The 71,533-nt window shown below is 46.0% G+C and overlaps 3 protein-coding genes across 8 annotated transcripts in view; all 3 read left to right on the forward strand.

Moving 5' to 3' along the window:
• Positions 1-16,914: 16,914 nt before the first annotated feature.
• On the forward strand, positions 16,915-30,261 carry LOC128323974 (zinc finger BED domain-containing protein 4-like). 4 transcript variants are annotated; one of them, XM_053248001.1, is made up of 3 exons: positions 16,915-17,036; positions 18,825-18,941; positions 28,114-30,261. In XM_053248001.1, the coding sequence occupies exon 3, from the start codon at positions 28,374-28,376 to the stop codon at positions 29,931-29,933; it is 1,560 nt and encodes a 519-aa protein (XP_053103976.1). In that variant the 5' UTR covers positions 16,915-17,036; positions 18,825-18,941; positions 28,114-28,373; the 3' UTR covers positions 29,934-30,261. The 4 variants fall into 4 exon arrangements, with proteins under 4 accessions (XP_053103976.1, XP_053103985.1, XP_053103992.1 ...); XM_053248010.1 differs by having other exon boundaries at positions 16,924-17,032; XM_053248017.1 differs by lacking the exon at positions 18,825-18,941 and having other exon boundaries at positions 16,930-17,036.
• Positions 30,262-38,283: 8,022 nt separating this feature from the next.
• LOC128340413 (zinc finger BED domain-containing protein 4-like) lies at positions 38,284-54,550 on the forward strand. Its single transcript, XM_053285458.1, has 2 exons — positions 38,284-38,320; positions 52,482-54,550. The coding sequence occupies exon 2, from the start codon at positions 52,491-52,493 to the stop codon at positions 54,297-54,299; it is 1,809 nt and encodes a 602-aa protein (XP_053141433.1). The 5' UTR covers positions 38,284-38,320; positions 52,482-52,490; the 3' UTR covers positions 54,300-54,550.
• A 15,465-nt stretch (positions 54,551-70,015) lies between these two features.
• Positions 70,016-71,533, forward strand: part of LOC128324052 (zinc finger BED domain-containing protein 4-like) — an 8,649-nt gene continuing 7,131 nt past the window's right edge. Inside the window, exon 1 of one of the 3 annotated variants that reach the window (XM_053248183.1) lies at positions 70,016-70,154. The gene's annotated coding sequence lies outside the window, so the exon portion shown is untranslated. Of the gene's footprint in view, positions 70,191-71,533 lie in introns of all 3 variants that reach the window. The other 2 variants (XM_053248163.1, XM_053248174.1) reach the window with 2 other exon arrangements.

Raw genomic sequence — 71,533 nt, forward strand, 5'->3', positions numbered from 1 at the left:
GTTCTTGCAAGCTTTTAACTAGAATTTTAATAATTTGTTTAATTTTTTTATTGTGTTAACTTTGATTTTTTTTTATTTTAGCCTACTTTCCAGTAGGCTTATGAGATCACCTGGCATTTTGTGTGTGTTTCTGTGTGCCCCCCCATCAACTTCACAATGCCTGGACCAATATGAATCAAATCGGGTACAATTGTAGGGACACCTCAATGGCATAGTTTGTGGTGATGTCATCCACACCAATTCAAGATGGTGGACAAACAAACATTTGAGGCTCAAGTGGGCTAACTTGTGAAACACTTAACTGATTTGAATCAAATTTGATATATTTGTAGGGACACATAGGGATGCCCTAATGGTGTGGTGTGTGATGATATCTACTCCAATTTAAGATGGCGGCCACATAAACATCTGAGAGCAAGGGGGCTAATTTGTGGACTGTCTAATTGATTTCAACCAATTTAGGTATGATTGTCGTGAGTGACACACAGGGGCACTTCAGTGGTGTCTTTTGTGATGAAGCCATCCACCCTGATTCAAAATGGCAGAACCATAAACTTTTGAGGCACAAGTGCACTAACTTGTGGACAGTCTAACCAATTTGAATCAAATTTTCTACAGCTGAATGGACACATAGGGATTCCCCAATGGTGTAGTTTGTGATGATGTCACCCATCTTAATCTAAGATGGAGGATGCATAAGGCTTTGAGTTGCACGTGCACTAACTGGAGGCCTGTCAAACTGATTTGAACCAAATTTAGAACAGCTGTAGTGAGTGACACACAAGGACACCTCAATGGTGTAATTTATAATTATGACAACCACCCTGATCCAAGATGGCACACACAGGAACATTTGAGGCACAAGAGATCTAACTTTTGGACTTCAATTTGCATCAAATTTCGTGTATAGGTAGAGACAGATTAGTTCATACTAGAACAACTTGTTAATATTAAAATTTGTACACCACCTAGAGATTTACATATCAGGTGGTATAAAAATATGATAGATAAATAGATATACATCATGTAAATGCATTGAACAGATCAGGTTTCTCTATATTTCCTCTGAATGTAGTATATTGTAACAGATGGATGTACTGAAATAATATAAAGTTGGGTTTTTTTAGTGCAATACCTTAAAGCATTTTAAAGAAACTAACCTACCCGCACAGAGCATCTGTGTGCTTTTTGGGGCCGGCTGTTCCCTCCTGCCCCACTCTCTCTTGCCCTCCCTTCTGCCCCACTCTCCCTGCCCCACACTCTCTTGCCCTCCCTCTCCATCCCTCCTGCCCCACACTCTCTTGTCCTCCCTCCTGCCCCACACTTTCTTGTCTTCCCTCTCTCTCCCCTCCCCGTCCTGCTCCCCACTCTATTGCCCTCCCTCCCCCTGCCCCCTCCCTCCTTCTCCCCTTTCTCTTGTCCTCCCTCCCCTTCCGTTCCTCTCCTCCTCCCAGCCCCACCCGCACTGTGCATCTTACCTCAGCAGGTGGCGAACAGGGAACCTCCTCCCGTGTGGCGAAGCCCAATCGCCCATTTCCCTCACACCCCGGCCTCCAATGGGAGCCTGGGCTTCGTGCTGTTGCCTGTTTCCCACTCAGCACTCTCACCGGCGCCTCCTCCGGCCGTCCTGCCACTTCCCGCTCCCACTCCCAGCAACCAGGCCAGGCTGTGCCGCTGCTGCCTTGTCCTTTCCTGGGATGGCCTGACTTGGCCAGGCCGTCCCGCCGCCTCCCAGTGGACAGCTGAGCCCGCCTCCTCGGGCTATTTTACGGCCCACTGCTACCGCCCACTGCCATTTTTTTCTTGCCTGCAACGCTCGCCCTTTGGCAGCAGAACTCTCACAACGTGTTGTGAGAATTCCGCCGCCAAATCCAGGACACGCATGCCGGCTAAGAGAATTAAATATATAGATGTATGCAACTAGCTTTACCTGCGCAGAGCATCTGCATGCTAGTACCTTGGTGCTCCCTTTGCCCCCTACCACTGCCCCTGCTCTATTGTTCAGTGTCATACATTTCTTTATACACGCAGTTTTCAATCTCTTGGTTTGCTGATACAATAGTTAGTGAGTCAAATGATCTTACTCATGGGAGATGTACATAAAGTTGACCATGACTATCAACTGAAGGAAGGAGATGTTCTCAAACAACCTATGGGACGATGAAGCCTGTCCTTTCAGTTATCAACACCTGACATGACCCAACATTGCTCCCTGTCTTCAAACTTTCACAGAGTCTGAAGGGTTTCTTTCTCTCCCCCCCCTGCTTTCCCCCTCTCTCCTTTCTTCTCTTCCTTCTTTATTTCTCCTCCCCTATATTCTCCTGCACGCACTTCTCCATACACCCACACCCAGTGCTTCTGCTGCCTCTGAAAGAGGCTGAAATTGGGGGGAGTCCACCTCCATCTCCTGCCAGCCCTCTTTGGCCAGGCTTCCCCTCCAGCGCCAGCCAGTGACCTGCCGTCAAGGCACCCTTTCGTGAGGCCACATCACCTCTGGAGCATAGCAGCAAGAGGCAAGTGTCTGCTTGGGGCACAGGCAGGAGTTCCTCTGGGAGCCTCCTCCCAAGAAATGGGGCTGCTGCAGCCACTGTTGGGAGCAGCTTTACCTCAAGGAGGGGCGAGCAGGGTGTGGGGGGTGTTGCTTTTTGTGGGGCTACATTTAATATGGCAGCTGCCATGCTCCAACCTGCTCCATCACTCAGTCCACCTCCTGCTCAGGCAGCTCCAGCATTCCACACATGCACGCGCCATGTATCGCCTAAGCGTTGGTTTATATATAATGTTCAAAGCATTGCAGTCAGTACCACTAATCCAGTCCCAAATATTTGATAGCTTACAACCTTCATAATCATACATAAACTTAGGTAGTCCAACACCAGTATTCTTCCAGGACTTACATAAGGAGCTTAGTGTATTTATTTACCTTTAAAGCCCTGAATGGCTTAGGTCCAAGTGGTCTTAGTGAGTGCCTTCTTCTGCACAATCCCCACTGCACGTTAAGGTCATCTGAGGAGATCCGGCTTCAGTTACCACCAACACGTCTGGTGGCAACCCGGAGGCGGGCCTTCTCTGGAGCTGTAATTGTTTTAATAATGGTTATGTTGTGTTTACAGGTTTTGATTTTAATAGTTAATTGATTTTAGTTTGTTTTAATATAAACTGCCCTGAGCCATTTTTGGAAGGGAAGTATAGAAATCAAATAAATAAATAGTGGTGTGTTAAAACTTTTCTTTTTCCATATAGAAGAAATACATAATGTTGGCTAACTTTCTAGTCTGTTTTAACTTTCAATAGAGTATTAACGAAAAACACTTTTTGGAAACATGTTCATCAATTACTGATTCACATCCCATCCAAATTAAATCCAGTTTGAACCATTTATTTAATTTATATACCACCTGACTGTAAAGGCTCCAAGGAGGTCACAATTTTTTTAAAAAATCAAAACATTCAGAGAGTACTAAAAACCTGGCCAAAAAAAAAAAGCATCTTAAGGGCTCTTTTGAAGGTTGGCAAAGAGATTAAACCACAAATATCTATAAGGAGTCCATCCCAGAGCCTAGTAAAAATTACAGAGAAGGCCCGCTCAAAATTCACTGCCAGATGAGCTGACAGTATACAGAGACGAACCTCTCTCAATAATCTTAATGTGCAGTGGGGATCATGCAGTAGGAGGCGCTCTCCCAGGTAACACAGTCCTAAGCCTGGCTTTAAAGGTAATCATCAGCATTTTGTATTTTGAGCAGAAACCTATTGGCAGCCAATGCAATTGCTTTTTAAAAGGCATAATATGTTCTCTCTGAGACCAATCTAGCCGCTTAAAATCAAAAAGGTTGCAAAGCAGCTTTTAAAATGACGCCTGGTCAACAAGAGCTGAGCAGTATCCGGTTTGGCAAATACTGCCCTTTAAAGTGCAAAGGTGCAGAGGATTCAGATAAAACCAAAGGGGACAGAGCAGAACCGCATAAAGAGCAGAGAGAAGGCAGTGCCAGCTGGTCGAAGAGTCAAAAGAGAGATAGCAGACACCAGGGAAGAGAAGCATATAGGTGCTTATATGCCAGTGCCAGAAGCCTCCGAGGCAAGATGGGTGAGCTAGAGTGCTTGGTTGCTAACACAGAAATGGATATAGTGGGCATAACAAAAACATGATGGAAGAGTAAGAACCAGAGGGACACTGTTACCCCTGGATCTAACCTCTATAGAAAGGACAGGGAGGGGCACCATGGAGGTGGAGTAGCACTGTATGTTAAAGAATGGACAGAATCTAACAAGCTAGAAAACCTAGTTGGACCGGGGTCCTCCACAGAAACCCTATGGGTTACAATACAAGGCCTGAAAGGAACTGTGGTACTGGGGATGTGCTATGGCCCTCTGGATCAAAACTCTGACAGTGACTGAGAGTTGCGGGAAGAAATCAGGGAGGCATCAAGGAGAAGCCGAGCAGTAATAATAATAATACTAGGTTACAAGTTCGATCCTGACCAGGGGCTCAAGGTTGACTCAGCCTTCCATCCTTCCGAGGTCGGTAAAATGAGTACCCAGAATGTTGGGGGCAATATGCTAAAATCATTGTAAACCGCTTAGAGAGCTCCGGCTATAGAGCGGTATATAAATGTAAGTGCTATTGCTATTGCTAATAATGGGTGACTTCAATTACCCACCCATAGACTGGGTAAATTCACAGCTGGGTAATGAAAAAGAGGTCAGATTTCTAGGTATGCTGAATGACTGTGCCCTAGAAGAGTTGGTCTTGGAACGAACCAGAGAGAAAGCAAATTTGGACTTAATCCTTATTGGCACCCAGGACCTGGTGCGTGATGTCAGTTTCATTGATCCATTAGGGAACAGTGACCATAGTGCGATCAAATGCAACATACATGTGGAAGTCTACCACAGACACTTTGAAGTACAGAAGAGGAAACTTCTCCAAAATGAGGCGTATGGTGAAAACCAAGCTGAGGGGGAAAATCAGGAGAGTCACTTTGCTCCAGAATGCATGGCGTTTACTCAAAACCACAATACTAGAAGCCCAGTTAGAATGTATACCCCCAAAGAGGAAAGCTACCACTAAGTCCAGGAGAGTGCCAGCATGGCTAACAGGTAACTTCAAGGAAGCATGAAGGTGAAGAAGACCTCCTTCTGAAATTGTAAGGCCTGTCCAAATGAGCAGAACAGAAAGGAACACAAACTCTTGCAAAAAAAAAGAAATTAAAATAAATGCAAGGTGACAATAAGGGAGGCAAAAAGAGAGTTTGAGGAACATTTAGCTAAAAGCATCAAGGGGAATAACAAAAACTTCTTTAAATACATCAGATGCAGGAAACCTGCCAGGAAGTCAGTTGGACCGTTAGACAATGAGGGAGTGAAAGAGATGATTAAGGAGGATATGGAGGTTGCAAAGAAGCTAAATGAGTTATTTGCATCTGTCTTTACAGCAGAGGAAACTGAGCATATACCTGTTCTTGAAACAGGCTTTTCAAGGATGGAGGCTAAAGAACTGAGTAAGATAGAAGTGACAAGAGATGATATTCTAAACTGTCTGGAAAAATTGAAAACTAGCCAATCACCAGGTAGGGATGTGCGGTTCGGTCCGGATCCGGACCGGTTCGTCCCGAACCAGTCCGGATCCGGCGGCTCGATCCCGGACCGAATCGGGCCCTTCCGGGACCGAGCCGGACCGAATTCGAGCCGGTTCGGTACCGAACCGGCTCGGGTTTCCCGAACCGGTTCGGGAGTGAAATTGAGTCTCTGGAGTGTCTCTTTAAAGTTGCAAGTGTGTTCTCCATTTTGTGTCTCCTTCCCGAAACTTTTGCTCCTCCTTGCATCCATTTTGTGATGCTATTTCCAGGCATTGTATTGGCTGCGCTATTGATCCTTGATTGGCCAGAATGAGTCCTTTGGTCTGGTAGGCTGCTTGGCTGTTGCACTGTTGAGAGCTGGCACCCTGTTGGCCGTGGGGGGAGTGCAAAGGTGGGGGCTCCCAAAGGAGGGAATTTCAAACCTATATAAACCCAAGCCTCTTCTCTGGAAACTTCTCTTGGCTGCAGTTGTGGGATCATCTCTGAGACCTGCTTGTCCTTTGCTGGCTGCTCTGGTGTCTCTGTGAGTCCTGACTGTGTCCTGTGTCTCTCTGTGTGTGCTCTAATCCTTTGTCCACCTGCCCTTTGTGACTCTCTGTGTGTCTCCTCTCTCTGTCTGTCTCTTGTCTGTATACTGTGTGTTACTTAACTTTACTTTCTTCTTAATTTCCCCCAATTTTCCCTGTTCCTTGTCTGTCTGCTTTTCTCCCCCCCTCCCCCCCTTTCCCTTCTCATCCTTTGGGCCTACCCTCCCCCTCCCCCACTCCCACCCACTGCATCCTCATTGCTTTAAAACTTCTTCCATTAATTATTGCTCTTTGTCCTGCCTTGTTTTTGTCCAACTTTTTGATTTTCACATTGCATTCCATTGGTTTCATTTATATATTGCTTGCTGGTTTTGCTTAAATTGTACTATTTTGTTTGTTTCTGCTGCTGCCCTGCGAGTTGGTTCCCTGTATCCCTCCCCCCCACCCCCAGAGGATTCTGTTGTTGTTTCTTGTTGTCCCATATAATCAGTTTTGGTTCCCTGCTCCCAACTTGCCCCTCCAAGTCCAACCACACCCCACCCCAACCCCACCCCATCCAGCCTTCTCCCAAGTTTGCTGCTGCCAAACAGAGTCCAGTTTTCTTTGCTTGCAGTTCCACTTATTCATTTGCTATTATTAATTTGCAGCAATTGTGGTTTCATTGTCTCTGTTCACTTAGTGGCCCCCCTCAGAGTCTTTGTGTTTGGTTCCCCCTCCCACCCACAAGTTTCTTCTTCTTGGTGGTTTTTGGTTTAGAAAAAAAGAGTCTTTCTTTTCATATTTTTTTTAAACTTCTGGCTTGTGTTCTCTTGATATATATTTTGCTCCCCTCCTCCTCCTCCTCCCCCTGCCTGCCCCCCCACGCACCCTCCCTCCTCCCAGACCCTAGCCCAGGCACAGCTCCTCCCCCCACCACCCCATCCAGCCTTCGCTGCTGCTACCCAGAGTCCAGTTTTCTTTGCTTGCAGTCCCACTTATTTATTTGCTATTATTAATTTGCACCAATTGTGGTTTCATTGTCTCTGTTCACTTAGTGGCCCCCCTCAGAGTCTGTGTTTGGTTCCCCCTCCCCACACCCCCACCCACGAGTTTTTTCTGCTGGTTAGAGTCTTTCTTTTCATTGTTTTTTTTTTTAAACTTCTGGCTTGTGTTCTCTTGATATATATTGCTTTATATATTTTGCTCCCCCCTCCTCCTCCTCCCCCCTGCCTGCCCCCCCACCCTCCCTCCTCCCAGACCCTAGCCCAGGCCCAGCTCCTCCCCCAACCACCCCATCCAGCCTAATCGCTGCTGCTGCCCGAGTTGTTCCAGTTTCTCCTTTGCTGTTTGTTGTTGCCCCCTCCCCTTCCCCCAACACCCCTCTGCCACACACTAGCCCCCAACCACACACACCCTCTCTGCTCCCCCCACCGCAACCCTTTTTTCTCCTTGCGCCTGACTCTCTCCACTTACCCCAGGCCCCCTACCACACACTAGCCCCCAACCACACACACCCTCTCTGCTCCCCCCACCCCACCTCTTTTTTCTCCTTGCCCCTGACTCTCTCCACTTACCCCAGGCCCCCTACCACACACTAGCCCCCAACCACACACACCCTCTCTGCTCCCCCCACCCCACCTCTTTTTTCTCCTTGCCCCTGACTCTCTCCACTTACCCCAGGCCCCCTGCCACACACTAGCCCCCAACCACACACACCCTCTCTGCTCCCCCCACCCCACCTCTTTTTCTCCTTGCCCCTGACTCTCTCCACTTACCCCAGGCCCCCTGCCACACACTAGCCCCCAACCACACACACCCTCTCTGCTCCCCCCACCCCAACCCTTTTTTCTCCTTGCCCCTGACTCTCTCCACTTACCCCAGGCCCCCTGCCACACACTAGCCCCCAACCACACACACCCTCTCTGCTCCCCCCACCCCACCTCTTTTTTCTCCTTGCCCCTGACTCTCTCCACTTACCCCAGGCCCCCTACCACACACTAGCCCCCAACCACACACACCCTCTCTGCTCCCCCCACCGCAACCCTTTTTTCTCCTTGCCCCTGACTCTCTCCACTTACCCCAGGCCCCCTGCCACACACTAGCCCCCATCCATACACATCCTCTCTGCTCCCCCCACCTCTTTGGACCGCTGCTACTGCTGTCCTCCCCCACACCTGAATCCCCCCTCCCTGCTGCGCTGCGCTTCTCCTCTCTCCTCTTTCTCTCTATCATCTCTCTTTCTCCTTGCTCTCTCTTTCTTTTCTCTCTCTCTCCTCTCTTTCTCTTTGTCCCTGCCCCCCCTCTCTTTTCTCTCTCTCTTAGTCTTTTCTCTCTCTGCTCCCCTTCACTTTCCACCTCCTCTCCCACAGCTGCAGCCACACACAGTAGCCTACCCACCTGGCGGCTGCCATCGGTTTTTTTTTTCTTTTTATAGATTTTGGTTGATTTTGTCTCTGCTTGGGGGTGAGTTGAGCGACACAAATAGTGTTGTCTCCTCACTTCTGCCCCTCCATCGTTGTTGAACTACCCCGGTTGCCTGTGTGCCTCGTGCGGCCGCCCTGCTGTGTCCCAGCCCAGGGTGGCTGGCTGGCGGTGGCGAATCCGTGACCAGCAGTGAGCGGCAGGAGAAGGACCGGAAGAAGAGGGGTTAGTGCGTGTGCGATTGTGCACCTTTTGTTGCCCCTTTCTCTCCCTAGCTGGCGGTTTTAAATAGGGACACCCCTATTCTGAAATGCATTTGGGTGTGGGGAGGAGGGAGGGAACCTTGGAGAGGAGATGTACTGTTGTAACTTGTGTCTTCATGCCCATGCCCAATAAAGAAATTGCTGCTGTGTGTTGCGTTGCATTGCATGCGTCTTGCAGGTGGTTTTTGAACAGGTGCCTTCCAGAGTGCTTCCTTGCCTCTGGGGCAGTCTGAGTGGGGTCCAGGGTTCTGATGCGATGCTGCCACTACATGCTGGGCCCATGCCATGCCAGAGTGCTTCCTTGCCTCTGGGGCAGTCTGAGTGGGGTCCTGGCTGGGCTCTGATGCTGCCACTACATGCTGGGCCAATACACACGTATGATGATGATCATGATGTTCAATCCATGAGGCTGCCATCAAGTGTTTGCTGCTGCTTGCTTGCCATGGCATTGGGCAGGCAGAGTCACAGAGTGGGTGGGTTCAACCTCTGTGTTGGTGTGACTGGGTTCTGGTTTTGGTTGTGTGCAATTTAGAGTCACTAAATAGGCTGCATTGAGTTTGATGCTCCCCCCACAGGAGCATTACTTGAGAACCACCCCCCAGAACCCACACTTTGTGTTCCAGTTCACTAAATAAGGCTTTCCTCCTTTGATCTGCAGGTTCCCAAGCGTTGACTGCGTCCCTCCCCCACCCCCGGTAGGTGCTGTGCCCTCCCCCCATCCACTCTCCCCCCCCAAAAAAGTTAAAAACTTGCCACCCACACCACAACTACTCCACCCAACTGCCCGTGCCACCCTCCCACACCGGGGTTCCACCCTTTAACCCCCTATTTTTCTAAAAAAAACACCCTCCCAGACCCATCTCCCCAATTGGCTTGGTGGTTGACTCCCAAATTCAAAAAGGACACCCTCCCCCTCACTTCGATTGGCTTCCCCCCCCATATCAAAAAGTCTTCCTTTCCCCCCAATTGGCTTCCTTTTTTGAAAACAAACTTCCCCCCCGCTGCCTCCAAATCAGCTGCCTTTTTTTTGGCCCCTAAGCCCCTCCAAATTATTTTTTTGACCCTGTCTGGCCTTCCTCCTAAAGTCTCCCTCCTTCTGACCTAGCAGCATGTCTGAGCGCCGTGTGGCGGGCAGGGCTCGCTCAAGGCTGGCAGGCAGAGGTGGGAGAGGCCAGGTGCGGGGTGCGCCTGCGGCACGGGGAGGGAGAGGATGCGGGGAGCCTGAGGACACCCCAGTTCTCCCCATTGGAGAATTCTTTGCTCTGGCCCCATCTTTGGTGCGCAGGATTCAGTTCCCCACGCCTGCTGCCGCCAATCGCGGCAGAGGCAGAGGCACCGTTAGGGCTGTGGCGGTCCCTCCTCGCCGGCGTCACCAGGTGCTGCTGAGGTACCGCCAGTTGTTGAGGTGGAGGAGACTGTGGAGTTGGAAGAGCAGGTAGAGGGCGGTGAGGACCGTGCGGCTGGCAGCGATGCAGCCAGGTTCTCCCTCCCTCTGGGGCCCCTTCCCCCTATCCTTTCGCCGCTCAGTGGGCCCCCCCCTCGTGAAGCCCGACACTCTGGTGGGGAGCGGTCTGGCGAGGTGGTGGAGGAGAGGCCTGCCTCTCCGATGACAGTTCAGCCGGGCCCTTCCTCCGCTGTGGAGGGCGGAAGGGGCGGGTTGGGTGGCAGCAGTGGGCAGGCAGCGGCGGCCGCCCCCCCCTAGGACTGCAGCCACCCTGCGAGAAACGGCCTAGGACGGCGCCCAGGGCGCAGGAGGCCAAGGGCAGTGGTGCATGGGTGCATTTTGAGGTCCCTCAAGATGACCCATTCCACGCCCACTGTGTCCACTGCAGGATGCTTGTCAGCCGTGGAAGGGACCCTGCGCACCTGGGTACGACGCCTATGTGGAGACACCTAGAGCGTCACCACCCAGGTCTCAGGGGACAGGCTGGCAGCGCTAGTGCGCCTTGTGCATCTGCCACTAGGGCGGGCAGCGGCAGTGTGCCAGCCAGCAGGCAGGCTACACTGCCCGTCCAGCGGTGGATGCAGTCCTCGGGCAGCCAGCGTATTGTTCGCGTGGACCATCATCACCTCACCCGCCTCATAGGGGAGATGATTTCCACCAATGACCAGCCGTTTCAGGTGGTCGAGAACAACGGCTTCCTCCGGATTCTCCAATACCTGGCTCCCGAATACGTCATCCCCTCAAGGACCACGTTCAGCCGGAACGTGGTCCCCTCCCTGTACCGCCGGTGCAGGGAGCTCGTGTCGGCCGAGCTGCGTGCAGCTCCGGCCGGGACAAGCGTGCATTTCACGACTGACCTCTGGACCAGTGTCAGTGGGATGCACGCTTCTTTCCTGGCCCTCACTGCCCACTGGTGGGGACCGGAGAGTGAGGGGACCTCCGCGGGCGATGCTTCCGGGTCCGGCGCGGCTCCCGCTGCACTACGGCACAGGTGGGCCGTCCTGCACGTGGAGACGATGGACACGAGGCACACCGCGGAGGAGGTGGCGGCCGTACTCGACCGCCAGATAGAGGAGTGGATTGGCGGGTGTCCACACCTCTCCCGCGGCTTCATTGTCACCGACAATGGAGCCAACGTTACCGCCGCTGTCGAGACAGTCATGGACTGTGTGAACATACGGTGTATGGCACACACGCTCCATCTGACCGTCAGGGACGCCCTCAGCCTTAAGGAGCTGAAGGCGTCCCAGGAGAAGGGGGCCTGCCCCATCCCAGCTGCTGTTGCTGCCACGGCCATGCTTGTGGATAAGTCCCGCAAGCTGGCCGCCCACTTCCACCGCAGCGAGAAGTCCAGGAGACTGCTTCGCCAGAAGCAGGATGACCTTGGCCTTCCTCGTCATCTCATCCCTACGGATGTGGAGACGCGGTGGAACTCCACCTTCCTCCTATTCCAGCGCCTGTTGGAGCAGGAGAGAGCCCTTGTCGCCCTGGCGAGGGACGAGTCCTTGGATGTCTGCGACTTCTTGAACGCAGAGTGGAAGCAGATGTCCGAGGCGGTGTCGGCACTCAAGCCCTTCCAGTTTGCCACGAAGGGCTTGTGTGGCGACACCACTCCCTTGAGCCAGGCGCTGCCCACAGCTGTTGGTCTCGAGAAGCTGATGGGTGGACTCCATATCTCTCTGACCACGCCAGAGGGTCGTGCTCTGGCTGGGAGGCTGAGGTCTGGGGTTGACAAGCGGCTCGTTGATGTGCTGGGAGACAGGGAGGAGTATGTCCTCACTTGTCTCTGTCACCCAGCCCTCAAGGGCAATGCCGTGAGTGCCGACGACTTGCCCAGGTGGAAGGGCATCCTGGTCGAGAAGGTTAGGGAGGAGGAGGCCGCTAGGGCCCGCAGAGACCAGGGTGTTGGTAGTGGTGCGGGGGCAGCCCTCGCGGCCCAACCCGCACCCAGCAGCAGCATGGGCGGCCAGCCGGCGTCAGCTTCCCCTTCCCCTCCCTCTTCCCAGTCCAGCAGCGCGGCATCCCAGGCGGCGCCATCGCAGCAGCCATTTGCTACCGACTCGAGATCCGCCCAGTGGTTTCAGCGGTTCTGCTATGGCGCCATGCCTGGTATGCGGGAGGCTTGACCTGCCAGGCCCCCCTCCAGTGCTGAGCAATGCGTTGCGCAGTACTTGGAGGAGCCTGTGGAGGGAGACGGCGTGGACTGCGCACAGTTCTGGGCGAGCCGCCGCCAAGTCTGGCCGGACCTGGCGGTGGTGGCTGTGCGCCTCCTCTCCTGCCCCCCAACCAGTGTCCAGAGCGAGCGGGTGTTTTCACGTGCCGGGGACGTGGTGACACCCTCTCGCTCCCGCTTGGACCCTGGTCTGGTGGAGCAGCTGGTCTTCCTTAAGGTGAACCTCCCCCTGTTGGGCTACCCCAAGCTGGAGTTTGAGCCGGGCGAGTGATTACCGTGGGTTGCCCCATGGTTGGTCACCTGCCTGGCTCGACCTCTGTGCTTATCCCTCCCCTCCCCCCTTCCACCTCTAGCTGAGCTGACGTGACAGATGCTGAGCCATGCCAGCCAGTCGCAGCGTGTAGTGTGCCCACACAGAGATGCAGTTGTAGTAGTAGTTGTAGTGCTGCGACTGGCCAGATGTTTACAATGCCCATGCCCACCTAAAAAGAAACCCAATGCTGACCAGCACAGGCCCTTTATCTATCCACCTGTCAGCATTTGGGGACCTGGCGTGGGCACGGCACACCCCCCCAAAGTAGCACAGCCCATGGAGTACTAGACTTAGCGGCAGCGGCGGGTATACGTTCTAAAATGCAGTGTAGATATGTAAATACTGTATGTAAATAAACATGTAAATAATTTTTTCTTTAAAAACCCCATGTCAAAATCAAGCCTCAAAATTATGCAAAAGAAAGAAAAAAAGGTGACAAAGGGAGAACAAAATGATGAATGCCAAATGAATTGATTTTATTGAAAATGTTACCAGAAATCATGTGTGGGGGGCTTGGTTTACATGGAGAAAATGATTGGGTGATTTTTTCAAATGAAACGAATGAATTATTATCATCTTATGTTCATCTTGATTGTGGTCACTGTTGATGTTGGCTGATGGCAAAAAACCCAAAACCATCAGAATAGCAATGAACTGGCTGCCAACACAACATATTGATTGATAACTGTGCAGGGGGGGAATTGGGTCTGTGTGTGTGTGTGTGGTGCAGGCTCAGTCTGTCTCTTCCTGTTGTGTGTCTGTCTGTCTGTCTGTCTGTCTGTGTGAATGGATGCCTAGCACTGTCTCTGTGTGTGGATGCTTTCTGTGTGTAGTGTGGTGTGTGTCTGTCTACATGTTTTTTTTCCTCCCCCCCATGCCTCCCTCCATCCTTCCCCTCTCATCCTCTCCCCTTCCTCTTCACCACCTTCCATCCTCCCTCCCTTCCAGCCCACCACCGCCTCACCTGCCTCCAACCCCGGTCTGGCAGATGATGAGAGTCTGGTCTCTCCCACCGAAGCACACACGTGAGCACGTGTGTGCACAAATATGTGGCTGACCAACTCTGAGCCGGACCCTCCCCCCTTCAATCCCCTCTACATCCCTATCCCCCTCCCCTTTCCTCCCCCCTGCCTCCCTGCCTCCCTGCCTCCCTCCCCCCTCCTAGCTAGCAGCGCACACATACACACACAAAACACCTGTGGTGGCAAACACCACCAGCACACATGCACTCACACTGGTGCCACCACCTCTGCCTTGGGCCTCTGTGTCCTTGAGCAGATATGTGGTGGTGGACCAGAGAAGCATTTCTTTCCAGCAAGGCAAAAGGCATGCACTCACTGCACACACACACACACACACACACACACACACACACACACGAAGAGGTGAAAAGACGAGAAGAGGCAACTTCTAGAACCAGCAGCAGCAGGTGAGTGTCGTGTAATTGTGTTGCTTCCCAAGGCCACTGCCCATGCTCAATGCTCAGTCTGCTGAAACTAAAGAACTAGCTACAATCACCCTTCCTCACACGCAGCTCAGCTCAGCTCAGCTGCACAGCACACTGACTAACTAGACACTACAGCTGGTGGTAGAAAAAACAGAAGTCTAGATTCTAGAAGATGTCCTGGTGGATTTTAAACTTTCAAATCTGTGCTAGGATTGCCTCGCCGCCGCCTCCTCCTCCTCCTCCTGCCTGTAATCGTGCCCTCTCCCCTTGCAGTTGCGCCGTCGTGATGGGTTGGTGATGTGCGTGCGCCGTCTACTTAGCTCTCTCCTCCTCATGTTGGCTGGGCTTGCCAGGCACTGGCTGGCAGCAGCTGTTGGCTGTGTGCTAGGCTCAGGCTGTGGCACGCATGACTGGACTGGGAATGTTATTGTAGCGGCAACACTGGTTGTGGTGGTAGCAGTAGTAGCTGTTGCTGTTGCTGGGCTGGTGGCTGCTGGCCTGTGCTGACTCTGCGCACTTGGTCTGGTCTGGTAATTTGGATGCAGATGTAGGGTGTGTGTGCATCATCCATGGGGAGCAGCAGAGCAGAGCAGAGCAGGTTGGCTGGCTTCTGTCTGTCGGGCCTAGTCAGTGGCAGGCACTGAGTGAGGCGGTGGTTTCTTTGGGCGTCACATCACCCATCATGCAGAGCGGCAGGTCTGCTGCTCTGCTGCTCCGCCTCCTGCTTCTTCTCTGTGTGTGCTGCTCTTGTGCTTAGTGTGCTGCTCCGCTGCTGCTGCTGCTGTGCTGGCAGGCAGCACAGCAGTGGCCTTTTTGTTAGATCAGAGAGTGGGTGTTGTCTCTCTGAGTGTCCTCCTCTTACTTGCTTGGATAGGAGTGGTGGTAGTAGGTAGGCATTAAGATGGACTGACTAGGTGTTACGTGTTAGGGCGCCCAGAGAGAGGGGCCAAAAAGATGGGGTGGCAATTGTTGGGTTGCTCCTAGTATTATTGGTGAATTTCTGAAGAAAATTTTTTTTTCCATTGGCTAGAATGGGGGTTCGGGGCTGCCCCAGACCCGCCTCTGTGGGGTGGCAGCACCGCCAAAGTGGGTCCGGGGCCATGGCAAAAATGCCCTCAGTCCCTCCCAGCAATCCCCGTAGAGATAGGAGTGATGGTTCTGTTGTTTTTCTGAGGTGTTCTGAGTGAGTGTGGATTCTGTGATAGCAAATGAGAGTGGATTCATGGTGTCTCATTGGAAATCTCATGCTTCCCTAATGCTGCGAGTCTAATTCGAAGTGGCTTCGCTGGCCGGATACTCCAAAAGCTGGAAGTCCTGTCTTTAAAGGCCACTGGGGGATGCTACAGGTTCATTGGGATTGCAACACCCAAAGCCACTCCCCGCCCCTATTGCTGCATCAGCAGTGATACTGGGTGAGCAGGGAACGGAGTTGCTGACCTGGCCTGAGAGGCAGGCATGCGGGCCGCCATTTTTGTCCCCTGTAGCAGACGGACCAATCACCCTCCCGCCCATCTCTTGACTCAGTGTGGGATATTCTGGTCGCATTTGGGGGCCAAGTAGGAATTTGGGGGGCCTCCGCTGATTGGCTATGGTAGAGGCCTTTTTTCGCCTGCTTCTCACTGACTTTGTTAAGGTTGTCACTGAGTTATTTGGTCACTTTGCAGTTGAGTGCGAGTCAGGATAATTTAATTGCAATGGTGTTGGCCTGGAGGATCCTTATGCTGAGTGGGAATACAGAGGGAGGCTTGGTGATCTCCCGGCTCTTGAGCTGGATCTGCTGCCACTCAGATGCATGCCAGTGAACATGGCACAGTCCCCCGTGACCTAGCTTGAGGTGGGCTGGCATGCATCCCTTTGTCAGGGGTAACTTTGTGGTTGAGATAAGGTTCAGACTGGTTTGGAGCCCAATCAAAGCCCCGTCCTTTGTCTTCCTGTGGGCATACCTCCTATGAGATTGACCCACATAGGGGATACCCGCACTTTAGTGCAATTTCTAGTCGCAGGTTTTTAATTATTTAATAAAGCGTCCTTAATTAATACAGTGGCCCTAGTTTCTTCCAGCTATGCATGTCCTGTCATTATTTGGGTCTGGGTTCGCAAGTAGAATACCTGGTAACCAACTCTTGTTTGCTCGAGTTAAAGGGTCAGGTTTTTTTAACTGCCGCATCTTAGCCACTTCACATTAGATATATACCAGATATGAAAGGGTGGTGTACCCTAGTTGACGCATGCACACTTTCAGGCAGATTGGGCAGAAACATTAGAGGGGTTTTTTTCCACCAAGAGAATATCCAAGGCTTATGTTACAGTATGATGCTGAAAGAACTCCCTCTTTCTTAACAATATAAGCAGAACTGCGACATACGGAGTTTCCTCCACCATAGAAGCTCCCTCAGCAATTGAAGGGGAAATGTTCCTGTCTGTTGAAAACCTGCTGATTTTGTACCTGCATTGATTTGCACATCCCTAGTAAATGCCTCTACGCTATATCACTCCTGCCCTGTTTTTCTTTGTTGTTATTACATGCTGAGTAAATTCCTCTTTGTTGTTCCACTGTGCCTGTGAATTCTTTCTCCTGTCTGCTTCCTTACTCTCTTACTCATATTTAGTTGGTTTTCCTTTGAAATGAGCCCTCAGAGCACCTAAGTAAAGCTGATTACTTATCACTGATTCTCAAGCAGTCCCAGCTGTGATCTGCCTTTGCCATTCAGTTCAGTGGAACTAGCTTAAGCTGCCTTTTTCTCTGCTGCCTTGGGATTGGCTGGCCCCTGCAACTCTGCCAATCTTGGACTCTCTATAAAAATAGCTCTTTCCCTTGCCCCAGGATGCTCTCTTGTTGTCAGTTGTTGCAAACCCATTTATCCAGAGATGCTGGTTCTGTCTTGAGTAAGTAAGTAGCCTTTTCTCCTATTTAACTTGAGGGGGTGGTGAGCAATGGCTCCACCTGAAGGAAGGAACAATCTGACTTGCAGACTTTCTAGCTCTAGACTTTTCCAGGTTTAGAGCTGCACCAAAGGGGAAACTCCAGGGTGGTAGCTTTGCCTCTTAAAGCAGTGGTGTGATGAAGAAGACAAGGGGCACGTAGCTTTCGGTATCTCATCTACATATCTTTTAGAAGCTGTGAAGAGTACAGTTAAATTCCAGACTTATATATTGCAGAAGGTAAAGCAAGCAAGACATTTTGCAGCCATTGGTTAATGTAAGAATTCTCTCTTCAAAGGGGCCAGAAGGGAAATGCACTAAAGCAAAGGTGGGGGAACTACTGCAGTGGCTACTAGGTCGGCTGGAACTGGAAATAGATGTGACAATGCCCCTCTGCATGAGTTCAGGGTGAATTCTATCACACTGATCCATCTACCTAGGATTTTAGAGCACATTTGGATTTGAGTTATGGATGCGTTTTGTGTGAAATGATTGTCCAACTTGTTGGGGAGTAGTCTACTCTATAGACCAACTTTGTAAGGGTACTTCTGGTCAAATTAACCTAAACAATGGTGCAAACCAGAAGGCAATTTGTATGGATATTGCAAAATCCAACCTTAAGGATTTCTCCAGAATTAAACCAGGTGTGTTTTCTCCATGTGAATGAAGTAAGCTCAGATTTAGCAGAAAGTGTTGTATAGGTGTGTGATACTAGTATTGTCCAAGATACTAAAATGGGTTGCAGCAACACCCCTGGAGACACTTCTGTTGTTGAAATGCAACTCTCTAGATTCTCAACACCAAAGTTGATAGTGATCCCTGTGGATTTGTGGATAAAATTGACTGTACCAAACAAGCTAATTTTAGGGCCAAGTTTCAGTGAGACAGTCATTTCAGACTTGGCAATGCTTTTCAGATTGATTTCAGACTTGCTCTTAGGACACATTTCAACAGAGAACCGCAAAGGAAATATTAATGTCAACAATGATCCAGTAAAATATTTAGGTAATCATTGTTTTCTATTTACTTGGGCATTAGAGAAAAGCTGCAAAATATTTTTTGGAAATTAAGGAGGCAATTTCAGGGTCTCAGGGTTGTATGTTGTTTCTAATTTCTTTAATAGTGGCAACCCACCCAATGTAAAAGATCGTGACAGAAGACCAGGAAAACATATTAAAGCAATAATATATGACCAGAATAACCCTTCATCAGAATAACACTTCATCCTCCCCTTCTTGATTGGGGCCTCAAAGGCCAAGTAAAAGTATGGGTGCTTGGAGGGCAAAATGGAAGTGAGCACAATTTTGACCAAAAAAATGTCAATTCCTTCCTACTCTTTAGTTACCAATCAGGCTGCCAAAGATCATGTCACAACCCCTGGAGAGTGGCTGCCCGTCAAAGTAGACAATACTCATCTACTTGGACCAAAATTTTGACAGTGTACAAGGCAGCTTTATGTGTATACCACAAATTAGTAGATAGTCAGGAATTCTAAAATATAAACTTCTCTACCATATATTCCTCCTGGCCTTTCTCTCTCTCTTCTTCTTCTTCTTCTTTTTCTTGTTTTTAGGTGTGCAGAGTAAATTCCTCTTAGTTGTTTCTCCTCTGTGCTTCCTTACTCATTTAGTTCCACCTAAGTAAAACTGATTACTTAGCACTGATTAGCAAACAATCGCAACAGTCCCAGCTGTGATCTGCCTTCTCCATTCAGTTCAACAGAATTAGGTTCACCTGCCTTTTTGTCTTCTGTCAGGAGCTGGCCCCTGCAACTTTGCCAGTGTTCAACTCCCTATAAAAAGAGCTCTTTCTACCTTTTGTTAGAAGTGAGTACAAGGTCATTGTCTGGGGAATCTTGTTCTGCTTTGAGCAAGTAAGTAATTTTTCTTTTCTTTTTAATTTGGAGGAGTGATGTGCAATGGTACTATCTCAGGGCTGCTCAGCTTTGGTCCTCCTGTAGATGTTGGCATAATATCTAGCTATTGGTCACTTTGGCTGCAGATTATGAGAGCCGTTCTCCAATAACAGCTGAGGGCCAAAGATGAACAGGCCTCTTCTGCCTGATGAATGAGGCAATCTGACTTGTAGAGTTGTCAGCTGCAGGTATTTTTTCCCCAGGTTTAGAGTTGCACCAGAGGGAAAAATCCAGGGTGATAGAGTCTCCTCTTCAAACAGTGATAAAAAGGTGTCCTTGGTTTCCTCTTTTCTACATAGCTATTAAAAGTCTATAGGAATCTGCTGAGTTCTGGACCTAGTTCTTTTCTTTTCTTTTCTTTTATGAGATATACTCTTCTGCAGCCACTGATTAATTCAGGTAAAATCTCTCTCTCTGCAAAGGGGTAGAAATGGGGTGTGTGTGTGGTGGGGGAGGAATGGAAAAGAAACTATAATAAAAGTGGGGGAATTACTGTGGTGAGTTGTTGGGAAGCCTGGAGTTGGAGAAGCTTTTAAGAGTTCACGCTGATCTGTCTATGAAGGAATTTGGAGTACATTTGGGCTTGAGAATGGCAGGGTTGTTGAGAAATACTCTCAGAATTTCACTCCTGGGGTGGGGAGAAATATCTTATCTATATGGTGGAGTTAGATGACTTCCACCATATAGTTACATGCTATTGCCAAAGGTGCACCTAGGTAATTTTGCAGCCTGGACCTAAAGGACTCGGTAGGCCCCCCTACCCAGCAAATTAAGCATCATCTTGCTCTGCCAGGTGACCACACCACCTGGGACAGACTAAAGAGGATTTAGGGGCCCCCAGGGGCTGTGGAGGCCCTGGACTTTGGCCCCAAAGTCCAGGGGTAAGAGCACCTCTGTCTGTTGCTACTAGTACTATGGATATTTATATATTGCTATTCAACCCAACTTCTCAAAGTGGTTTACATGGAAAAATAAATAATACATACTGGTGAAACTCGGAAAATTAGAATATCGTGCAAAAGTCCATTAATTTTAGTAATGCAAATTAAAAGGTGAAACTGATATATGACACAGACGCATTACATGCAAAGCGAGATAAGTCAAGCCTTAATTTGTTATAATTGTGATGATCATGGCGTAGAGCTCATGAAAACCCCAAATCAACAATCCCAGAAAATCAGAATATTACATGGAACCAAGAAGACAAGGATTGTATACATTGTACTGTGCTTGATTGGCCAGCAAACTCGCCTGACATGAACCCCATAGAGAATCTATGGGGCATTGCCAAGAGAAGGATGAGAGACATGAGACCAAACAATGCAGAAGAGCTGAAGGCTGCTATTGAAGCATCCTGGTCTTCCATAACACCTCATCAGTGCCACAGGCTGATAGCATCCATGCCATGCCGCATTGAGGCAGTAATTGCTGCAAAAGGGGCCCAAACCAAGTACTGAATACATATGCATGCTTATACTTTTCAGAGGTCCGATATTGTTCTATTCTACAATCCTTGTCTTCTTGGTTCCATGTAATATTCTAATTTTCTGAGATTGTGGATTTGGGGTTTTCATGAGCTGTACGCCATGATCATCACAATTATAACAAATTAAGGCTTGACTTATCTCACTTTGCATGTAATGCGGCTGTCTCATATATCAGTTTCACCTTTTAATTTGCATTACTGAAATTAATGGACTTTTGCACGATATTCTAATTTTCCGAGTTTCCCCTGTAAAGGACAAAGGGCTCACGACCTAAAAAGGAACACAAGCCAGACCAGCAACAGCCACTGGAAGGATACTGTGCTTGAGTTCCATAGGGCCAGTTGCTTCCTGCCCCCAACAGTTAAATATAAGAGAATTGCCACTTTAAAAGGTGGCTCAGTTAACAGGGGTGGGAGAATGCTACATCTCCCACCTCAAGAAATAAATTTTTCTTAGCAGATCTTCCTCCATGCAATTTCGTTCCCTATAACCATCATAGGGTTTGGGATTTTTTTTTAAGAAAGCAAGTAAAATCTTGGCTTTTTACCCAGGCTTTTAAATGAGTGTTTTGTTTGAACATAAGAAAATAAGAACAGCCCTGCTGGATCAGGCCCAAGGCCCATCTAGTCCAGCATCCTGTTTTGCACAGTGGCCCACCAGATGCCGCTGGAAGCCACAGACAGGAGTTGAGGGCATGCCCTCTCTCCTGCTGTTACTCCCCCACAACTGGTACTCAGAGGCATCCTGCCTTTGAGGCTGGAGGTGGCCTATAGCCCTCCGATTAGTAGCCATTGATAGACCTCTCCTCCATGAAGTTATCCAAACCCCTCTTAAAGCCATCCAGTGTGTTGGCTGTCACCACATCTTGTGGCAGAGAATTCCACAAGTGAATCAGTAAACTGGTTTGGGCCCATTTGGGGGCTGCTGGACACATTAAAATAAGTTTTTTAAAAGGCAGATTTACTACCACTGAGCATCTTGGGGGTGCTGCTGTGCCCACGGGTGTCTGTGTGTCTCAAGGTGGTCTCTGGTGGTCTCCCTCCTCCCCTTGGTCTCTTACAGACCATTTTGGCCCTCTGTGCAGCCATTTTAGAGGTCACCACACATGTGCATGAGCCATTTATATGGCCAGGTCAAGAATGCATGCTGGTAGGCTCCAAAGGGGCCACTGTGATGAGGGAGAAGGCCAGAACAGGCCGAACAGGCCCATAGAAGGAGGGAGGGGTCATGTCCAGAAACCCCCATATGACAGCACCCACCCATCCACCCCGAAGACTCCAGTAAGCTTAATCTTTTTAAAAATGTTTAGAACACTGAGCCAGCCCGTAGGGGTTCAGTTTGAGGTCAAGCCCAACTGGGCCTTGTCCAGCTCAAGGGCGAGCCCTCAAGATACAGCTAGTTCGTCATCTAACTGGGCCACCTCAAGCCAGTTCACACATCCTTATCTCCAGTGGCTGTTGCTGGTATCTGCCTTATGGGGTTTTTTTTTTTTTAGATTGTGAGCCCTTTGGGGACAGGGGAGTATCTTATATATGTATTTTTCTATGTAAACTGCTTTGAGAACTTTAGTTGAAGAAAAGCATATAAATTAGGGGTGTGCAATTCGGGATTTTGGGTGATTCGGCTCGGACCCGAACCGAATCACCCCTGTTCTGTTTTGTGCCCGAATCTGGGTCACCCGAATCACCCTTGATTCGGTTCGGATTCGGATTTAATCCGAATCCGAATCCGAATCGATTCGGGGGGGTAAAAAGGGGCCCAGGGGCAAACTTTTGGGGTGGGGTGGTAGTGCCTAATGGGTAGAGTCTACCACCCCAATTTCAGGGGGATTGGGCAAAATCCTGATTTTTGGTGAATTTTTAAAGTTTTAGTGACTTTGTGGCAGTTCGGGGGCATAGCATGGGATCTGGGCAAAAGGAGTGGGGTGGGGTGGTAGTGCCTAATGGGTGCAGGCTACCACCCCAATTTCAGGGGGATTGGGCAAAGGGCTGATTTTTGGTAAATTTCTGAAAATTTCATGTCTTTGGGGCATATTGGGGCATATTGGGGCAGAAAGTGGGGCCTGGGGCAGAAGAGTGGGGTGGGGTGGTAGTGCCTAATGGGTGGAGGCTACCACCCATCCCCAATTTAAGAGTGATTGGGCAGAGGGGTGAATTATGGTGAATTTATTTGTATGAGGTTTGTCTTCATAAGGTGAAGTGTGCTAAATTGATTACTTCCTCATATTATCCATAGTAAAGGAAAGTGTGAAAAAGTGAAAGTGGGGTCATGAGAGTTGCTTAATTGAAAAATAGCTCATTTGCTATGATAGAATGAGAATTCACACCTCAGAAGTTTTTTCTGAGGTGTGAATTCTCATTCTATCATAGCAAATGAGCTATTTTTCAATTAAACAACTCTCATGACCCCACTTTCACTTTTTCACACTTTCCTTTACTATGAATAATATGAGGAAGTAATCAATTTAGCACACTTCACCTTATGAAGACAAACCTCATACAAATAAATTCACAAAAATTCACCCCCTGCCCAATCACTCTTAAATTGGGGATGGGTGGTAGCCTCCAGCCATTAGGCACTATCTACCAGCCCACCCCACTCCTTTGGGGCAGATCCACTTTCTGCCCCCAATCTGCCCCAAAGACACCCAAAGTTCAAAAATTCTCAAAAAATCAGCCCTCGGCCCAATCCCCCTGAAATTGGGGTGGTAGCCTCCACCCATTAGGCACTACCACCCCACCCCACTATTTTGGGGCAGATTCTGCCCCCAAACTGCCCCAAAGTCACTAAAACTTCAAAAATTCTAAAAAAATCAGCCCTTTGTCCAAACCCCCTGAAATTGGGGTGGTAGCCTCCACCCTTTAGGCACTACCACCCCACCCCTCTCTTCTGCCCCAGGCCCCACTTTCTGCCCCAATATGCCCCAATCTGCCCCAAAGACATGAAATTTTCAGAAATTTACCAAAAATCAGCCCTTTGCCCAATCCCCCTGAAATTGGGGTGGTAGCCTGCACCCATTAGCACTACCACGCCACCCCACTCCTTTTGCCCAGATCCCATGCTATGCCCCCGAACTGCCCCAAAGTCACTAAAACTTTAAAAAATCGCCAAAAATCAACCGTGAACCGAATCACCCGAATTTTTCATGCCCAAAATTCGGGTGATTCGGCTCGTGCCCAAAAAATATTGGGGGACATCAGGGGTGATTCGGTTCAGCCCCGAATCACCCGAAATTGTTCATTTCGGGCACAGATCATTCTGTGCCCGAAATTTTTTGCACATCCCTAATATAAATATCCATAGTATATTGATAAATGATCTTTACCAGGGAATCGACAAAGGGAGTGTGACTCTGCTGGTTCGTCTGGATCTTTTGGCGGCGTTCGATACCATCGACCATGGTATCCTTCTGGATCGCCTGGGGGAGTTGGGGATAGGGGGCACTGCTTTGCAGTGGTTCCATTCCTATCTCTCGGGTAGATTCCAGATGGTGGAGCTTGGTGACAGTTGCTCCTCAAACCAGGATCTGTTATATGGAGTCTCTCAGGGCTCCATTCTGTCACCAATGTTTTTTAACATTTACATGAAAGCGCTGGGTGAGTTCATCAGAAGGTTTGGTGCTGGGTGTTATCAGTATGCTGATGACACCCAAATCTACTTCTCCTTTTCATCATCAGGAAATGGCACTCGTTCTCTAAAATGCCTGCCTACAGGCAATAATGGGCTGGATGAGGGATAACAAATTGAAGCTGAATCCAAGCCAGACAGAAGTGCTCATTGTGGGCGCTCAGAATCTGAGGGGTGAGTTAGATGTTCCTGTGCTAGATGGGGTTACACTCCCCCAGAAGGAGCAGGTGCGCAGCTTGGGAGTACTCCTGGACCCAGGCCTCACCCTGGTATCTCAGGTGGAGGCCATGGCCAGGAGTGCTTTCTATCAGCTTCGGCTGATTCGACAGCTGTGCCTATTCCTTGAAGAAGATGACCTCAAAACAGTGGTGCATCAGCTGGTAACTTCCCAGCTTGACTATTGCAATGCACTCTACGTGGGGTTGCCTTTGTACATAGTCCGGAAACTTCAGTTGGTTCAGATTGGGATCTGGGGCAACCCGGAGAGACCATATGATGCCTGTTTTGAAACAGTTACACTGGATGCCGATGTGTTTCCGGGCAAAATACAAAGTACTGGTTATTACCTTTAAAGCCTTGAATGTCTTGTGTCTGAGATATCTTAGAGAGCGCCTTCTTTTACATGATCCCCACCACACGTTAAGGTCATCTGGAGAGGTCCGTCTCCAGTTCGTTTGGTGGCAACTCAGAGGCAGGCCTTCTCTGTAGCTGCTCCTGGGCTGTGGCATGCACTCCCAGCAGAAATTCGTAATCTTAATTCTTTACTAGCCTTCAAGAGAGCCCTTAAAACCCATCTGTTTGGCCTGGCCTTTCAGGGTTTTTGAATAGTTTTAACTGTTTTAATGTAAACCTGGTTTTCAAGGTTTTAATTGTTTTGATAGTTTAATTGTTTTTAAGATGTTTTTAAATTTGTGTTTATATTTGTGTTTCTGTTTTAATTGTTTTTAATGACTTCTGTTTTTTAATTGTAAACCGCCCTGAGCCAGCTCAGAAGGGAGGTATAAAAATTGAATTAATAATAATAATAATAATAATAATAATAATAATAATAAATAGTAGTAGTAGTAGAGAGCAATTTCTAGTGCCCTTGTTAAAAAGGTTAGGTGATGGGACTGTGTAAGCTGAGCAAATCTGTAGGTTATTTTCAGATTAGAATCATAAGAACAGCCCTACTAGATTGGGCCCAAGGCCTACCTAGTCCAGCATCCTGTTTCGCACAACCAGATGCCTCTGAGACGACTACAGGCAAGAGGGGAGGATAGATCCTCTCTCTTGCTGTTGCTCCCCTGAAACTGGTCACATAATTTTGGGCATAAACATCTCATTGGCATAAACATCGCAGTAAGGAAAAAGGGCTGGAAAATTGCAGAAATGCCACATTGGCATAAATGTCACAGTTACAGGGGGACACCATGCATTTTTTCCTGTTGTGTTGAATTCTTAAACTTTTACTACAGTTGGATCCTGAATTCTAGCGTAAATGCTGCAGGCGGCAATAAACAACTTTTTAATAATGTACCTGCTGTGGCTTTTCTACCCCAAATTACAGGATTTAGAGGCATCTTGCCTCCTGAGGCTGGAGGTGCCTAGGCCATGTTAGTAGCCATTGTCTTCCATGAATTTGTCCAAGCCCCTTTTAAAGCCATCCAAGCTAGTAGCCATCACCACATCCTGTGGCAGAGAATTCCATAGATAAAGCACTGTGTAAAAAAGTACTTCTGTCAGTCTTAAACTTCCTGGCCACTAGTTTCATGGGATGACCCTTGTTTCTAGCGTAGAGTGGGGTGGGGAGAAAACCTTCTCTTGCCTCCATGCATAATATTATACACACCTATCATGTCTCCCCATATTCACATCTTTTCCAAACTAAAGAGCCCCAGGAGCCTTGCCTCATAATCTTGGTTGCCCTCTTCTGCACCTTTCCCAGTTCTACAACGTTCTTCTTAAGATACGGTGACCAGAACTGTACATAGTACTCCAAATGTGGCCACACCATTGATTTGTATAAGGGCATTTTTATTTTCAACCCCCTTCCTAATGATCTATAGAATGGAATTTGCCTTTTTTTAAAATGCTGCCATGCACTGAGTTGACACTTTGTCCATCACAACCCCAAGATCTATCTCCTGGCCAGTCACTGACAGCTCAGATCCCATCAGTGTATAAATAAATTCTAAAAAGTATAATGATATCTGCAAATTGGGCCACCTCTCTGCTTACCCCAGCTTCTAGATCATTTATGAACAGGTTAAAGAGCACTGTTCCCAGTACCGATCCCTGGGGGACTCCACTTCCTAACCACTCTATAAACTGCCCATTTATTCCCACAGTTTCCTGTTCCTTCACCACTTACCAATCCACATACGAACCTATCCCCTTTATCCCATGACTGCTAAGTTTTCTCAAGAGTCTTTGGTGAGGAACTTTGTCAAAACCCTGTTGGAAGTCCAAGAATGTCAACCAGTTCAACTTTGTCCACATGCCTGTTGACAGTCTCAAATAACTCCAAAAGGTTAGTGAGGCAAGACATGCCCTTGCAGAACCCAAACTGGTTCTTCTTCACCAAGGCCTGTTCCATGTGTTTAACAACTTTGTCCCTAAGTACGCTTTCCATCAATTTCCCTGGCAACGAAGTTAAATTAACTGGCCTGTAATTTCCCAGATCCGCCCTGGATCCCCTTTTGAAAATTGGGAGTTACATTATCTACTTTCTAGTCCTCTGGTACAGAGCCTGACTGTAGGAACAAGTTACATATTTTTGCTAGGAGATCAGCAATTGCACATTGTAGTTCCTTCAGAACTCTTGAGTTCTGATAGTTATTCATTCAATACTCTTTGCAATACAATGGAAAGCACTCCCCCTGCTAGCATTCTGCTGTTTAGAATATATAGAGCTTGTTTACTTGAAAGCTTGGTCTTGCCTGTGGTGGTTGGCTAACTAAAGGTTTAGAGCTCTATCCTCCAAGGAAATTACAGTAGTGGTGTAGGACTTGCCTTCTCCTCATGCTGGGTTTCTCTTTTGTGATAAAGGGTACCACATGTGTGCCTCCCTGCTAAACTTTATGCAAAACTCCTTCATCGGTTAGCAAACCCCTATTTGCAAAGCTCTGGGTAGCAAAACTCCCCTGGTGTGAGCCTAGTCTTCTCAAGAGCTGCTACCAAACAGTACCTCCTGAGGAATTTGACCCCTCTCACAAGCTGTGTGACTCACCTCTAGCTAATCCCCACCCACTGTCTCCCTTAGCTAAACTGAAATGGCCCTGTCAAAAACAAATCACTAACCAATCAGAAATCAAACTCTAGAAAAAGTTAGCCCTAACAAACTCATATTGTGCTTTCCCCTTTGCTTTCTTGTTCATTTTTACCTATTTGCCTACATTCTTAAGAAAGAAAACCAGTTTGTTGCCTCCCCTGCTCTGAGCCTTGTCCTCTCAAGAGCAGCTTCCAACCTGTACCTCCTCAGGATCCTTCCATTACTAACTGAGTGGTTCATGTTAGCTGTAAAAAAACAACAAGAATGAGGGGAGGAGGAGAAGGTTTGAGGTCCATACCTAGAAGTAGTGTGAAAATCAACTGAACTGATTTTACCGTGGAAAGAACAGGCTTTTATTTTAGAATGCATACTTTTTTGAACAAAACACTGTAACAGAAGATTTGGCTTTGCTTCTTAGAGCATATAAGCTTTCTATGAAATATTCCAGTGATCAGTGTTTGCATGCAATGAACTCTGGGAGCAAACAATCTTTTGGAGGGAAAATAGAGGAAGCATACCTAAACTTGTTCTAGAAGGCAGAGGTTCTAAAATTCAGAGGTCAAAAAAACCTTTGATATTTGGCTGTCCCAGGCTGCCTAAGGCAAGCCAGACAATAAGTTCATAGATATAAGAACCGAGGGGCTTGCTGGTTCACAGATTGCATTTGTGGATATTGCACTACACCAGATTGGGTTGGAGATGGGGTGTATAAAGAATAATACAATTGTTACTACTTGCATTATCTTGACCTTTGTTTTTTCAGTTCACAACCACTACATGTCTCACCAACGATCTAGAAGAGGAACCCTATCAGAAACTTGCGAATCTTACAACTGCATGGTCTTCGGAGCAATCTCCCCCATGCTTATGGAACATATGAAACAGAAGGCAGTTGCATGGTCCCACCAACTTTAGAGGTGCAGCCAGAGGCCATAGAGTCCGCTTTGCCAGAGTTCAAGCACTCTACTGTGCTAAGTGTTCCACCCGAAGCGAAAGTCATTCAATACCATCTCTGTACCACTCATGCATTCCAGAGCTCCATTGCTCTCTGCCTCCAGTACCGAAAGCCAACATGGCAGTGACGGAGGCCCAATAATGCACTATACATCTGCAAGTGCAAGCAATGCTGTATTCCTTGGACACCAAAGTGGCCAGATTTTGCCCACAAGTGAAAATGCATCTGCAGCTGAGCTAGGCTTGGAATACTACATCAATAGAGCAATTGAGCATGATCTGAAAAGGTCACTCTGCCCAGTTGTCCATTTCACCATTGATGTCAGGGCCACTGGGCCAAACACAGGCTATATGTTTATCATGGCACACTGGGCTGCAGACTGTGATGGAGTTCTGCACAGGTGCCGGGCAATGATGGCTATGTGTGAGGTTGAGCAGAGTAACTTGACTGAAATCCTGTCCCACAAACTAAGAGAGGTGAAGGACAAATGGCTCCGTCCCCTGCAGCTGGAGGTGGGGTATGTGACTACAGCCACAAAGGGAGTGGAAATGGTAGTGGCAGGTGCTTGTCTCGGATGCATTTTTTCCCCCACCCACTACATATACCTGCTGTTGAAAGGAGTGATGGAAAAGGTGAAAAATGAAGACGTCCACATAGGACAGCTTTTCCAAGCCCTATGCAAAATCAGCATTCATTTTGAGCAATCCCCAGGGGCTCACGACCGCCTACTAGAAATGCAGTTGCTGTGTGGTCTCCCCCAGGAACTTCTAAAAGAGAAGATGCCAACGCCATCAAATAACCTCTTTCTCTTGATGCACTTTCTACTTGCCCGGCAGAATGCATTCAGTGCTTATCTGATGGAGAACCCTGAACTCAACCTGACGTGTCAGCAATGGAGGCTGCTGCACCATCTAACCTGCCTCCTGAAGCCATGTGAAGATACCATCACTACAATCAGGAGGGAACATGCTAACCTAGGCCAAGTCCTTCATGAGCTCTGGTTGCTTGAGAGCACGATAAAAGGATGCTTCCAGCAGCTGCAGGAAGAGGCCGATGCTGCTGCTGCTGCTGCTGTTACTCTCTTTGCAACTGAGCTGCTGCAATCTCTGGAAGGCCATAGTATTCTAGCTGTGGTAAGAGAAAACATTCTGTACCAGACAGCAACCTTGCTTCATCCATACTTCAGGGACCACATCTGCAAATATCTGAAGGGAGATGTGCATCTGCAAAGATGGCAATTGAAAAAGCAGTTGACACAACAGATTGAGAAGGAATACTTGAACTTCTCTAGTGCTTACGCAACTTCCTCTCTGACTGAGGTGGCAAGTCAAGAACTGGAATCCTACCTGCAGGACAACATAGACCTTGCTCTCTCACATATGGATCCCTTGGTCTACTGGAACACAAGGAAGCACATGTGGCCATTTCTTTCTACAGTGGCATTCCAGTATTTCTCCTGCCCTCCTGCCCCTGTCTTTTTGGATGAAGTACTTGCTATTGAAGAATGTATTATATCTGGAAGATTTCAGGAGAGCATTGCAGTCAACACTATGAACAGAGACTGGATTTCTGAAGGAATCAGGGTCTCCAATACTAGCACAGACACTGGAAGCCAACCCATGGCCTGAGGAGAAAAAGATGCCACCCTTCTTTGCAGAAGTTGATGTCTGGTAACCATTCACAAAGTGTTGGGTTCATGGAAGAACATGACCCAATACGACACTGGCATTATTGAGACTTTGCAACACATAATGCTAAAAACTTTGGCCATCTTGCATTGCTGCATCTTCTAAAAAATTCTTTGCATGAAACAGAATTGGGTTATTGTATTAAGATTCATGCCACACCCCCTTTTGAAGATGTAAGGGTGATTGACAGATGAAAAACTTGTGCTGTGTTTAATCAACTGTTTGGAATGGATATGGTCTACTTTAATAAAGGTTACTGCAATATTAATAGGTTTTCATGTCTGGAGTATTCATAAGATAATATCCCATTGGTTCTGTGAGGAACTTAGCATAGCATGTAGGTTTCTTCCTTCTCTGCCCTCATATCCTCACAACAAACCTGTGAGGGAGGTTTGTTTGGTCTACAATCACCCAGTGAGCTTTATGGCTGATCAGGAATTGGAAACTGGGACTTCTTAGTCCAGCTGTGTAACCTCTACACCACAATGACTTTCGAAAAGGGAAGATTAACTTTAGCTTGGGAATAATAAGTTTTCAGTGTACAATTTGTAGGGACACCTCAATGGCATAGTTTGTGGTGATGTCATCCACACCAATTCAAGATGGTGGACAAACAAACATTTGAGGCTCAAGTGGGCTAACTTGTGAAACACTTAACTGATTTGAATCAAATTTGCTATATTTGTAGAGACACATAGGGATGCCCTAATGGTGTGGTGTGTGATGATATCCACTCCAATTCAAGATGGCAGCCACATGAACATTTGAGGGCAAGTGGGTTAATTTGTGGACTGTCTAATTGATTTCAACCAAATTAGGTATGATTGTAGTGAGTGACACACAGGGCACCTCAGTGGTGTCTTTTGTGATGAAGTCATCCACCCTGATTCAAAATGGCGGAACCCTAAACATCCCATCCAAATTAAATCAAAAAGGTTGCAGAGCAGCTTTTAAAGTGCCACCTGGGGAACAGCCGATGGGACCTGGGCAGTATCACGTTTGGCAAAAGCCATTGCTTAAAGTGTGAGGGTGCAAAGAATTCAGATAAAACAGAAGGGGACAGAGCAGAACTGCATAAAGAGCAGAAGGGAGCCTGTGCCAGCAGGTCAAAGAGTCATAAGAATAGCATACTTCAGGGGAGAGATTCAGTGTATAGGTGCTTATATGCCAATGCCAGAAGCCTCCGAGCCAAGGCAGGTAAGCTGGAGTACTTGGTTGCTAACACAGAAATAGATATAGTGGGCATAACAGAAACATGGTGGAACACTGAGAACCAGAGGGACACTGTTAACCCTGGATCTAACCTCTATAGAAAGGACAGGGAGGGGCGCCATGGAGGTGGAGTAGCACTGTATGTTAAAGAATGGATAGAACCTAACAAGCTAGAAAACCTAGGTGGACCAGAGTCCTCAACAGAAACCCTATTGGTGACAATCAAAGGCCTGAAAGGAAATGTGCTACTGGGGATGTGCTATATCCCTCTGGATCAAAACGTTGACAGTGACTGGGAGTTGCGGAAAGAAATCAGGGAGGCATCAAGGAGAATCTGAGGAGTAATAATGGGTGACTTCAATTACCCACCCATAGACTGGGTAAATTCACAGCTGGGTAATGAAAAAGAGGTCAGATTTCTAGATACACTGAATGACTGTGCCCTAGAAGAGTTGGTCTTGGAACCAACCAGAGAGAAAGCGAACTTGGACTTAATCCTTATTGGAGCCCAGGACCTTGTGTGTGATGTCCATTTCATTGATCCATTAGGGAACAGTGACCATAGTGCGATCAAATCCAGCATACATGTGGAAGTCTAACGCAGACACTTTGAAGTACAGAAGAGGAAACTTCTCTGAAATGAGGAGTATGGTGAAAGAAAGCTGAAACGGAAAATCAGGAGAGTCACTTTGCTCCAGAATGCATGGCGTTTACTCTTATGGTGTTTACTCAAAGCCACAATACTAGAAGCCCAGTTAGATTGTCAGAGGCGTATCTAGGTAAAATAGCGCCTAGGGCAAACACTGAAATTGCGCCCCCTGTCCAAGCATCTGACACCCATCTTTCAGATAACTTTACCGTAATATCAGCTGAAAAATACAAGTCAAGCTCGTTAATCTTTTAATATTTCAAAAACTATTTAGCAGTGGACGTAGCCAGACCAAAAAATGCTGGGAAACTACAAATTTCAGTATGCTGGGGCTCATGAAATACCCAAATACTATGTGGAGGTGTACTTGGAAAACTAAACAGAAGTGCCTGTCTAATTCTCTACTATGCATTGTAGCATCACCATTACATAAGTTTTAAAAATCAATGGAGAATTTGACTTTTCCCAGATACTCTGTAAATAATTAAAGGATATGCAGAGTAAACTGTGTCACTGCTTGGAATATATTCTAGTCTTACAGAAAGTCAGTTAAAATGAGAGAAAGAGAGCAAGAAACTCCCAGTGGGCCTTAATATTAACGGTTTCACACTGATTCAAAGACAAACTCACCATTAAGAGCCATATTAGCAAGACATCACAATTTACTCACTTATCAAAAGAAGCAAAGTAAGAGCAAATGAATACAATCCTAGCTCTTAAGCGTCAGCTCAGTATTCACAAGCCCTGATTCTCTGTACATAGTGCCAATCTGAATATGTGTACAGTGTCTTATATTATATTTTTATTATTATTATTTTTACCCGTAGCCCCTTTGGGGGGCTTCCTAAAGGCTGGGGGGTTTGCAAAGTTTCCCCCTCACCCCGCTGGCCTCTAGGGCCTCGTAGGGACCATTTGAGCATGTGCAGTGGCCGTTTTTAAAAATCTTTTTTTTAAAGGCCTATGAAAACATAATGGCCACCGCTAATGCTCAAATGGCCTCTGCAAAGCCTGGCATGACCTAGAGCCTCACAGAGGCCATTTGAGCATGCACAGTGGCCATTTTGGTTTTGGCAGCCATTTTTTTTTTTTTAAATAATTTTACAAAATGGCGCCCCCCTTCAAGTGGCGCCCGGGGCACATGCCCTGCCTGTCCTACCCCTAGATACGCCCCTGCAGATTGTATACCCAAAAGGGGGAAAGGTATCACTAAGTCCAGGAGGGTGCCAGCATGGCTAACAGGTAACTTCAAGGAAGCATAAAGGTGAAGAAGACTTCCTTCTGAAATTGTAAGGCCTGCTCAAATGAGAACAGAAAGGAACACAAACTGGCAAAAAAGGGGGGGGAGAAGCAAGGTGACAATAAGGGAGGCACAAAGAGAGTTTGAGGTACATTTAGCGAAAAGCATCTAGGGGAATATCAAAAACTTCTTTAAATACATCAGATGCAGGAAACCTGTCATGGAGGTATTTGGACCGTTAGACAATGAGGGAGTGAAAAGGGTTATTAAGGAGGATATGGAGGTTGCAAAGAAGCTAAATGAGTTATTTGCATCTGTCTTTACAGCAGAGAAAACTGAGCATGTACCTGTTCCTGAACCTGGCTTTTTGGGGATGGAGGCTAAAGAACTGAGTAAGATAGAAGTGACAAGAGATGATGTTCTAAACTAAATGGAAAAATTGAAAACAAGCCAATCACCAAGGCTGGATGGCATCCATCCAAGAGTCCTCAAAGAACACAAATGTGAAATTGCCAACCTCCTTGCTACAATATATCACTTATCCCTGTAATCGGGCTCTGTACCAGAGGACTGGAAAGTAGCCAAAATAACACCCATTTTCAGAAAGGGATCCAGGGGCGATCTGGGATATTACAGGCCAGTTAGCTTAACGTCTGTTCCAGGCAAATTGATGGAAAGCATCCTCAAGGATAAAATTGTAATGCCCATAGAAGAAGAGGCCCTGCTGGGACAGAACTAGCATGGCTTCTGCAAAGGGAAATATTGTCTCACGAACCTTTTGGAGTTGTTTGGGAGTGTCAGCAAGTGTGTGGATAAAGATGATCCTGTTGACATAGTATACCTGGACTTCAAAAAAGCTTTCAACAAAGTTTCCTCATCAAAGACTCCTGAGAAAACTTAGCAGTCATGGGATAAGGGGACAAGTACATGTGTGGATTGCTAACTGGTAGAAAGAAGGGAAACAGAGGTTAGGTATAAATGGAGAGTTTTCACAATGGAGGGAAGTAAGAAGTGGGGTCCCCCGGGGACCTGTACTGGTAGCTTTTTAATTTATTCATCAATGATCTAGAAGTAGGGGTAAGCAATAAGGTGGCCAGATTTGCAGATGATACCAAAGTCTTTCAGGTAGTGAAATCCAAAATGGATATTGAGGAGCTCCATAAGAATCTTACCAATCTGGATGAGCTGGTGACAAGATGGCAAATTCGGTTCAATATTGATAAGTGTAAAGTGATGCACATTGGGAAGAAAAACCCCAACTTCAAGTATAAGTTGATGGAATCTGAGCTGTCGGTGACTGACCGGGAGAGGGATCTTGGGGCTTGGTGGACAGCTCACTGAAAATGTCAACTCAATGTGTGGCAGCTGCAAAAAAGGCCAATCCATGCTAGGGATCATTAGGAAGGGGATTGAAAATAAAACGGCTAATATTATAATGCCCTTATACAAAACTGTGGTGTGGTCACACTTGGAGTACTGCGTACAATTCTGGAACTGGAAAAAGTGCAGAAGAGGGCAATCAAGATGATCAGGGGCCTAGGGCACCTTTCTTAAGAGATAAGGGTACAACACCTGGGGCTATTTTATTTAGAAAAAAGATGACTGCAGGGAGACATGATAGAGGTCTATAAAATCATGCAAGGTGTGGAGAAAGTGGATAGAGAAAATTCATCTCCCTCTCACATAATACTCCTAGTTCAGGACTCCCTTCCCTCTCATGAGTGGGGAGAGCGGGCGCTCTTCCCATTCACCACCACTGATCGTGAAACCCAGTCCATTGATTTACAGGGCACTCCAGTAACAGGTGAATGACACCACAATCCTGACCTTGTCTGAAGCTCAGGGTGAAAGGTTTTCTGATGGCCACTTTTCAATGGCTTGCATCTCTTTTGTCAGAGGCCATAGATTTAGTAGATGCTAATTCAGACTTTGTATAGTGGTGTATGATGGTGGCATTAGAAAAGAGGCTCCATGCACCCACACTTTGCCTTGATCAGAGATGCATGAGGCAAAAATTCTTTAGAGGCATCTCTAGGAAGTGAGTGGGGAGGCTGCACCTGCTGCATGTCTTCCTGGATCCATCCCTTTCCCAGCCCTAGGTCTACATGAAAGACCAAGGCAAAGTATGGGGGTGTCGATCCTCATTTCTAAAATCATCATATACCAGACTGTACAGAGGTTTCGCTGCTTACATTTATATTTAAACTGTTTTTAGATGTTTTAAATAGTTTAATAGTTTTAAACTGTTGGTTTGGTTTATATTGATTATTTGTAAATGATCGAGCTGTGGATTTTGTTCTGTCCTTGTGCACCACCCAGTGTCTTTTGGATGGGGTGGTATAAAAATGTAATAAATAATAATATATGGCACAGGATTTAAGATGCACACTTATCATGCAGTTTCCATTATTTTAGAGCATGAGTGAAGGAAAGCATCGTAACCTGAAGATTTTTCGATTACTGAATTTCTAGGCATTTACAAAAAAGAAAACCTGATTAGACACCATGGGAAGAGCTTACCAGTGTGGTTAAGTGGAGTCTTCCCATTCTTAGGCAGTATATCTTCTGATGTGAAACCTCTCTATTCAAAGGCCTTCTGCCAACATCTTATTGTCACCTTGCCATACATGCCTTCACAAATCCATTCACCACCCCATCCCCACTACCTCCCATAGCTTGTAATGATTCCTGTTACATTACCTCCCACTTGTGCTTCCTCATAAGCATTTGCCCTATCTTGGATTCTCTTCCACAACTGGTTGCCATCTTCTTGCATTCCCTCCCAAGTTCCTACACCAGTCATGCTGCAGCCATGGAAGTCATGGTGGGAGGAAGCACACTTCCCTGATGTCCCCATGAGAATTCTCCATGTCCCATGGGTGCTGCTTCCTGCAGAAGAGGTCCTTCCAGCACCAGGAATCTCATGAGCTACACCAGCGATGTCCATGGTGGAAGCAGCACCAGGAGCTTTCCCACACAGGGGCTTTATCCCGAATCTCCTCCAAAAGGGAGGGAGTATGTTTGCACTACAGCCAGATTCCTGCAGAGGTCAGTCTTTGGAAGCACCCCACACACAAATTGGGCTTTCTCTTCTGGTCTTCACCTCATCCTGATTTATGTCCCAGTTCTTAAAATCCTGTATTTTACTGGAGTTTGAGGGAGTAAACTGCAGCAAGGCACTGATCTAAGTCTTCACATTAACACGAGAAGAGCAAGTCATGAAATGCAAATACTGTAGAAAGCTGCCCAGAGGCAAGCTAGGAAGGGGGCTGCAAAAGCAGAGGCAGCACTGTGGGAGGTCTGAAAAATGCTGGGGTCTTGTGTAGGGGTTATGACAGTTGGGGGGAGAAAATAGAAAGCTAAAGTTGATAGCTAATTAAGCGAAGTAAGTGTGTGTGTTTGTGGACTTCAATGGAGCCAGATCACAGAGGGTGCTTTGATTACAGCACTAAACCCTTGCGGTGGGAGGGGGGAGAGGGAGGCATGGCATCCCACTTGCTCTAGGAAACCATTGGCTACAATCAAAACACAGAAGCAAGCTGTGTGTGAACCTACACAAAAGAAAACTTGGAGTAGAGAGAGGAAGAACTCCTTCCCTAATGCTGGGAGTCTAATTTGAAGTGGCTTCGCTGGCCGGATACTCCAAAAGCTGGAAGTCCTGTCTTTAAAGGCCACTGGGGGATGCTACAGGTTCATTGGGATTGCAACACCCAAAGCCACTCCCCGCCCCTATTGCTGCATCAGCAGAGCTACTGGGTGAGCAGGGAACGGAGTTGCTGACCTGGCCTGAGAGGCAGGCATGCGGGCCGCCATTTTTGTCCCCTGTAGCAGACGGACCAATCACCCTCCCGCCCATCTCTTGACTCAGTGTGGGATATTCTGGTCGCATTTGGGGGCCAAGTAGGAATTTGGGGGGCCTCCGCTGATTGGCTATGGTAGAGGCCTTTTTTCGCCTGCTTCTCACTGACTTTGTTAAGGTTGTCACTGAGTTATTTGGTCACTTTGCAGTTGAGTGCGAGTCAGGATAATTTAATTGCAATGGTGTTGGCCTGGAGGATCCTTATGCTGAGTGGGAATACAGAGGGAGGCTTGGTGATCTCCCGGCTCTTGAGCTGGATCTGCTGCCACTCAGATGCATGCCAGTGAACATGGCACAGTCCCCCGTGACCTAGCTTGAGGTGGGCTGGCATGCATCCCTTTGTCAGGGGTAACTTTGTGGTCGAGATAAGGTTCAGACTGGTTTGGAGCCCAATCAAAGCCCCGTCCTTTGTCTTCCTGTGGGCATACCTCCTATGAGATTGACCCACATAGGGGATACCCGCACTTTAGTGCAATTTCTAGTCGCAGGTTTTTAATTATTTAATAAAGCGTCCTTAATTAATACAGTGGCCCTAGTTTCTTCCAGCTATGCATGTCCTGTCATTATTTGGGTCTGGGTTCGCAAGTAGAATACCTGGTAACCAACTCTTGTTTGCTCGAGTTAAAGGGTCAGGTTTTTTTAACTGCCGCATCTTAGCCACTTCACATTAGATATATACCAGATATGAAAGGGTGGTGTACCCTAGTTGACGCATGCACACTTCCAGGCAGATTGGGCAGAAACATTAGAATTTTTTTTTCCACCAAGAGAATATCCAAGGCTTATGTTACAGTATGATGCTGAAAGAACTCCCTCTTTCTTAACGATATAAGCAGAACTGCGACATACGGAGTTTCCTCCGCCATAGAAGCTCCCTCAGCAATTGAAGGGGAAATTTTCCTGTCTGTTGAAAACCTGCTGATTTTGTACCTGCGTTGATATGCACATCCCTAGTAAATACCTCTACACTATGTCACTCCTGCCCTGTTTTTCTTTGTTGTTATTACATGCTGAGTAAATTCCTCTTTGTTGTTCCACTGTGCCTGTGAGTTCTTTCTCCTGTCTGTTTCCTTACTCTCTTACTCATATTTAGTTGGTTTTCCTTTGAAATGAGCCCTCAAAGCACCTAAGTAAAGCTGATTACTTATCACTGATTCTCAAACAGTCCCATCTGTGATCTGCCTTCTCCATTCAGTTCAGTGGAACTAGCTTAAGCTGCCTTTTTCTCTGCTGCCATGGGATTGGCTGGCCCCTGCAACTGCCAATCTTGGACTCTATAAAACTAACTCTTTCCCTCTTTCCAGGATGTTTTCTTGTTGTCTGTTGTTGCAAACCCATTTATCCAGATATTCTGGTTCTGTCTTGAGCAAGTAAGTAGCCTTTTCTCCTTTTTAACTTGATGGGTTGATGAGCAATGGTTCTACCTGATGGAAGGAGCAATCTGACTTGCAGACTTTCTAGCTCTAGACTTTTCCAGGTTTAGAGCGGCACCAAAGGAAAAACTCCAGGGTGGTAGCTTTGCCTCTTAAAGCAGTGGTGTGATGAAGAAGACAAGGGGCATGTAGCTTTCAGTATCTCATCTACATATCTTTTGGAATCTGAGAAGAGTCCAATTAAATTCAAGACTTATATATTTCACGAGGTAAAGAAAGCAAGACATTTTGCGGTCATTGGTTAATGTAAGAATTCTCTCTTCAAAGGCGTCAGAAGAGGAACGCAACTAAAGCAAAGGTGGGGGAACTACTGCAGTAGCTACTAGGTGGGCTGGAACTGGAAGTAGATGTGACAATGCCCTTCTGCATGAGTTCAGGGTGAATCCTATCACACTGATCCATCTACCTAGGATTTTAGAGCACATTTGGATTTGAGTTATTGATGCATTTTGTGTGAAATGATTGTCCAACTTGTTGGGGAGTAGTCTACTGTATAGACCAACTTTGTAAGGGTACTTCTGGTCAAATTAACCTAAACAATGGTGCAAACCAGAAGGCAATTTGTATGGATATTGCAAAATCCAACCTTAAGGATTTCTCCAGAATTAAACCAGGTGTGTTTTCTCCATGTGAATGAAGTAAGCTCAGATTTAGCAGAAAGTGTTGTATAGGTGCGTGATACTAGTATTGTCCATGATACTAAAATGGGTTGCAGCAACACCCCTGGAGACACTTCTGTTGTTGAAATGCAACTCTCTAAATTCTCAACACCAAAGTTGATAGCGATCCCTGTGGATTTGTGGATAAAATTGACTGTACCAAGCAAGCTAATTTAAGGGCACAGTTTCAGTCAGACAGGCATTTCAGACTTGGCAATGCTTTTCAGATTGATTTCAGACTTGCTCTTAGGACACATTTCAACGGAGAACCGCAAAGGAAATATTAATGTCAACAATGATCCAGTAAAATATTTAGGTAATCATTGTTTTCTATTTACTTGGGCATTAGAGAAAAGCTGCAAATATTTTTTGGAAATTAAGGAGGCAATTTCAGGGTCTCAGGGTTGTACGTTGTTTCTAAGTTCTTTAATAGCGGCAGCCTACCCAACCCACCCAATGTAAAACATTGTGACAGAAGACCAGGAAAACATATTAAAGCAATAATATATGACCAGAATAACTCTAAGCTGCAGTTCAACATGCAGGTTAAAGGTGTAATTGATGATCTCTTTGACCTTGCTTATGAGGACGATTGTGGCAGGAAGCCTGCAAAAGAAGTTGATTTGGTGCTCCAAGAGTTTGATCACTCCTCTTTAGCAACATGGGTTATGATAGACTGGGTCAGCACAAGATAAGGCCCATGGACCAAATCTAGCCCACAGGCACACTTTTCTTGGTCCGTGGTAGAGCGGGCGGGTAGCAGGGGAAGTTTCAAAGCAACATACCACTGCTACCCCCAACCCCAACAGAAGCTCAGCCAGGGCAAGTAGTGTGGTGGTGGTCCATGGTGGCACCCCTGCAATACTGCTCTGCCTTACCACTGCTCCAGCCTACCAGGGCTCCCAGGTCCACATGGTTTCCACTGGGCCCTGGAGGGAGGTGGTGCTAAGACTTAGCATTAGACTTGTACATCTCTGCTGTAGACACATGCAGGAATACAGATATTATTCAAGATGAACCTGCAAGTAAATCCATTGAACTGGATGCACCAGTGAAATGGATGCAACATCTGCACTAGGAAATGGCCACAGTAGTGTAGCCCCTAAGTATCCTAGCAGTATTGATTCACTATGCTTTGAGCTTAAGAAATTAGTGGGGTGGGGTTAGGTGGGACCTGAGCTCATCAACTAGGCCTTATTCAGTTTTGGTGGTAATGATGGACATACATCATCCAGAGAGAGATTACATTGACAGTTCAAACAAAGGTGAAGCTATACTGGGCAGATGTGTTCAAGGAACACGAGCCACCCTGCATCTGGGAGCCACCTTGTGCCCCTCCCCCAGCCAGCTGCTGCTGCTGCTATAGGCTGCTCACCCACCACGTGCTCACCACCCCTTCCCCAGTTAGTGGAAGGCAGCCAGCCAATTGGCTGGTGCTCCTGTCACAATTACCAGCTTCCTCCCCACAGACACTCATCCTCTCTCCCTAGCCTGTTCTGTTTTCTTTCGGCTGGGAGACTTCTGGGAATGAGGGTGTGCATGTGCCCTGATGGAGACACAGGATGCATGCATGCATGCATGCCCTCATTCCTGGGGACTGCCAGGTTGGGTGAAAGGAGGGTGTGGCTGGGAGCCCTGTTGAGCAGGCAGGTGGCAGGAGTGGTGGTGGAGTAGCACAGGTGAGTGGGGGATTTGCATGGTCATGAAAGCACATGCTGCTGTAGGGGAAGTCACCTATCTTCAGTGCTTGAACATGGGCCGTTCTCCATCCACTATGACCATGAATTAATAATTCAGAAATTAAAAGAAAAGGAGGCTTTATTATTGGTAAAAGTGCTCTTTTAAAACCCCTCTGGAAGCTTACTGGAGTTGTGATAGCTGAAGCAGGGAGTGTTGGTTAGATAGGGACTGGTAGGGAAAGAAGAGAAATCTCCTGTATGAGACGGAGCAAGGGAGCTCTTCAGGGTGCTTTGTAGGAAATCTTGGGAACTTATTGATCAGAGACTGTGGGAGACCCAGCACTCTGGGTTTGGGAAGTCTGGATTTCAGCATTAAGTTTCACAAACAAGACAACATATGCCTGTTCTAGGCCATATGGCAAACTTCAGGATTTTATGTGACAAGAAGGTCAGCATGCTCAGTATTGTGCTTCACAACCAGAGTTGCAGCATTGTAATGAAAACCTTGGGGCCAAGAAGACACCAGGACTCAACAGCTGGGGGGAGGGCGGGCAGGCAGGCAGGCACCCACCCACCCAAATCAGAACAAACCCACCCACCCTGGGAGGGGGAAATGGAGGGAGCCTGGCAGGCTGGTACCAGACAGAACACACCAACTAACAAAAACAAAATCCACCAGGCACACAGGTGGCGGCAGCAGCAGCAGCAGCAAAGGCAAAAGGGAAAAATGTGGCTGCAAAAGAGAAAAATAAGTATAGCAGCCCTGTTATTAAAGCCAATGGGGTACTCCCATAAATACATTTTGAAAATCCCTCCCTGTAGCCAATGAGGGCTTTGTTGCCCATAATAACACACATTTGAATGACAAGCCAACCAAGAAGCAAGGAGATAGCAAGCCAATCATCCTACAGTCCTGCCACCTAATCCCTCCCTCCCACAAATCAGGTCCTATTTAAAGAACTCTAAGTTCTATAACCTTGTCATGGTGTGTGGGGGGGGGGTGTGTGTGTGTGCTCACCTTCCCGTATCTGCTATGAGGGAGCTCCAATGTATTTGGATGGAGTGTTTGGGTTTGAATACTCATGGAACCCCTCCAAATATACTAAAATTGGACCATGTCTGGTTTTTATCTGTCAGGCTTGGCACAAGCCTACTAGAAATGATGCAGAATGAACCTATAAGGTATATTCTGGAGCTTCCATCTAGCACCCCTGCTATACTCGGAACTGAGGAAGGGTCACCCTCTATCTTTTAAAGAGTATGTAAGGCAATATTTATTTGCTTCGAATGGTTATTAGATATAAAGGAAAAGATGCCATCGGGTCAGTGTTGACTCTTGGCCACCACAAAGCCATGTGGTTTTCGTGGTAGAATACAGGAGGGGTTTACCATTGCCGCCTATGAGATGATGCCTTTCAGCACCTTCCTGTATCACTGCTGCCCGATATAGGTGTTTCCCAAAGTCTGGGAAACATACCAGTGGGGATTTGAACTAACAACCTCTTGCTCCCTAGGCAATCACTTCTACTTAAGGATTATCTTATTTATTTTTACATATATATCTTGTCTTTTCTCGGAGGAGCTCAGAGTGGTGAACATGGTTATTTTATCCTCACAAGAACTCTGTGAGGTTGGTTAGGCTGAGAGACACATGACTGGCCCAGTTTCACCCACTGAATGGAAATGGTTGAATGGGGATTCAAACTCTGGTCCAGTACTCTGGTACAATACAACGACTAAGCTCTGTTTATTTAACATTTATTTATTCATAAATGATCATGGGTAGCAAAATCCAAAAACAGGAATGTCAACATCTAAGATACACCAGAAGATATTTCCTACTTGCAAGAACCTCTAGTACAGGAAGATGAAGCTAGATCAGCACTCTGGTCATTACCAAGTCAGAAGGCTACAGGAATTGATGGAATAGCTACAGAAATATGGCAAGATATAGAAGAAGAATCAGCCAAGCCTCTAAAAAAACAATGCCAGCAAATTTTGAGAAGGACACAGTGGCCAACAGATTGGAAGAGGTCAGTCTACATACCCATAACAAACAAAGGAGACTCTACAGATTGTGCAAACCATCACACAATATCCTTTATTTCACATGCTAGCAAAATAATGCTCAGGATCATCCAACACAGATTACAGCTCTACATGGAAAGGGAAATGGTATCTGGACCGAAACACCAAGTGGTCTCTGGACCGACACACACTGCAGGTCACACACTTGATTTGGTCTTTTACTCTGATCAGGGTGGTGTTTTGTGGATGGAGACTCCTGTGATTTCCCCATTGTCATGGATGGACCACTATCTGGTTAAGGTTAGGTTTACAACCATTTTCCACCTCTGCAGGGGCGAGGGTCCTATTATAATGGTCTGCCTGAAGAGGTTACTGGATCCGGTAGGATTCCAAGAAGCCTTGGAGGAATTTAATGTTGGCTTTTCTGGTGATCCTGTTGATGCCCTGGTGGATAACTGGAACAATATGCTTACCAGGGCAGTAAACACAATTGCTCCTAAGCATCCTCTCTGACCTGCTTCAAAACTGACCCCTTGGTATATGGAAGATCTACAGGGGCAGAGGTGGCAAGGTAGCCAACTGAAGCGCAAGTGGAGAAAGATTTGACTCAAATCCAACAGATTATGACATAGAGCACATTTAAAGATCTATGCTCAGGCAATACATATGGCAAAGAAGTGGTTCTTTTCTGCCCGTGTTGCATCTGCGAGTTCACGTCCAGCAGAGTTGTTCTGGGTTGTGAGGTGGCTAGTAAGTGCCCCCCTTTCCTTGAATCAGAATTTGGAACCATCAGTTACTCGCTGTGATGTGTTTAAATAATTTTTTTGCAGATAAAATCTCTTGGATTCAGGCCAACTTAGATGAAGACTCCACAATTAATTCGATGTCTGAATTGGAGGTGTCCAGAAACTCCTTTTATGTGGTTCAACTGGATCGGTTTCAGTTTGTGACTCCTGAGGATGGGGACAAGCTTCTTGGAATGATGAGGCCTACCACTTGTTTTCTTGACCCTTGTCTGACATGGCTTGTTCGATCTAGCAGGGAGGCTGTTATAGAAGGCCTGGTAGAAATTATAAATGCTTCTCTGAGGGCGGGCAGGATGCCTCCTTGTCTCAAGGAGGCAATTATTAGACCTCTTCTAAAGAAGCCTGCATTAGACCCCTTAGAGTTGAGCAACTATAGGTCTGTCTCCAACCTCCTATGGCTGGGCAAGGTAATTGAGAGGTGGGTGGCCTCTCAGCTCCAGGCAGTCTTGGAGGAAACTGATTATCTAGACCCATTTCAAACTAGCTTTCAGATGGGCTATGGGGTGGAGACTGCCTTGGTCGGCCTGATAGATGATCTCCACTTGGGAACTGATGGAGGAAGTGTGATTGTGTTGGTCCTTCTGGACCTCTCAATGGCTTTCGATACTATCGACCAGAGTATCCTTCTGGAACGTCTGAGAGTGTTGGGGGGTGGGAGGCACTGTTCTACAGTGTTCCGCTCCTACCTCTCGGACAGATTCCAGATGGTGTAGATTGGAGACTGTTGCTATTTGAAATCTGATCTTAAGTATGCCCTCCCGCAAGGCTCCATATTCTCTGCAATGCTCTTTAACATCTACATGAAACCACTGGGAGAAATAACCAGGGGATTTGGAGTGGGGTGTTATCAGTACGCTGATGGCCCAGAGTCACCCAGCTAGCATCATGGCTGAATGGGGATTTGAACTCAGGTCTCCCTGGTCCTAGTCCAGCACTCTAACCACCACACCATGCCTGCCTGGAAGCAGTAATGGGATGGATGAGGGAGAATAAACTGAAGCTGAATCAAGATAAGATGGAGGTACTTATTTTATGGGGTCAGAACTACAGAGAAAAAATTGATCTCCCTGTCCTAGATGGGGTCACACTTCCCCAAAAGGAACAGGTTTGCAGTCTGGGAGTACTTCTGGATTCACACCTCTCTCTGGTTTCTTAGGTTGAGGCAGTGGCCAGAGGGGCTTTTTATCAGCTTTGGCTGATACGCCAGCTGTGTCCATTTCTTGAGATGAACAACCTCAAAACAGTGATGCATATGTTGGTAACTTCCAGACTTTTGCAATGTGCTGTATGTGGGGCTGCCTTTGTACATAGTCTGGAAACTCCAGTTGGTCCAGAATGCAGTGGCCAGGTTGGTCTCTGGGTCATCTCGGAGAGACCACATCACTCCTTTGCTGATAGAGCTGCACTGGCTGCCAATAGGTTTCCAGGCAAAATACAAAGTGCTAGTTAGAACTTACAAAGCCCTAAACAGCTTAGGCCCTGGGTATTTAAGAGAACATCTGCTTCATTATGAGCCCCAGCGCCTATGGAGGTCATCTGGAGAGGTCTGTCTCAAGTTGCCGCCAGCTCGGCTGGTGGCCACACAGAGACGGTTCTTCTCGGTTGCTGCCCCGAGACTGTAGAATGCGCTCCCTACTGAAATACGATCCGCCCCATCTCTGACAGTTTTTTAAAAGCATTTGAAAACCCACCTCTTCACCCAAGCTTTTTCAGCTTTTTAAATGTTTAGGTTTTAATCTGTGGTTGATTTTAAAATTGTTTTAAGTTTTTGTATATGTTTTAACTTGTTTTATGCAATTGTTAACTACCCAGAGATGAAAGCTTGGGGTGGTGTACAAATTTTATAGATAATGAATGCCGGATGTTTAAGCTGGTTTCAGAAGAGGCTGAGGAACAAGAGACATAGGGACATAGGAAGCTGCCATATACTGAGTCAGACCATTGGTCTAATTGCTGTTGCATTTAGTTGGATAACTGAGAAAGCCATAGAATACCAAAAAGAAGCCAATATGTGCTTGACTACAGAAAAGCGTTTGATAGCGTCCACCAGGAAAAGTTGTGGAATATCATTAGGAAAATTGGTGTCTCAGAACATCTCATTGTTCTCATGAGAAACCTATAAACAGGACAGAAAGCCACAGTCCAGACGGAACATGGTGAAACAGACTGGTTGTAGATTGGCAAAGGAGTACATAAGAACAGCCCGGATGGATCAGGTCCAATAAGGCTCATCTAGTTCAGCATCCTGTTTCGCACAGTGGCCCACCAGCTGCCACTGGAAGCCAAAGGCAGGAGATGAGGGTGTGCCCTCTCTCCTGCTGTTACTCCTCTGCAACTGGTATTCAGAGGCATCCTGCCTTTGAGGCTGGAGGTGACCCACAGCCCTCCGATTAGTAGCTAATGATAGACCTCTCCTCCATGAAATCATCCAAACCCCTCTTAAAGCCATCTAGGTTGTTGGCTGTCACCACAACTTGTGGCAGAGAATTCCACAAGTTGATTATGCATTGGGTGAAAAAATACTTCCATTTGTTGGTCCTAGATTCACTGGCAATCAATTTCATGGTGACCCCTGGTTCTAGCATTGTGTGAGAGGGAAAAGTATTTCTCTCTCTCCACTTTCTCCACACCATGCATGATTTTATAGACCTCTATCATGTCTCCCCACAGTCGTCTTTTTTCTAAACTAAAAAGCCCCAGGTGTTGTAGTCTTGCCTCATAAGAAAGGTGCTCTAGGCCCCTGATAATCTTGGTTGCCCTCTTCTGCACCTTTTCCAGTTCTACAATGTCCTTTTTTTTAGATGTGGTGACCAGAATTGTAGGCAGTACTCCAAGTGTGGCCGCACCATAGTTTTGTATATAGTTGAAACTCGGAAAATTAGAATATCGTGCAAAAGTCCATTAGTTTCAGTAATGCAAATTAAAAGGTGAAACTGATATATGAGACAGACGCATTACATGCAAAGCGAGATAAGTCAAGCCTTAATTTGTTATAATTGTGATGATCATGGCGTACAGCTCATGAAAACCCCAAATCCACAATCTCAGAAAATTAGAATATTACATGGAACCAAGAAGACAAGGATTGAAGAATAGAACAATATCGGACCTCTGAAAAGTATAAGCATGCATATGTATTCAGTACTTGGTTTGGGCCCCTTTTGCAGCAATTACTGCCTCAATGCGGCGTGGCATGGATGCTATCAGCCTGTGGCACTGATGAGGTATTATGGAAGACCAGGATGCTTCATTAGCGGCCTTAAGCAATTCTGCTTTGTTTGGTCTCATGTCTCTCATCCTTCTCTTGGCAATGCCCCATAGATTTTCTATGGGGTCAGGTCAAGAGAGTTTGCTGGCCAATCGAGCACAGTACACTGTATACTTTTCAGAGGTCCGATATTGTTCTATTCTTCAATCCTTGTCTTCTTGGTTCCATGTAATATTCTAATTTTCTGAGATTGTGGATTTGGGGTTTTCATGAGCTGTACGCCATGATCATCACAATTATAACAAATTAAGGCTTGACTTATCTCGCTTTGCATGTAATGCGTCTGTGTCATATATCAGTTTCACCTTTTAATTTGCATTACTGAAATTAATGGACTTTTGCACGATATTCTAATTTTCCGAGTTTCACCTGTAAGGGCATTATAATATTAGCCGTTTTATTTTCAATCTCCTTCCTAATGATCCCTAGCATGGAATTGGCCTTTTTCACAGCTGCCGCACAATGAGCTGTCCACCACAACCTCAATATCCCTCTCTTGGTCAGTCACTGACAACTCAGATCTCATCAGCGTATACTTGAAGTTGGGTGTTTTCATCCCAATGTGCATCACCTTACACTTGCCAACTTTGAACTGCATTTGCCACGTTGTTGCCCACTCCCCCAGTTTGCAGAGATCCTTTTGGAGCTCCTCACAATCCGTTTTGGATTTCACTAGCCAAAAGAATTTGGTATCAACTGCGAATTTGGCCACCTCACTGCTTATCCCTGCTTCTAGATCATTTATGAATCAATTGAAAAGCACCGGTCTCAGTACATATCCCTGGGGGACCCCACTTCTTACTTCCCTCCATTGTGAAAACTCTCCATTTATACCTACCCTCTGTTTCTTGTCTTTCAACCAGTTTGCAATCCACACATGTACTTGTCCCCTTATTCCATGACCACTAAGTTTCCTCAGGAGTTTTTGATGAGGAACTTTGTCAAAAGCTTTTTGGAAGTCCAGGTAGACTATGTCAACTGGATCACCTTGATCCACATACTTGTTGACACCCTCAAAAAACTCCAAAAGGTTGGTGAGTCAAGATTTACCTTAGTGGAAGCCATGCTGGTTCACTCTCAGCAGGGCCTGTTATTCTGTGAGCTTTAGAATTTTATCCTTGAGGATGTTTTCCATCAATTTGTCTGGAACGGACGTTAAGCTAACCGGCCTGTAATTTCCCGGATCACCCCTGGATCCCTTTTTTAAAATCAGTGTTACATTTGCTACTCTCCATTCCTCTGGTACAGAGCCCAATTTCACGGACAAGTTATATATTTTAGCAAGGAGGTCAGCAATTTGACATTTGAGTTCTTTGAGGACTCTTGGATGGATGCCATCCGGCCCTGGTGATTTGCTAGTTTTCAGATTTTCCAGACAGTTTATAATATCATCTCTTGTCACTTCTATCTGACTCAATACTCTTACTCAGAGTAAGACAAGGCTGTATAATTTTTCTTTCTTTCTTCAATTTATATGCTGAACATATACTGAGAGAAGCTGGATTGGAAGAAGATGAGCATGGCTTTAAAATTGGAGGAAGAAACATCAATTTCCTGTGCTGTGCTGATGACACAACTCTGATAGCTGGGAATGTGAATGATCTGCAAGCTCTAGTAATGAAAATCAAGTAACACAGTGAAAAAGTGTGACTAAAACTAAATGTAAAGGAGACTAAACTAATGACAATGGGTGCAGTAACCAGCCTCAGAAATGATAATGAAGACACTGAAGTGATGGATAACTTCTGCCTTTTAGGATCGACTGTCAACAATAAAGGATCCAGCAGTCAGCAAATATGCTGCAGACTAGCACTTTGTAGGGTTGCAATGAAGGCCTTGGAAAGGATACAGTGGTCCCTCGACTTACGAACTACTCGACATAAGTATTTTTCAAGTTACAAACGGCAGTTTTAGATCCGGTTTTAGATGCGGTTTTTTCGACTTACAAATTTTTAGATGGGGTTTCCTCGACTTACGAATTTTACATGCGGTTTCCTTGACTTGCCTGCCTGTTTACTGCCTATTTATTCTTGAAAAGAAATGTTCCTGTGCAGTTTGCAAGCCTTACTGGGGGTCTGGGTCTTTTTTCTAGGCTCCGGATCGCATTAATCCGTTCCCAATGCATTTCTATGGGAAACCGCTTTTCGACTTACGAACTTTTCGACTTACAAATGTGCATTCGGAACAGATTAATTTCGTAAGTAGAGGGACCACTGTATTTAGATGCTGTGACACTTCTATACCTACAAAGATTAGAATAGTTAGGCCAATGGTTTTTCCTGTGACACTCTATGGATGTGAAAACTGGATTTTGAAGAAGCAATACAGAAGTATTGACACTTTTGAACTTTGGTGCTGGAGAAGACTTTTGGAGATACCAGGGACAGCCAGGAAAACAAACAAATGGATCATAGAACAAATCAATCCAGAGGTTTCACTCGGGGCACAAATAACCAGGCTCAAACTATTGTAATTCAGACACATTATGCAGAAACCCAGATCCTTTTGAGAAGTTATAATGCTGGGAAAGGTTGAAGGAAACCAGTTCAAAACTTAGCAGTCATGAGATAAGGGGACAAGTACATGTGTGCATTGCAAACTGGTTGAAAGAACTGAAAGAGGATGACCAGGGAGAGGAGAGCTGGTCTTGTGGTAGCAAGCATGACTTTAGCTAAGCAGGGTCTGCCCTGGTTGCATATGCATGGAAGACTAGAAGTATGAGCACTGTAAGATATTCCCCTTTGGGGATGATGGAGCCGCTCTGGGAAGAGCAGAAGGTTCCAAGTTGCCTCCCTGGCAGCATCTCCAAGATAGAGCTGAGAGAGATTCCTGCCTGCAACCTTGGAGAAGCCGCTGCCAGTATGTGAAGACAATCCTGAGTGAGATAGACCAATGGTCTGACTCAGTATATGGCAGCTTCCTATGTTCAAATGACCAGCAGCAATGTGGATGGACTCTATCATGACAGCAATGAATATACCAATAAGAGTCCTTAAAGGCCAAGTTGAAGACAGATCATCCTGGAGAGAATCTGTCTAGATGGTCACCAAGAGTCGACACTGACTTGACGGTAATTCATCAATTAAAATCCAAATCCAAAACAGATTGTTAGGTGCTCCAAAAGAATTCCTCTAAACAGTGTGAGTGGACAACCAAATGCCAAATGCAGTTCAATGTAAGCAAATATAAAGTTATGCATATTAGGGCAAAAAACCCCAATATCCTCATATACACTGATGGAGTCTGAGCTGTTGGCAATGGACCAGAAGAGAGAGATCTTGGGGTCATGGTGGACAGCTTTTTGAAAGTGTCAACTCAGTCCCTGGTAGCTATGAAAAAAGGCAAATTCTGTCAGTGCTAGGGATTATTAGGAAGGAGATTGAAAATGAAAATGCTAATATTAAAATGCCCTCCTACAAATCTATGGTGCATTCACATGGGGAGTAATGGTGAAGAAAAATGTACACAGATCTCAAGAAGGGCACTTGTAGAACTGGAGAAGGTGCAGAAGAGGGAAATGAAGATGATCAAGAGTCTAGCACACCTTCCTTATGAAGCAAGGCTAAAGCATCTGGAGCTTTTTAGTTAGGAAAAGAGGCAACTATGGGGAGATATGATAGAGGTGTATAAAACTATGCACAGAGTAGAGAGAATGGACAGATAAATTTTTCTCCCTTACAACACTAAACCCTGGGGTCATCCATGGAATTGATTGCTAAGGAATTTAGGACCAACAATAGCAACTACTTTTTCACACAATGCAGAATTAATCTAGGTTAATTAAAAATGATATTGTATATTAACCCTATGGAATTCTGTGCCATGGGATGTGATGTTGGCTACTAGCATGGTTTTCTATAAAAGGAACTTGGACAAATTCATGGACAGGTCTATCAGTGGCTACTAGTCATGGTGGCTATAGGCCACCACCAGCCTCAGAGGCATGATGCTTCTCAAAACTAGTTGCAGGGAAGCAACAGCAAGAAAGAGGGCATGCCCTCACCTCTTGTCAACACAGCAAACGTGTGCCTCTTTCTTAAATCTATGGTTCCAGAGCTTGCTGGCCTGGGTACCTCCTTTCTTGTCTTCCTCCCTGGGCACATTCATTTGATGAAGTGCTCTTTGTGGGCCACTGTGTGAATCAGGATGCTGGACTAGATGGGCCTTGGGCCTGATCCAGCAGGGATGTTCTTATGATTATGTTCTTATGTGGGCTACTCAAGAATCCTGTTTCTCCGACTCCAAAACAACTTCCATCAGGACTCTTTCTTAAGATTCAAAAACTTACAAGCTGTAAGCACTGCATTTTCAAACTTGGGATCCCCCCCCCCCGTTAAAAAAACCCCACACACATTACAAATTCACTAAAAACATGGTTTTTAACACTTTAATCAAGTAGACTGGTTAACATTCCCATTAAAATGCTTCTCAGTTGCTATTTTGTGATTTCTGTTGGAAGTTAAAGGACTTTGCACTGTCTCTTGTCTCAGACAGTGGAGGACAGACTAGTGAATCAGAGGGCTAGAGGGTCAAGACATTGGTCACCCCTTCTCCACTGCTCTGACACTATCCCTTTGAAATGTAGATTGGTACTCTTAGGGATTAACTTCCTTCCTCTCTCTCTTCCCTACCTGTCCTACCTTGCAACATGGCAAGCTTCTCTCCCTGCACCATGTGTGCAGAGAAGATGCAGAATCCATCTGCATCCAGCTAGCTAGATAGATTAGAGATCCTAACTTCTCACTTTCTTATCTAGAATGGAGTTCCTTAATAAATGCCTTATATATTGATTTGAAACTATGAATTGGCTCAAAGTTACTTTACTCTCAGCATACACGCATGCCTAAGCAAATACCGCTGTGTTGTGCCTCTATGCACTCTGCTATAATGAGAAAGGGATTCTTTCACCACAGAGAATTTCCAACCATTTCTGACATAGATTCCAACAAGTTGGAATTTCAACTTTACTGAGCAGACATTGAAAAATGTTGGATTTGGATTTGATCTTTACCTCGTTTTCCCAATGGACAAATTCCAACATTACAAATTCGACTTTGCATAGGCTGCTATTTATGAGATATTGTGATGACCAATTTATTTATTTAATACATTTCTTTACCGACCAAAACACAAGTTCTCTGGGTGGTTTACAAAACAATAAAAACAGCCAATAAAAGATTAAAACATTTCAACAATTAAAATTAAAAAGTTAAAACTATTAAAACACAATTAAACAGTATCTAATTAAAAGCCTGGGTGAACAATTGCATCTTTACTGCCCTTTTAAAAGTTGTAAGAGATGGGGAGGCTCTTATTTCAGCAAGAAGTGTGTTCCAAAGCCTTGGGGCAGCAATGGAGAAGGATTGTATGGAATAAATTCTCAGAGCAATCCAACAGAACAAACCTTTTCAAAAAGAAAACAGAGGAAGCTTCCTAAACCTTTTCTAGAAGGAAGTTCTTGACTTCAGAATATTTTTTTAAAAAAAACTTTCTGTCCCAGTCTTCCTAAGGCTAGCCAGCCAATAAGTCATGGATGACACAAGAACTGAGAGACTTACTGATTCGCAGAATGCATTCTTGGCTATTGCTGTACAACCTTGGGAGGGGTGTATATAGAGTATAGTACTGTTACTACTTGGCTTCTATCTATCTTTGCAGTTCACAACCATGAGGTGCTTCAGCGACAGACCAGAAGAGGCACCCAATCCAGGAGTTGAAGACCTTGTGCCTAGAAGCCCTGGGGAGAGACCCCTTCAAGCTCTTGCTGCATATGACAGAGAAGAAAGACACAGAGTTCCATCATTTTTAGAGGTGCAGCCAGAAGCCAGGGAGTCCCCCTTGCCAGAACTCACACTCTCTGATGTGCTAAGTGTTCTCCCTGAGGAGGAGGAAGATGCATTCTGCTTGCTCAACCCACTAGATGCAATCCCTGTACCACCCATGCATCCCAGAGCTGCTTCACTCTCTACCTTTTGTGCCGAAAGCCATCATGGCAGTGATGGAGGCCCAACGCTGCACTATACATCTGCAAGTGCAAGCAATGCTGCATTCCTTGGACACCAAAGTGGACAGGTTTTGCCGTCAGCTCAACATGTTGCTTCAAATGAACAAGTCTGGGAACACAACATCTGTATAGCAATTAGGCTAGACCAGGAAAAGTCACTCTGCCCAGTTGTCCATTTCACCATTGCTGCCTGGCCCACAGGACAAACCACAGGCTATATGTTTATCATAACACACTGGGTGGCAGACCATAACTTCCTTTTGTGCAAGTGCCAGGCAGTGATGGCCATGAAAAAGGTTCAGCTAGGGAGCATGACTGAAAAAACATTACGCAGACTAAAGACCTTGAGGGACAATTGGCTGCATCCCCAGCAGCTGGAAGTGGGGTATGTGGTTACACCTGCAAAGGCAGTGGCAAGGGCAGTGGCGGGTTCTTGTCTGGGATGTATTCTTTCCCTTGTTCACAGCTTGAACCTGCTGATAAAAGAGGTGACGGAAAAGGTAAAAAACAAATGCTTTCTCATAGTACGGCTTTGGCAAACACTACACAAAATAATCATTCACTTTGCCCAATCCCAGGCGGCCCGTGACCGTTTGGAAGCATTGCAGGTGCAGTGTGGGCTCCCCCCGGAAATTTGGAAAGAAAAAATGCCCAGTGACCTCTCTCTTGGGATTCGGTTTCTATTTGCCCGATGGAAAGTATTCCATGCTTACCAGAACGAGAACCCTGACCTCAATTTAACACATCAGGAATGGAGGTTGCTGCACTATCTAGCCTGCCTTCTGAAGCCATTTGAAGATAGTATCACTAGGCTTAGAAAGGGAAATGCTACCCTGGGCCAAATCCTTCATGAGCTCCATTTGCTTGAGAGCAATGTCAAGGGATATTTGCAGCTGCTGCAGCAAGAGCCAGAGGTTGCTGTTGCTGATGCTGCTATTCATATTGTCTCTGAGCTGCTGCAATCTCTGGAAAGCAGCCAGGACCTGGGAGAAGTAAGAAAGAACATGCTGTACCAGGCTGCAGCCTTCCTTCATCCATACTTCAGGGACCACATGTGTAAATATCTGAAAGAAGATGCTCATGGGGGAAGGTGGCAAGTGAAGGACTGGGTGATATGGCAGACTGCGAAGGAATACCTGAGGAAATTCTCTCACAATGATGCAACTGAGGTGGCATGTTATGAGCTGGAATACTACCTGCAGGACAGCATAGATGTTACCCATTTGGATCCCTTGATGTACTGGCATTCAAAGCGTCACACCTGGCCCTCCCTTTCTGCAGTGGCACTCCAGTATTTCTCATGCCCTCCCTCCCCAGGCTTTTTGGAGAACGCTGATAGTGTTGAAGTCATGATCAGATCACGAAGTTTTAAGGAGAGGCTTGCACTCATCCTTCTGAAAAGAGACTGGGAAGCTCCAGAACTGAGGGTCCCCAACACTATCACAGACACTGGAAGCCTGTCCATGGTCTGAGACAAAACAAATGCAACCCCTCTTTGCAGACATTCTTGACTGGGAACCATTCACAGAGGATTGAGTGTTGGGTGTATGGAGACACATGACGGGATCGGACTTTGGTGGTATTGGGATTTTGCAATATGTAGTGCTAATAACTATGCCTTGTATCGCTGCATCTTTTAAGTACTACTTGGTATGAAACAGAATTGGGCTATTTGTTCAAATTTATGCCCTCAACTTTTTGCAAGTGTAAGGGTTATTGACAGGTGAAAATGAGTGTTGCAGAGTCATCTGCTTTTAATGGGTCTTACTTAGTTAAATAAAGGTTACGGCAATCTCAATAGGTGTTCATCTCTAGAGTATTTATAAGAAGTTATACCACAGGCCCTGTGAAGTGCTGCTTAGTGTGGCATGCATGTTTCTTCATCATTTCAGATAGAAGTGACGAGAGATGATGTTCTAAAATGGAAAACTAACAAATCACCAGGGCCGGATGACATCCATCCAAGAGTCCTCAAAGAACTCAAATGTGAAATTGCCGACCTCCTGGCTAAAATATATAACTTATCCCTGAAATCAGGCTCTGTACCAGAGGACTGGAAAGTAGAAAATGCAACACTGATTTTCAAAAAAGGGATCCAGGGGTGATCTGAGAAATTACAGGCTGGTTAGCTTAACGTCCGTTGCAGGCAAATTGATGGAAAGCATCCTCCAGGATAAGATTTTAAAGCACACAGAAGAACAGGCCCTGCTGGGAGTGAACTAGCATGGTTTCCACAAAGGTAAATCAAGGTAATCCAGTGGACATGGTATACCTGGACTTCCAAAAAGCTTTTGACAAAGTTCCTCATCAAAGACTCCTGAGAAAACGTAGTGGTCATGGGATAAGGGGACAAGTACATGTGTGGATTGCAAACTGGTTGAAAGACAAGAACAGAGGGTAGGTATAAATGGAGAGTTTTCACAATGGAGGGAAGTAAGAAGTGGGGTCCCCCAGGGATCTGTACTGGGACCGGTACTTCTTAATTCATTCATAAATGATCTAGAAGCAGGGGTAAGCAGCGAGGTGGCCAGATTTGCAGATGGTACCAAACTCTTCCGGGTAGTAAAATCCAAAATGGAATGTGAGGAGCTCCAAAAGGATCTCTCCAAACTGGGGGAATGAATGACAAGGTGGCAAATGCGGTTCAATGTTGGCAAGTGTAAAGTGATGCACATTGGGACGAAGAACTCCAACTTCAAGTATATGCTCATGGGATCTGAGCTGTCGCTGATGGACCAGGAGAGGGATCTTGGGATCATGGTGGACAGCTCATTGAAAGTGTCGACTCAATGTGTGGCAGCTGTGAAAAAGGCCAATTCCATGCTAGGGATCATTAGGAAGGGGGTTGAAAATAAAATGGCTAATATTATAATGCCCTTATAGAAAACTATGGGACGGCCACACCTGGAGTACTGCATACAATTCTGGTCACCACATCTTAATGAGGACATTATAGAACCGGAAAAGGTGCAGAAGATATATTGGTGACATTAACAAAAAACATTAGTAACAGCCATCAATGATCGGCTAACTCAGCATTATCCATTTATACTCCTGCTAACTTGTCAAAGAGGCACCTTTTAATGTGGTGATTCTCTTTATTTAGCAGGGGGAGAGTAACTGGCCCTATCCACCCCCAGCACAGTACCTCCAGTGACTGTTGCTGGTGTCTGTCTTGTGTTTCTTTATGGATTGTGAGCCCTATGGGAACAAGGATCCATCTTTATTTGTTTATTATTTCGCTGTGTAAACCTCCCTGAGCCATTTTTGGAAGGGTGGTACAGAAATCCAATTAATAATAATAATAATTAATAAAGAGGGCAACCAAGAGGATCAGGGGCCTAGAGCACCTTTCTTATGAGGCAAGACTACAACACCTGGGGCTTTTTAGTTTAGAACAAAGATGACTGCGGGGAGACATGACAGAGGTCTATAAAAATCATGCATGGTGTGGAGAAAGTGGAGAGAAAGAAATTCTTCTCCCTCTCCCATAACACTAGAACCAGGGGTCATCCCATGAAATTGATTGTCAGGTAATTTAGGACCAGCAAATGGAAGTACTTTTTCACACAAGGCATAATCAACTTGTGGAATTCTCTGCCACAAGATGTGGTGACAGCCAACAACCTGGATGGCTTTAAGAGGGGTTTGGATAAATTCATGGAGGAGAGGTCTATCATCAGATACTAGTTGGAGAGCTACAGGCCAGCTCCAGCCTCAAAGGGAGGATGCCTCCTCTGAGTACCAGTTGCGGGGGAGTAACAGCAGGAGAGAGGGAATGCCTGTGGCTTCCAGCATCATCAAACTCCTGCCTGTGGCTTCCAGCAGCATCTGGTGGGCCACTGTGTGAAACAGGATGCTGGACTAGTTGGGCCTTGGGCCTGATCCAGCAAGGCTGTTCTTAGGTTCTTCTCTGCCCTCTTATCCTCACAACCCTGTGAGAGAGGGAAGGCTGAGAGTGACTCAGCATGACTGAGCAGGGATTGGAATCTGGGACTTCTTAGTCCTACCTTTGAACCTCTAAACCAGTGTTCCTTCTAATGTTTTTTTCATCGGTGTTCAATGAGTTTTGTTCCGTACAATGATATCATAGGAACATAGGAAGCTGCCACATACTGAGTCAGACCCAGGGGTGTATCTATAGGGGGGCATGGGGGGCACGTGCCCCGGGCGCCACTTGAAGGGGGGGGCACAATTTCTTAAAATTAAATAATTTTTAAAAATGGCCACCAAAAACAAAATGGCCACTGGGCATGCTCAAATGGCCTCTGTGAGGCCCTAGGGCATGCCACGCCTCGCAGAGGCCATTTGAGCATGCACAGTGGCCATTTTGTTTTCAGCGGCCATTTTTTTAAAAAAAATTTTTTAAATGACCACCGCAAATGCTCAAATGGTGCCTGTGAGGCCCTAGAGGCCAGTGGGAGGAGGGGGGAACTTTGCAGACCCCCCACAGCCTTTAAGATGCGCAATTTCAGTGCTTGCCCTGGGCACTGTTTTCCCTAGTTACGCCACTGGTCAGACCATTGGTCTATCTAGCTCAGTATTGTCTACACAGACTGGCAGCGGCTTCTCCAAGGTTGCAGGCAGGAATCTCTCTCAGCCCTATCCCTGGAGAAGCCAGGGAGGAAACTTGGAACCTAGATGCTCTTCCCAGAGTGGCTCCATCCCCTGGGAGGAATAGCTTACAGTGCTCACACTTCTAGTCTCCCTTTCATATGCAACCAGGGCAGACCCTGCTTAGCTAAGGGGACAAGTCATGCTTGCTACCACAAGACCAGCTCTCCTCTCCTCTATCAAGGAGGCATGTGTGCAAGTGCGTTCAGAGTGGGGACCTTCTTGATTCAACCTAAGTGGGATCTAAAATTAATTGGATCTAAAATTAATTAAAAACAAAGAAAAAATGCTAGCATTTGAGTGTGAACACATCTTAGAGGGGCAACTGCTTTATACCACACTGGCACTTTCCAGATTAGACCCTACAATGCGGTCAGCACAATTCTACTTCCTTCGTCCTGACACCACAGTCCCTATGGGGACAGCAGGGTGTCGTCCACATTTCCAATACTTGGTTGCAAATTAATTATTGTGATATAGAGCAAGGACGCCATACATCTAGCGTGAAAACGTGGCTGGTTTTTTCGGGCTGTTAGTTGCTGCTCCACTGTTCACATTCCGAATGCGACTTGCTCAAACAGAGGCATTTTGCTGCTGTTCCAGCAGTTAGTTTGGAAAACGCCACTGACTCTTGAAAAGGGAAGATTAACTTCAGCTTGGGAAATAAGGTGCTCTTGAGACAAGGAAGGCAAAGAAAGAGACCACTCTAGAAATGTCCTCCTGGGTAGTGGAATAATGGGCTCCAGACCAAGATGGCAAGGGCCAGAATCTTCGCTGCCTATCAGGGGAGGGGGAACTAAATGTCACCGATGGGGGTGGGCATTGTGAGGAACAAACTTTGTTCAGTTCTGCTGCCTGGATAGTTTGGATACAGAGGTACACCTAGGTAAGTTTGGAACCTGGACCTAAAGGCCATTGGAGGCCCCCTCCCTCCCCTGCAAATTAAGCATCATCATGCTCGCCCAGGTTACCCAGGACAGACTTGGGGGCCGCAGGGGCTGTCGGCGACCTGGACTTTGGCCCGGAAGTCCAGGGGTAAGATCACCTCTGCTTACCTAATACAGTTTCATAGGAAAAAGTGGAAGGAGAAGCTTCTCCACAGTTGAAGTTCAGTGCAGTCCTTATTGTAGAGGTAACAGGAGCTCGACTAATGTTTGATAAAGGAGCCATGGGTGGACTGTACCTATAAGCAACATAGGCCATTGCTTAGGGCAGAGATTCTCAACGTTGGGTCCCCAGATGTTATTGGACTTCAACTCCCATAATCCCCAATCGAAGGCCACTGGGGCTGGGGATTATGGGAGTTGAAGTCCAATAACATCTGGGGACCCAACGTTGAGAATCCCTGGCTTAGGGTACATACTTGTTGGGGGGGGGGCCTGTGGGTAGAAGCAAGAAGCTGCTGGTTCAGCTGTCTTGTTTTGTGTACCTTCCTGAACAAAACCTCCTGCCTTGGGCCCTCTGAATCCTCTCAGGATTATGCCCTTTTAAAACTATTGGCAGTAATTCCTGCTATGCTTCACATAGCATGTGTGCACATGTGTACTCATGCACACTCTTTCAACTTTGGTCTCCAGCACTTCAAGTGGCAGTCTTACAAGCCCTCAGGAGAGGCAAGGTTTAAGCCGGTTGGGGAAGGTGCTCAACGGTTGTAAACCACCCAACAGTTGTAAACCACTTGTGTTGTAAACCGCCCAGAGACTTGCATTTTGGGCTGTATGCAAATATGTTAAATAATTAATAAACAGTTCTGTCAGGCCAGAGCTAGCCCCTCGGGAGCAAGTCATGGCAGCTCTTCTGGCCTTGTCTCTCTTCTTCCATTCTTTTAATAAAGTTGCGGCATGTTTTTTTCTTTATCTACTGTCTAGAAAGCAGTAAGCTCCCACTTGCAGGCACTTCTCCCCATGAAGCCCCAGGTTTCTGCTCTTCCTTGTGGTTTTCTTTAAAGAATGGAGAGAATGGGCTATTGGCATTCTTATTTTAAATATACTAACAGCCTGTGCCCTATGCAATTGTATGGATAATGCCAAATTTGTATTAGCACAGTCCTTGTGCTGGGATGGTGGTGGGGTTATTCAATCCCCTCTTCTGAATAGGGATTGTTCCTCTTACCTTCACTGGTATCTTAAAAATCCCCATAGTGATTTACAACCACATTTTAAAATGTAGCAGTGTGCATGAACCAAAACTCGCATTTTGGTTTGAATTCAAACCCAGTTCAGTTGGGCTGGCCAGCCCATTCAGTTTAACCAAACCACTTTGAGCGGCTATACTTGTAAAGGAGAATCCAGTGAGGATTCCCCTTTACAAGTAAAGGGGTGGGGGAATCTATTTAGGGGAAGCCAGAGGGCAGTGAGAAATGTAATTTAATGTGCTTACCGGCCAGTGCAGTGGCCGGCGCCACTATTTCCTTCCCTGGTGCAGCCCAAGCGCATACTGATCCGTGTCTAGCAAGCTGCCCATGTGCCAGCGGCATGGTTGTGACCTCTGCACATGCACAGAGGCTGCAACTGTGCTGCCACCACCGCATGGGTGGCTTGCTAAATGAATCACAATGCACTTGGGGTGTGTCGGGGTGGGGGAGTGGTGACTCTGACTGCCGCAGCAATTTAAATTTCCTCACACACCCCCTTGGATGCCAAACTAGTTTGCCCCAAGCCAACTTGGATCACAGATCAAACTGCCCTGCCTTGGTTTGTGATCAAGCTAGTGAACTGGCCTGGTTTAAGGTGAACCTGTTTGGTATCGAACAGTTCATATATGCCCCTATTAAATAGTACCTTGCCACTCTCCTCCCTCCAACACCATCTTCCAAAATCCTTCCCTTTCTGTCTGGAAGGAAGTCTCATTGAATTAAATGCCTTTTTCAGAGCTTGAGTATACTGAGTTGATGTTGTCAATGAGCTATCCTCCACCACCCCAACTTCCCTTGCCTGGTAGTCACTGGCAGCTCAAAATCTATCACTACATATATGAGGTTAGGAGATCTCTTTCATCCTGGTGTGCATCACATCATGTTTATTATACTGAACCACGTTTGCCATTTTGTTGCCTATCCACCCAGTTTGGAGAGATTCTTCTGGCAGATTAGAGAGGGGTCTATAGTTATCTAACTCTGATGGGGCCAATATTGGCTAATTACACACCTGTTGCTAATCTTCCATGGTTGTGAAAGGTGATTGAGCGGGTGGTGGCCTCTCAGCTCCAGGCAATTTTGGAGGATGCAGATGATCTAGACCCATTTCAAACTGGATTTTGAGTGGGCTACAGGGTTGAGAATGCCTTGGTCGGCCTGATAGAAGATCTCCAATTGGCTATTGGCAGAGTTTGACTACTGATCCTTTTGGATATCTTGGCGGCTTTCAATACCATTGACCATGATATCCTTCTGTATTGCCTGAGGTAGGTAGGATTGGGTGGTACTGTTTTACAGTGGTTCTGTTCCTACCTCTCTCATAGATGCCAGATGGTTTCATTTGGAGACTGTTGTTCCACAAATCAAGAACTAACGTGTGGAGTTCCACAAGGCTCCATCCTATCCCTAATGTTCTTTAGCATCTATATGAAACTTCTGGGAGAGATCATCAGGAGGTTTGGTACAGTGTGTTAGCAATATGCTGATGACATCCAGATCTATTTTATTATATTGACCTCATCAGAAAATGGCATAACTTCCCTAAATGCTTGCCTGGAGGCGGTAATGGGCTAGATGAGGGATAACAGATTATTTGAATCCAAATAAGATGGAGGTACTGCAAATAGGGGGTCAGGACCTAAGCGACAGTTTAGATCTGCCTGTTCTGGATGGGGTTATACTCCCTCTGAAAGGATCAGGTACATAGCTTGAGAGTTCTCCTGGATCCAAAACACATTCTGGTTTCTCAGATTGAGGGAGTGGTCAGGATCCCTTTTTATCAGCTTCGACTGATACATCAGCTATCCCCATTTCTGGAGGTAAATGACCTTTAAAAGGTAGTACATATACTGGTGACCTCCAGGCTTGACTAATGTAATGCATCCTACATGGGGCTGCCTTTGTACATAGGCAAAAAACTACAACTGGAACAGAATGCAGGAGCTAGATTGGTCTCTGGGACAACACAAAGGTACCTCATAACACCGGGTTTAAAAGAACTTTACTGGCTGTTGATATGTTTCCAAGTAATGTTTATTACCTACAAGGCCCTCAGCAGCTTGGGTCCATGGTACTCAAGAGAGCGCCTTCTTTGTCATCAACCCTGCCACCTATTAAGATAATATGGAGAGGCACCATTACAGTTGCTGCTGGCTCATTCGGTGGCAACTCAGAACCAGGCTTTTTCTGTGGCTGCCTTGGGGATTTGGAATATGCTCCCTGTTGAAATAAGAGCATCCCCTACTCTGCTTTTAGGAACACCCTCAAGATGCACCTATTTTCTGAAAATAATTTTACATTATTAACTTTTTTATTTTATTATATTGTTTTTATTTATCTTGTGAAATTTCTAACTCCCTCCCTCAGGAACATTTATGATGTTTACCAGACCTTCTCCAACAATTGGATTGTTAGATAAAATAAGACAATTTGGGCAAGGGTCAAAGCAGGTGGTAGGGCACACAGTCTGAAACAGCTTGTCCACATCCTCGAGAGTCACAAACTGAAAGTGCCCCAGTCTGGCCACATAAGAGGAGTTGCTAGATACCTCCATTATAGACTCTGCTGAAATGGGAGAGGATCAGTTTGGCCCAAATATGAGATAGTTTGTCTGCCGAAAATAAAATAAAAAACCACCATTAAACACATCACAGTGCTGGTGGTGAACTGATGGTTCTAAGTTTGGATTCAAGGGGGAGGGGGGCTCATATTAGCCCTCTCACAGCCCTAGACAACTCTGCTGGATGTGAATTTGTGGATGGAATGTGGGCAGAAAAGAATGGCCTCTTTGCCTTGCGTAGTGCCAGAGCATAGATCTATGTTGTAACCTATCGGATTTGAGCTGAGTCTCTCTCCATTTACACTCTAGCTGTTTCAGCTCCTGTAAGTCTTCTGAATACCATGGGGCTAAGCTTGGAGAGAAACAATATCATCAGACACTAGCTTGCCTCTCTTCTGTTTGGGACTATAGAATTAAAAGATGCCAAGAACAGTAGCATTGTCAGTAGTCTATGGTGCCACAGACTAAAAAAAGGTCTAATTCTTCTATAGTCCCTTCCAGTTGCATTTTTTAAAAACCTCATCAGTTCATGGAGCACCATAGGGGGAGGATGAGAAGGATTCTGCCCTGGTAGATGAAACGGTTCACATGATACCTCAGGCAGGGAGGCCTGCTGAATGATGTAAGAACTCTAATTTTTTACTCTAGATTTGGGAGTGTAACAATACAGTAAGGCAGGGGTTTTCAAACTTGTGTTGTCAAATGTTGTTGGGCTACATTAGCTGGGGATGACGGAAGTTGTAGTCCAAAAACATCTGGCAACCCAAGTTTGAAAACTTCTGTTTTCAGAAGTTTACTGTATTACTGTTTACTGATTACTGTAAGTAATCAGTTTGTAGTACAGGTGAAACTCGGAAAATTAGAATATCATGAAAACCCCAAATCCACAATCCCAGAAAATTAGAATATTACATGGAACCAAGAAGACAAGGATTGTAGAATAGAACAATATCGGACCTCTGAAAAGTATAAGCATGCATATGTATTCAGTACTTGGTTTGGACCCCTTTTGCAGCAATTATTGCCTCAGTGCGGCGTGGCATGGATGCTATCAGCCTGTGGCACTGATGAGGTATTATGGAAGACCAGGATGCTTCATTAGCGGCCTTCAGCTCTTCTGCATTGTTTGGTCTCATGTCTCTCATCCTTCTCTTGGCAATGCCCCACAGATTCTCTATGGGGTCAGGTCAGGCGAGTTTGCTGTCCAATCAAGCACAGCACACTGTATACTTTTCAGAGGTCCGATATTGTTCTATTCTTCAATCCTTGTCTTCTTGGTTCCATGTAATATTCTAATTTTCTGGGATTGTGGATTTGGGGTTTTCATGAGCTGTACGCCATGATCATCACAATTATAACAAATTAAGGCTTGACTTATCTCGCTTTGCATGTACTGCGTCTGTCTCATATATCAGTTTCACCTTTTAATTTGTATTACTGAAATTAATGGCCTTTTGCACGATATTCTAATTTTCCGAGTTTCACCTGTATAACCACTGAAGTTGGTTATATTATTATATTATGTTGTAACATAAGCAAAAACCATTAAAACAAAACTCATTGTATGGCAAAGTTACTTTAGCAGATATCGAGGCTATTATCACGATTGCCCAAAAGTGGGCTAAGGGAGCCTAGCCCGCTTTGGCCCGATCGTGTGCTGCAACGGGAACTGCTTGGCTCCTGGCAGCAAACCTTGCTAAGTACCCATCCCTGTAGATGAGGTTAACGGAGCGAGTGCTCCGTTAACCTCATCTTCTTGCTCGTGTGTTGCCATGACACATGAGTAGACCCCTGGCCAGGAGGCTGCAAGCAGCCTCCTGAGCTCGGAGGTCTCTCCAGGATGCCCTGTGTGCTCATGAGGGGCATCCTGGAACTTCTGGGGTCATGCGGCTCCCAAACCCCGCAGCCCCTGCCAGCTCCGTGATGGAGCTGGCAGTCATGTGGGTGGCCAATCCAGCCACCTAGGGCTGCCTTTTGATCATCTGTGGGGAGAGTGGTCTCTCTCCCCGCAGACTCGGAAGAAGCTCTTCTCACTGATCATGAGAAGAGCTTCCTTGGATATTAGGTAAGCCAAAACCAATGCTACAGTTTAGAACAAGGTATAATATATGTAAATTTCTGTCTTGGTTTAAAAGAAAGCAAAGCAAAAATGGCAAATTGAAAACTGACATCTGGAATTGCATTCACAAGAAGATAAATCAAACATTCCACATCCCAACCCTAGAAGTTTTCTGTGATCTGTCTCAATGATTTCCCCCAAATCAAATCATAGAAGAGACATTGAGAGGAGAGCTGGTCTTGTGGTAGCAAGCATGACTTGTCCCCTTAGCTTAGCAGGGTCCACCCTGGTTGCATATGAAAGGGAGACTAGAAATGTGAGCACTGTAAGATATTCCCCTCAGGGGATGGTGCCGCTCTGGGAAGAGCAGAAGGTTCCCAGTTCCCTCCCTGGCAGCATCTCCAAGATAGGACAAGATTTATTTATTTTTTAATAGGACAAGATTTTTTTAATTGAACCAACAAACTACCAAAGCATACAGTACGTTGCCAAAGCACAATTATATACCAAGTGGTTGTTTGTACATGATATATAGCTGAGAGAGATTCCTGCCAGCAACCTTGAAGAAGCCACTGCCAGTCTGGGTAGACAATACTGAGCTAGATGGACCTATGGTCTGACTCAGTACACGGCAGCTTCCTATGTTCCTTTGTTCCTATGACTATATAAGACATAATGGATAATAGCCTCCACTTGATCAGTGCCACAAGGACAATGGTATCGTTCCACTGGAAGTTTACAGAATCTCCCTTTGAGATATGCCATGAGCATAGTTTGAAAGTGAAAAATTGTAAAATCCTTCTCCTGTGATACACAGATAAAATTAACCAGATACTGGCTGTCCATGGTATCTTCCAAAGTCTTCTCCAGCACCAGAGTTCAAAAGTGTCAATACTTCTTCTATCTTGCGTTGGGACTGAATGCTTTGTTCTTCGGAAAAGTCTGTTGCAGCGTTCTGAGTGTAGATTCTCTGGTAGCATATGAGACAAACGATGAATCCACTCTCGTATGCTACCAGAGAATCGACACTGAAAACACCTGGGAAACAACAGAACCAGTACCCCATGGGTTAGCAACCCATGGGGGTGGTTGGCACCCTATGTGCTCTACACTACCACTTGCTCTGGGCCACCCCGGTGCCCCTCAAGTGCAGTTGTGGGGCTGCTGAAACCTCCATAATTCCCTATGGGGAAGAACCATTATATCTTTAAAAATCAACCCTTGCCCAATTCCTTTGAAATAATTCTGGCAGCTTCCTTGCCCCCACTGGGCACCCACCCTACTCTGCTCTGCTCTAGGTCACCCCCTTTCCCCCCAGCGTGAAGCTATACTTTTGCTGAAACGTCCATTATTCCCTATGGGAAAAATCTTAAAATTCAAAAATTCACCAAAAACCAGCCCTTTTCCCAGTTCCTCTGAAATTTGGGTGGCAGCTTCCGCCCATTGAGCACTACCACCCCCACCCACTAGTCCCCCCCCCCGGCGCCATTTTTTAAAATCCAAAACATTTCCAATTCGGATTTTGCAGTTTCGAACAAAGAACAAAATTGGGGTGTTCCAGATTGGCTGATTCTGAACAAACAAAATGGGGGTGTTTCAGATTCAAGACAAAAACTAAACAGGAAAAAAAATGCACAACCCTATTCTCCAGATCTCAGCAACTTACATCAGGTTATATCATCTTGCCCTGAAATATTTAAGTGTTGGGCCTATTAATTGCCCCCTTTTAGAGTTGGAAATCTTAAGCATAAGCCCCACAGATTGTCAAGCAGTTGTTAGAACAACATTGAAGTGTGTCTTCCATACAAGGGACTTATGGAAGAAAATGCCCAAATATTTAAAAGAGAAGCATTGCTCTATCTGTTAGGCAATAGTTGACCACTTATGTTTGACATTACTACTGCTGAAAACTACCACTTTTATTTTGTGGTAGTTAATCAATGTCTCCTTTTCACAACAATCAGCCAGTCTAGCCAGCATTCTTCTAAGGCCATTCTCAGCACAGGAAATAAGTGCCATATCATTGACATAGACATCTTATGCCTGCTGAGTGAAGGAGGAAAAAAAATGTGGTTTTGTAGTCAATACAATGCCGCTAATAAAACCAAAAGGTAAGGTGCTTCATAAGGCAGTAGAGGAGCAGGACAACATCAGACATTTTTGCTGGTGATAGGCACTTCATGCTCCCCATCTTGATTTGCTTGCAGAGAAATTACTTATCCTCTATAATCAACTTGTGGAATTCTCTGCCACAAGATGTGGTGACAGCCAACAACCTGAATGGCTTTAAGAAGGGTATGGATAACTTCATGGTCTATCATTGGCTACTAGTCAGAGGGCTACAGGCTACCCCAAGCCTCAAAGGCAGGATGCCTCTGAGTACCAGTTGCGGGGGAGTAACAGCAGGAGGGAGGGCCTGCCCTCAACTCCTGTCTGAGGCTTCCAGCGGCATCTGGTGGGCCACTGTGCAAAACAGGATGCTGGAATAGATGGGCGTTGGGCCGGATCCAGCAGGGCTCTTCTTATGTTCTTAATTGTATAGGAAGAAACTTTAACTGAGAAACAAGTTTGATATTTATTAATAACTAAAACTAGACTAAGAGAACAATAAACAGGCTAACAGTCTCTTATGCATAGAGAGTGAGAACCTCTCAGTTTGAACCTCTCAGTCAGCAAGCAAGAAGCTGACAAAATCATGACACCGCCACCTATATAGCCACTACATAGAGACAAAACATACAGACAAGGATGTCTAGTACAAGAACGGAGACAATGCTGTGGAAGAATCCCAACAGATTTGGGCCTGCAAGACCCTTACTCCCAGGGGCCACCGGAGAGAGGGGCAAACACAGGCTCCGTCTCCCCTAGCTATGCCCCTGATCATGTGGTAGATCGGAAGGCATCACCCTAAGATTCCAGTTTACTGGCTTGAGCCAGATTGCGAGAACTTGAACTCTTGTCTTAAAACAGCAAGTTATTTATTTATTTATTACTTATTTATTAAAACGTTTCTATACCGCCCAAAACTTACGTCTCTGGGCGGTTTACAACAAAATAAAAACAAAATAAAACATTCGTTAAGACAAAAAGGTGGGGGACACACAAACATTACAACAATTTAAACATTTAAAATAATATTTTAAAACAGCATTAACACCATTAAAACAACATTAATTAAAAGCCTTGGTGAAGAGATGTGTTTTTAAAGACTTTTTAAAAGTTGTCAAAGATGGGGAGGCTCTTATTTCACTAGGGAGCGCATTCCAAAGCCTCGGGGCAGCAGCGGAGAAGGCCCATCCCTGAGTGGCCACCAGAGGAGCCGGTGGCAGCTGCAGACGGACCTCTCTGTTTTTGACAATTAATTTTGACAAACCCCTGAAAGCTCCTCATACAACTTGAACATTTATTGTACGTATTAGGCTCCTTCAGGGGTTAGTTTATTTATTTTATTTTATCAAATTTGTATACCGCCCCAAACTTCCGTCTCTTGGAAGTTTACAATAACATAAAACCAGTTAAAAACATATACAAAAACTTAAAAACAATTTAACAATTTAAAAATAACCCAGAAATTAAAACCCAAAAATATTAGGAAGCTGAGAAAGCTTGGGCGAGAAGATGGGTTTTCAGGTGTTTTTTTAAGATTGCCAGAGATGGGGAGGATCGTATCTCAGCAGGGAGAGCATTCCACAATCTCGGGGCAGCGACCGAGAAGACCCGTCTCCATGTAGCCACCAAACGAGTTGGCGGTAACTGGAGACGGATCTCCTCAGATGACCTCCATGGGCGGTGGGGCTTGTTATTTTATTTTATTTTATTTATTTTTAACATTTATATCCTGCTCTTCCTCCAAGGAGCCCAGAGCGGTGTACAAATACCCAGGGCCTAAGCTGTTTAGGGCTTTGTAAGTTCTAACTAGCACTTTGTATTTTGTCTGGAAACGTATTGGCAGCCAGTGTAACTCTATCAGTAAAGGAGTAACATGGTCTCTCCAAGATGACCCAGAGACCAGCCTGGCTGCCACGTTCTGAACCCACTGAGGTTTCCGGACTACGTACAAAGGCAGCCCCACATACAGCACATAACAAAAGTCAAGTCTAGTGTAGAAGGCTTGACGTACCTGTGAGCGGTGGGGTGAAGGGGGAAGATGCCCTGCCCTCACCACATCACACATCCCTGTGCCCTTTCACTCACACATCCAATGGGGATTGTCTGAAGAGGGAAAATCCCTCTCCATGATGGCAAATGGACCTGTGATTACAAGGGTGCATTGATCTACCCTTGCAATCACAGATCTGCCTGCCACCACGGAGAGCGCTTTTCCCTCTTCAGACATGCCCTGTCAGACCTATAAGTGAGAGTGTGGGGATGAGTGATGCAGAGGAGGTGGGACTCCTTTCCTCTTCGCCCCACTGCTCTCGGGTAGTGCCTGAGGAGCCTATTATGATCAGAGGATTCTGACTAAAGGTTTTGCTTTAGGTTCTCATTGTAGTTGTTGCCTGCTAAGTTAACAGCACTCACCTTAAGCTCAAAGGCACATGTTACGAATTTCTTCTTAAACATTGCTGTAACATAATCCTCAGCTTTTTCTGTTGCCACCAGCCTATGCAGGTAAAATTCAGTATTTCCAAATCCTTTGGTTTACAAGAGAGTTAAGCTGCTTCAGCTTCACATTTTCACTTGGGCTCTAAAAAGAATGGAAATTGCAAATTAAGGTGACCATCTTCACTTATAAGCTGTTAAGCCTTTGTACAGTCTGGTATATGATTATGGCTTTAGAAATGAGGCTCCATGCACCCTCATGTGCTAGGCGAAGTTGAACCTTGACTCTCTGCCTGTTAAGAAACAATTGAAAGTCCTGGCCTATCTGGTCCTTCCAAGGGACTCAGTAGCCTTTCTCCCTTATGAGGTATAAGGTAAAAGTGGAGCACAAGCACTGAAGCCTAGCGGTGCTGAGGTAAAAAGAAGCAAAGGAAGGAGGCCACTGTCAGATGCCTATCTGGCTGAGTTGGTCCCTTTATCTACTTCAGAGAAATGAGTTAAATCAGGTTTTCTTAACCTTGATGTTGTTGGACTACAACTCCCAGACTCCTCAGCTGCAATGGCATTTGCTTGGGGATTATGGGAGTTGTTGTCCAACAACATCTGGGGGCCCAAGGTTAAGAAACCCTGAGTTAAATGATTCAATTATTTCTTAACCTTTATTTTCAAGACACTTCTTTTTCTCTGGGAGAGGGGAAAGATTTCACCAGCCAGTCCTGATAGAGTGGTTTCAGGCTGCTGGTAATACAAAGACTTCCTTGGCCTTCAGTCTGAATGAAGGAGGGTGGAAAAACTGCTAGGTTGTAACATTTCCTGACTTTGTTCATTGTGTGTAACTGCATGTCCGTGAAGAACAAGAAGATGCAGAGTGCATCTTAGAACATATTGGTTGCCTTAGAACATATTAACACGTTTCCTCCCGTAAAGGGGCAAAAAACATATATGACTCATCTGTATCCATGCTGCTCTCTCTCTTCATTGTTATTATGCTGAGTAACTTCTGCATCTCTGAGCTATTCCTCCTGTCTGGTTCCTTTACTTAGGTGGAACTAAGTAAAACTCATTCCTTGCCACTTGCTAATGATTAGCAACAATCCCCAAAGCCCCAGGTGTGATCTTTCTCCATTCACATCAATCAAACTAAGTCAGTGGTTCCTAACCTGGGGGCCTCCAGATGATGCTGAACTACAACTCCCATCAGCCTCAGCTATAATTTACTGTGGCTGGGGATGATGGGAGTTGAAGTTCAGCAACATTTGGAGGCTCCCAAGTTGGGAATCAATGCACTAGGTTAATCTCCCTTTTTGGCTGCTGTCAGGGGATTGGATGGCAATGTGATTGGCTGGCAGCTTTGCCCGTCTTGGTCTTCCTATATAAAGAGTTATTTCCACTTGCTCAGAGGATCTTTTTGTTATAAGGTCAGTTTGTAGGGAATCTGCTTCTCTACTGGGTATGTAAGTAGGATTTGTTTTTTAAATCTTGATGGGGTGGTGAGCAATGGTTCTATCTGATGGGGAAGTAATCTGTTCTATGGACTATCTAGTTCCTGGGAGTGTTCCGGGTTTAGAGTTGCATCAGAGGTGAAACTCTCCAAGTTCTTGAGTTACCCAGAGAACAACTTGTTATGGAACAGCCAGCATGGCATAGTGTTTAGTGTTGGACTAGAGACTGGGAAGACCAAAGTTCAAATCCTCATTCAGCCATGAAGCTCACAGGGTAACTCTGGGCCAGTCATGTATCTCTCCAGCCTAACCTACCTCACATGATTGTTGTGAAGATGAACATAACCATGTACGCTGCTCTGGGCTCCTTGGAGCCAGAGTGGGATATACAAATGTAAAAATAAATAAATATAACTTTAGTAATAAGTAGCTTTGGCCTTCGATAGGAACTGGAAGGGTGGGATAAAGAATGTTTTTTTATTATTGCAGATGGCTGGTTGTGAGGCTGCTCTCACCAACTGGTGTATGTATGTTCACACTTTTTTGAAGTTGGAAGCAATGTACAGCCTGTGGTGTATTCATGAATTCAGAAGTGCAGGTGCTCTTTATGGCAGCCCCCATGGCCTACCCAAAAGTCACGCCCCACAGCCACACCTCTAAGTGAGGGTGGCGGCTTCTCATGGAAAAAGGAGCATGACTCACATGCAGAGTTCCTCCTTGCTTCTCAAGACTTTTTAGTCTGACTGTATTTTCCCCTGTACCAGAGCCTGTGTGCATATTCTGCCAATTGAAGAGAACACTACTTGCATCTGACAAGAGGAGAGCTGGTCTTGTGGTAGCAAGGATGACTTGTCTGCTTAGCTAAGCAGGGCCTGCCCTGGTTGCATATGAATGGGAGACTAGAACCTTTAGCACAAAGATATTCCCCTCAGGGGATGGAGCCACTTTGAGAAGAGGAGAATGTTCCAAGTTTCCTCCTTGGCTTCTACAAGATAGGGCTGAGAGAGATTCCTGCCTGCCACCTTGGAGAAGCCGCTGCCAGTCTGTGAAGACAATACTGAGCTAGATAGACCAATGGTCTGATTCAGTATATGGCAGCTTCCTATGTTCCTGTGACAAAACTGGCTCTACTCCTCAAACGTGTATACCGCAATGGATTTGGTAGTCGTCATTGTACCACAAGGCTGCTTTTTGCATATAGTTAAAGGCCCTTGAGCAATGTGCTCCCTTAAATGCACCACAACTACATCTGTCTAAGCATCATCTCAACTCAAGCTTAATATCGACCATTTCCCCTGCCTACCCTGCATCTAGAACAATATAAATGCACATTCTCATGCAGGGGCATTGCAAGA

Source organism: Hemicordylus capensis, chromosome 1 (genome assembly GCF_027244095.1).
Source record: "Hemicordylus capensis ecotype Gifberg chromosome 1, rHemCap1.1.pri, whole genome shotgun sequence".
NCBI lineage: Eukaryota > Metazoa > Chordata > Lepidosauria > Squamata > Cordylidae > Hemicordylus > Hemicordylus capensis.

Excerpts from the sequence above, each read along its gene's own strand:
- LOC128323974 (XM_053248001.1), top strand. The coding sequence starts at position 28,374 with ATGCATTCCAGAGCTCCATTGCTCTCTGCCTCCAGTACCGAAAGCCAA.
- LOC128340413 (XM_053285458.1), top strand. The coding sequence starts at position 52,491 with ATGAGGTGCTTCAGCGACAGACCAGAAGAGGCACCCAATCCAGGAGTT.